This window comes from Salvelinus sp. IW2-2015, linkage group LG6.2 (genome assembly GCF_002910315.2).
Source record: "Salvelinus sp. IW2-2015 linkage group LG6.2, ASM291031v2, whole genome shotgun sequence".
Classification (NCBI taxonomy): domain Eukaryota; kingdom Metazoa; phylum Chordata; class Actinopteri; order Salmoniformes; family Salmonidae; genus Salvelinus; species Salvelinus sp. IW2-2015.
The window spans coordinates 1,752,609-1,824,544 of record NC_036846.1 but is presented as its reverse complement, the minus strand read 5'-3'; the positions used below and the strand labels follow the sequence as shown (position 1 = coordinate 1,824,544).

The following is a 71,936-nucleotide window of genomic DNA, read 5'->3' as shown; positions in this document are numbered from 1 at the left end:
TATTCCACCAAATATTGATTTAAGTTAAAACATTAGTATTTAAGTTAAAATATTGATCCTAAGTTAAAACATTAGTATTGTTTAAAAATGGAAATTAACTTTATTTTCTTTGCATCATTCGAGGTCTGACAACATATKTTTTGTTATTTTGACCAGTTGTCATTTTCTGCAAGTAAATGCTCTAAATGACTATTTGGTAGAAATGTTGTCAGTAGTTTATAGAATAAAACATTTTCATTTTACCCAAACAYATACCTGTAAATAGTCAAACCAGAGAAACTGAAATCTTTAGTGGTTGTACTTTTCCAGAGCTGTGTGATAGAAATATATACACACACTCTCTCTGAACAAAAATATAAACAACATGCACATTWTTTTTTTACTCAGTTAGTTCATAGAAGGAAATCAGTCAATTGAAATTCATTAGGCCCTAATCTATGGATTTCACATGACTGGGCAGGGGCGCAGCCTCTTGGCAGCCAGGTCTACCCACTCGGGAGCCAGGCCCAGCCAATCAGAATGAGTTTTCCCCACAGAAGAGCTTTAATACAGACAAAAATACTCCTCAGCATCCCCCGTCAGACAATCCCGCAGGTGAAGAAAGCCGGATGTAAGGGTTACACGTGGTTGTGAGGCTGGTTAGACGTACTTACAAACTCTCTAAAATTACGTTGGAGGGGGCTCATGGTTGAAAAAAATAAACATTACATTCTCTGGCAACCGCTCTGTTGGACATTCCTGCAGTCAGCATGCAATTGCTCCCTCAAATCAGTGGCGTTGTGACAACTGCACATTTTATAGTGGCCTTTTTATTGTCCCCAGCACAAGGTGCACCTGTATAATGATCATGCTTCTTAATATGTTACACCTGTCAGGTAGATGGATATCTTGGCAACGGAGAAATGCTCACTAACAGGGATGTAAACAGTGTACACAATTTGATAGCAAAAAGCTTTTTGTGTRTATGGAAAATGTCTGCTCTGTTACAGTATTTCAGCTCATGGAAAATGGGACCAASACGTTGTATTTTATAATTTTGGTGTGTGTGCAGTACCAGTCAAAAGTTTGGACACCTACTCATTCAAGGGTTTTTATTTATTTTTTAATATGCTCTACATTGTAGAWTAATAGAGAAGACATCAAAACTATGAAATGACACATGGAATCATGTAACCAAAAAATCKAAATATATGTTTAGCTTCAAAGTAGCAACCCTTTGCCAAGAGTGTGCAAAGCTCTCGTCAAGACATTCTCTCAACCAGCTTCACCTGGAATGCTTTTCCAACAGTCTTGGMGTTCTCACACATGCTGAGCACTTGTTGGCTGCTTTTCCTTCACTCTGTGGTCCGATTCATCCCAAACCATCTCAATTTGGTTGAGGTCGGGGGAGTGTGGAGGCCAGGTCATCTGATGCCCTTGAACCCTTGAATGMGTAGGTGTCAACTTTTAACTGGTACTATAGATAGATCTATCTATGACCAACACACCTCTCCTGAGTTTGGCATGTGTGTCCCTCTGTGGTGCCAGGTGGATGACCTTGCTGCACCATCAGCACGTGGGATTTTTAAAAATAGATGCATTTGAAACAGACAGGCCCACACAGTGACTGTCAGTCCTGTGACATTATTTAAAGCCTGATGTGTGCTGCAGTGGGGGTTGGAGGGAGACTGTCCATGACACAGACAACATGGGAGGGAGACTGTCTGTCTCATGGCTCAGGTGTTATCTGGTCACTCTCCATGTTTATTGATCCACTTCTTGTGTTCCACTGTGTTCTCATGAAGGATTTTAGTGGTGGGGCGCCATTATGCACTTAACGTGGAAACAAAATACATGACTGATTTTTCGGCCATTGAAATGCTTGGGCGGGCTGCCTAAACGTTCTGTCAAGCCGACTAATTCCAGTGTTTTTAATTGTAGAACATTTTCTGGGGATTAAATAAACACTCTGTGTAAACCGTAATGACTAAAACCAGATGGATTATGTACCCCCATGCCACACCCACCACCTAAGCCCYTTTTGATCCAGATAAAACCCTGCATGACACGAAATGAATAAAATGTTATAGCCTACATAACTTTTTATTAGAAAACATTTATTTTTATTTTTAAATGTTATTTTAAGGATGATAAAATATGACATTTGGAGGATCTGACGTAAGACTGAATGGTCCCTCTTCTCTCACTATCTCTCTTTGTGGAACGACAGAAGGAGAAAAGGTTCTCGTCGCCCGGAGGGAAACGTCCCGCCTCGCCCTCCAACATCGCAGGACGCCACCGCTCGCCCTCCCCCGCCCCCCTCCCAGCGAGCAAGAGAACCCCCTCCCCAAGTGCAAAGTAAGACACCACATTTCTCCCTGAGAAAATGTTTTAACTATATTCAATATTTCCTGTGTTTAATTGTGTACTGTTGAAATTGCTTAGCTGTTAGATAATTTATAAAACGTCATAAATCTTGTCTCCCCTCTACAGGCCAAGCCCACGTAACCGTCCCCCRTCACCTGGGGGTATCAAACATCGCCCCTCATCTCCTCAGTTTAGCTCGGCCAAGCCCCCGTCCCCCCAGCCCACCTCGGCCAAACCTCCACCCATCCAGAGACCGGCCCTCACCCCCACCGGCCCCCCAACCCTGCGGAAGAGGGACTCCAAGCCAAAGGACCTGTGTCCCGTCCAGCCTGTGGCGCCCCAGTCCCCAGAGGCTCCCCAGACCAGCACAACACCCACCCCTACTCATACCACCTCCAGTAAGACCAAAGACAAGGACGGTGAGTGAACAGGACCTCCAACCTCACTGAGATCACCTTTCTCTCTAAGCTGAGTWAGCCATTTCCTTCTGTCAGTACCACAGTCATGACATAGGGCTAAAATCTCACTTGCATAAGGACCTTGCCGTGCTCCGATCAAGCAGGAAAAAACACCAACAGTCTCATAGTCTTGAGACTCACTTTCATCTGATAATGAGAGCGAGGGCCTGTACTGCGAGTCCCTGAAGCAGTGGGTTGGAAACCCTGTACTGTATGGGAACTGAGTAATAAAGAACATCCGTTTGGCCCATAGTAGTYTCTGCTCTGTCCTCCATCCTGATGATCTATAGCTTAATTCCTAAGTTTCACCACAGTGTGTTTAGTGTGTTCCTCTGCGGATCATTAGCAATGGGAAACTAACATGGCAACAGCAGAAAGTTGGTCTGTTGCTAGCTGTAAATTCTCTGTGGACCAGCACAGCCATTAWCTCCCTCCCAGCTGTAGTTACATCCTGTTAGCCCTAGAGATGTCTCATGCCCCCTTCTGGTGAGAGTCCTGTACTACTACTGTAGAACTCATTAGGAGAGGGTTAATGGATACTGTGTGTGCTGCAGGGACTCACTGCTATCAATAGGACTGTCTGCAGTAGGACACACAGAGAGCTCTTTATGACCAGCAGCCACAGAGACTGTCATTTGAAATCGGATCCCAACCTTTGTTTCTCTCTTTTGCTCCCTCTTTCTCTCCATCTTTTTCATCGATCTCCCTCTCTCAACCTATAGTTTTCATTCTCCTCTCAATGTGCTATATAGTAGTAGAGTTCTRTTTGGTGCTATGGCTCCTGTATCTTGTTGGCTATGCCTTGAAAATTGGTTATTATGCCTTAACTTGGTTATTAGTGAACCAATATATGAGCTAAGATTGGTCAAACTAAACTCTTGTGTGTGTCCTCTGGCTCTCAGACAAGTCCATGGCGGGCACCAACTCGGCTGCAGAGGCTGCCATGATCCTGGCCGAGAACCGTCGTCTGGCGAGGGAGAAGAAGGAGAGGGAGGAGGCACTCCGAGTTCTGAGAGAGGAGGAGGAGAAGTGAGGAACCAGAYGAGGCTAATATAATCTCTTTCTCTCTCTGGGGGGAAATTGACCGACCATATCTCGTTATCTACAGGCTGAGRAAGGAGGAGGAGAAACGCTTGGCTGAGGAGGCTCGGTTGAAATGCCTGGAGGAGGAGAAGAGGCTGGCGGAGGAGAGGAAGAAGAAAGAGGAGGAGGACGCTCTTATGGCGGAGGCAGACAGAGAAAGACTGGAGGTAGAGGAGGCCGTGAGACAGGCTGAGCTACAGAAAGAGGTACGGACAAATGTTTTTAGTCTTGTGTTGATCTAATTGATTGGTTGCTTGTGTGATTGGTAACATGTTTGTCCAATCGCAGCGTGAAGAGGCGGAGGCACAGGCTGCAATTGAGGCAGAGAAGGTCCGCATTGAGAGAGAGAGGGTCATGGCCCAGAACCAACAGGAACGCATGGAGAGGAAGAAGGTGGGTGGAGAATCACCATTTCAGCTTGCACACTTTATCATACACACTGTATGCATTCCATTCACTATGGTCTCAGTAACATGTTCATTATATACATTAAGTATGCACACTCAGGCCTCCCGGGTGGCGCAGTGGTCTAGGGCACTGCATCGCAGCGCTAGCTGCGCCACCAGAGACTCTGGGTTCGCGCCCAGGCTCTGTCGCAGCCGGCCGCGACCGAGAGGTCCGGAATTGGCCTAGCGTCGTCCGGGTTAGGGAGGGTTTGGCCGGTAGGGATATCCTTGTCTCATCGCGCACCAGCGACTCCTGTGGCGGGCCGGGCGCAGTGCTCGCTAACCAAGGTAGCCAGATGCACGGTGTTTCCTCCGACACATTGGTGCGGCTGGCTTCCGGGTTGGAGGGGCGCTGTGTTAAGAAGCAGTGTGGTTGGGTTGTGTTTCGGAGGACGCATGGCTTTCGACCTTCGTCTCTCCCGAGCCCGTACGGGAGTTGTAGCGATGAGACAAGATAGTAATTACTAACAATTGGATACCACRAAATTGGGGAGAAAAGGGGGTAAAAAATATAATAATATGCACACTCAGTGAAAACACCCCCTACATCCACTCCCTATATACCAACACTTGAATTTTAAAGCAGTCCAATCAAATCGATCGTGTCATTAACTTGTATTACATTGAGTGTCTGCAGGGTGTAATTTTCCAGCAGTTCTTGACATGAACCTTCCTGTCGCTCTAACTTACAGCGAATTGAGGAGATCATGAAGAGAACCAGAAAAGGGGACCTAGAAAAAGTGAGTTCACATTTCTCAAGCTCTGATCTCTCCATGGCAACAGGCATTTCTACAATACTTAAGTCAGTCGCCTTGGATAAGAACACCCAGTAGTCCTTGCACCTACTTGTTGATGGATATTTTAACCAGTACTCTGTTAATGTGTCCTGTTTAGAGAGATTATGATGAGAAAGACATGCAGGATGAGGAGGGAGACGAGGAGGGTGACGAAGAAGAAACCAAGGGTAACTGTCCACCATCCGTGTGTGTACACTGTGAATGGCCTGTCTGTTTGCACAGACACCACTCCCTCTGTGTACGTGTGCAAATTGAGTCATCTGCTTGTTTCATCTCYGCAGACGACGAGTCAGCCCAGACCGGAGATGTCGCCATGGAGACGGACTGCATGGACGAGGAGGGGYGTGGCCTGACCCGCAGCGAGCCAATGGGAGAGCGTAGGGAGCCGCTGGGCAGCGTGAACTGGAAGCCAGAGGCGGACGACAAGGAGAACAACAACGGAACCAGCGCTGAGGAGCCCCTGGCTGTTAAGTATGACACTAACACACACACTCCCAAATACTTGAAGCACAATGACACTGTAGGACTATTTTGGCTTTAAGTGTCTCTTTCACTTACTCACTCGACGCCTTCCTTATACTCTGACTGGCTCTCTCCCTCCCCTTCCAGTTCAGTGCCTAAGGGTCGCCTGGTAGAAGGCTCAGAGTTCCTGAACGAGGACTCTAACAAGCTGGCCCCGGGGCTCAACGGTAAGCCTGGCCCCTGGAGCTTCGAGGAGCTCATTGACCTGGGTGTCAACTCCAAGGGCCGGCCCCTCATCGATGCAGAGGGCCGCAACCAGGGYCTCATCGACTGTGACGGGGGTCCCGAGGGGCCCAGGGTGGCCTTCGAGGACAAGGGGATCCCCGTGGCCACCCTCCACCCCTCCAGTCAGCCTATCGAAGCACTGTCAGGTGAGAGAAGTACTTTGGCAACTAAACTGGTTGTATAGTTGATTTACTGTAACTGTACTGCACGTGTTGTGTAGGAAAGTAAATAGCTTTGTGGATATTCTATAATCATTACACATTTTTGTTCCCTCTTTCTCTCTCTGTAGAGATGTGAGGCTGTACCTCTCCCTTCAGATGCCTGTTAATATTGCACTCCTGGAGTTCCTGTCCAGCTGACCCCCCTCCACACATACACACACACACACACTTACCCACATACACACACCCCGCCCAGCCTTCTTGTCTGGACAACCTCAGCCAGAGGAAGAGCATGGGGGACACATCCAGAACGCAAGCTTTGCACCCCCCACCACAAGAAAAAAAACATAACAAAGAAACGATGCTTCAGGGAAAATCTCAATTTTCCTTCAATGTGCTCGCTTTAAGGTCTCATCTTTAGCCTCCCATACTTACCATTTCACTTGGTTCTTTTTTGTTTTGTTCACACTTGATGTTTTGTTGGGGCAGGGGGTGTGACGTAATTTATAAATTTGGGCTTCTTTGTGATATGTAATTACTGTTATCTCATGTCTATTTTTGGGGGGTTACTCTGGTTTGAGAATATTCCAGGATGCACGTGCACTCGGCTATATGATGGTTAAGACTTCACTACTTCTCATGTTAGGAAACTTGAGTCCCCCCCCCCGAGATGTGATCAAACACATTTTGATTGGTGGGGAGTGGGCTGGGTACTGTAGTCTATCAGGGTCTGCCTAAAGGGGTGTCTCCAGTGAATAGTCTGAGACTGAGGGAGCACTTACACAAACCGGTTACGACCTACTGTGTGCCCAAGCCGTGAGCAGCACTATGTAACTGTAATCCCATCCTACCCTGACCGAGAATTCTGGATTTGTTTGGCAGGCTGCTTTTCCAAACTCTCTAGACCCTAGTCTTCTATGGTTTACCCCTCTCCCTGTGCCCCGAAGGGCTGGTCAGAGCCCCTCCACCTCCCTYGCCTTCTCCCACCTCCCTCACTTCTACTCTTCTTAGGGCCACTAGGGGGCACTTATGTCTACAAATCAAACTGATTGTTTTATGAAATGACTCTTGACTATTGCTTTGTCTTTACAAACTGAAGGATATAGGAATTCCCCAAAAAGCTGGTGATTTTGTGAATATTTGTTCAGKGAAGTTTAACTGTTGCTGTTAATTTTCAGTTCCTGGTCTTTAGGTTTATCCTAATATTTTGACATGTCGTTACGGTTTTACATGTATGTATATAGACTTAATTGTTAGCTAACTCGTATCAAATTCTAATTTAATTGCATCCTGAGCGCTGAGGTATAACTTGACCCCCAGCAATGACTGCATGAATCTATACTCTTACCATATGAATGACTGTAGCCCATAACGGATTAACTTGTGTATGTTGGTTAATTGCAGTCAGACAAGGTCCATCAGCTTCATTTTAGAATTGCATCAGAGTTTTCTCTGAAGGGGTTGTGTGTACAGTACTAGTCCAGAAACTGAACTTGAAAGGTTTGAAGTTCTCACAACGCCCAAAGTATAGGGCTGAAACAACAGTTCTGTCAGGCATCTCAGAGCAGTTTTGACCCAGCAGTAGATGTACGCAGTCTGTGTAGCTCGTTCCATGCTAATTCCATTGCTTCTCTACTAAGGCCCTATGATCTCCAAAACACACTAGCTAATGCTTTTATACTTCATCCCGGCAAAAAAACAACACATTTCAGTTATTTTTTATAGTGTATAATTTGGATGTCTGTTTATATGAAAATATATTTCTACATATTTAAGTGTTATTGTACCGTGTGTGTATATAATCAGTGTTAGGCCGATGTGGGTGGTGTAGTGTGGGAATGGATGTTAATAGTCTCGTTATCTGTTACTGTATTTTAGTTTGGGTTCTGTTTGACTCGTGCCCTTTGGCAGGGTAGTCAGTGCTGTTGCCCTACGCACTGTTCCAAGTCAAGCCCTAGTCCCTACCCTCTAGACACTAGATTGGATCGGTGTAAGCAATCTGGCAACAATTCTACAAGGTGACGCTATTATATTGCTTATACCTATCAAGTACTTACAGATCACCTCAAGTACAAAGGGATAGGGGCTAAGGGTTTGTGTGGAATTGAGTTAGGTTTGTTTGGGGGGGGGGGGGTTACCCTGGGCGCTAATAGGAAACCCTCTTCTCCAGTACTCTACAAGCCCTAGGGGATGGAACATGGGTGTGTATGTTGATTGAGAGCATTTTTGTGAGGCTTTGAAAGGTTTTGCTTTTCATCCCCCAACCACCTCAGACAATTGCCTTTGTTCCCAACTGAGGAGTGGGAGAATGTTTCAGGGCTTTTTAACATGGTGTGAAAGGTTGCAGGGATGGTGTTTTTGAAGGTTGCAATAGAAAAGTTAACATGGACTCTAACCACTGCGCCACACACCTCTTTGTAACAGCAGTGTGACTGAGTCTACCACTGAAGGATGGAGACGGAAACAATGTAATTTGGTCAGTCTTGTGCTTGTCTCGTTTGTTTATTTTTTTTAAAGCTGTATCGAGAAGCTTTAATTCCCTATGCTTGAATCGTCCAAACAGAGGTTTGGGGACCTTATTTTTTGCCTCATAAGCCTGTTGGCTGATTGTTGTGCTAATAAACCAGAAGGTTTCTCTGAAATGGCTTTATATTAAACAGTATGTCTAGAGTTGGAGGGCCATGAGCTTAGCTTTGACTTATAGGCTTAAAGAATGTAACTTTGACTAAACAAACAAGCCCTTAATCGTTTAACATGCATCTCTCTGTCAGGAGAAACTGTTTTTAGTTATTATTCATCACAATATGATATGCTTTGCACTGGGAGGTTTTCCACTTTTTAAAAGGCTTGAAAAGCTTTCTGAAATGAATTACATTTGTAGATTGGGGTGACTTAACTTCACTGTATAGTCCTGAGGGGGGTTTGGTATTCTTGAAGGAAATACATTTTCTCTATCCTCTCCTATCTCTTCCCATCCAGGCTTTTTATGAACTTCCCTCCTTGACTTGACAAACCTTCATCTATTCAAAGTGCAGGGTATTGCTGTAGACGTGTTCAATATGAAACCCATGGTGGTTCCGTGGTCAGCGCTACATGTGCTTAGGTAATGGCAGTGGCACATCCAGTCAAAGAGCCAATACATGGCAGTCCTGATCTATTACTAATAAACAGGACTTGGACACTTAAAAAAAAAAATGTAATCCCTTTCTGCATCTGTGGGCTTGAATACGGAGCTAACTGTTCTTAACGATCTCATGACAGTCTGTTGCAATGACGGTAGGATAGAATGGTGCCTTATTATAGCAAATTAACTAATAAAACGCGTCACGTCCTTACCTTGGCCATGACAATCATTCTACCTGACCAGGGCTACAGTGAATGTGAATTGGTTTCTGGAGGCTTTTCAGACCCTAACCCAAGCCCTGTCCACAAATTATATTTGTAAATATATCTAAAATGTACTGAGAGGATATGAACTGTTAAATAAAGTTTTGCAAAATAAGAGGGGTTTCATTTGTCGAGCAGAGGGAAATAAACACAATTTTGGAGCTTACCTTTATTGATCAATAATGTGCATTCACTTCAAAAAGCTGAGTACATGATTAGACTCTGAGCATAACACTTTGATACCTACGAAGACCTAGTTTGTCCATACTGATTATTGAAGCACAACACACAAAACCCTCAACAGCTCTTCAAACACATCACTTGAGAGACACCATGACTGATTACTTAGCTAGTATATGATTCAAGAAGCAACAGGAAGCATGTAACAGCCATTACTGTTCCAGTAAGGAGCTGAAAAGGGCATTCCCTAATGATTATGCAGAGTTCTGAATTTGACCCAAGCTTGTTAGTATTACATATTGTAGGCCCAAAAAAACAAACCACTTGGTGTGTTAGTATTAAACAATGACAGAAAACAGTGGAACAAGATTCATATTCAACTGCTGTTAGATTTCATTCAGGTGATTAACCTAATACATGCTTTCTCTTTTAAACCCTTGATTGGCCACTTAATTTGAGTTAGTTGGCTTATCCCGTTTATGTTCTGCCCCCAACATGAATGAGACAGGGCACTTATTTGGCCCCGTTGCTGGCTATGCTCACAGCTTCTTAGCACAGTCAGGGCAGTAGATGTCCTCTCCGTTGATGACAAAGCGCTTGTTGGCCAGGGAGAGGGAGCATTTCTTGCAATTGAAGCAGTTCTCGTGCCAGGAGTGACCCTCGTAGTTCACCACGTTGGTCCCATGGCCAAACCCTGTATTATGGGAGATAGTATGTGCAGCATAGTAATGGGCCAGATATATTATAACTAGTTTACAGCCATAACATCTTATTAATGCCACTGAATCTCACTAAAAACATTCCATCCTACACAATGAAATCCTTCATTTATTATAAAAAGTGTCCATAGAATAAATGTTAATGTAAAGTGTGGGTGTCTGACCTGTGATGGGATTCTTGCAGCCGTTGCACTGCTTGGCCACGGAGGTCTTGTAGCAGTCCACACAGTAGACATGCTCCTCGTGGGAGGTAAAGCGGGTTCCGGCCAGGCCCTTACGGCATGTACGACACACAAAGCACTCGGAGTGCCAGGGCTGGTCCTGGTAGCTTATACCACCTGTGGTGATGGGCTGGGGGGAGAAAAACCATGTTAGTTGTATTGGAAGACCATGTACTTATTCTGTATGAATAACAAAGCATTTTCTTTTAACTTGTACCTTCTGTTGGTATACTTGAGTATAAGAATGCTATAATTAGGCCTGTAATTACACTAACATGGCAGGAAATAATTTAACAAAATTCAGACAGAATGACAATGATTTTGTTCTGTTTGTGGGTGTGTGAAGGGGCAGGTCTTATGCACCTGCTTGCAGTGGAAGCATTTCTTGGCAAATTTCTTCTCGTGGCACGGGCCGCAGAATATGTCGTCGCCCTTGTTCAGGAAGCTCTGCGAGCGGATTGGTTGCTTGCACTCGAAGCAGGTGAAGCACTCCTCATGCCACACCTTGTTCTTATACTCCACATTCTGCGTGCCTGGCAGTCAAAGATATAATAGATGAGAAAACAGACCCTTGTTTCACACAGTGGGTGAGTTCGTAAATTCACTGTCTATCTACTCCGATTTCAGAGTACTCTTGTCTGAGTGTCCCAGAGTGCCGAATAACGGATTAATTTACGAATGCGCAACACCTGTTGAATATGACTGGTATCAGTAAGCTTCGGAAAATACACGTAATTCATTTGTTGCCAGCAGCTCAGTTAGTCACTAACGCTCTAGATAACATAAACAGTCTAACCAGTTATGCTAGGGCGAGTAAAGTGGCCAGTGAGATGTTCTCTCATTTGTGTCTGAAAGTAGCTAGCAAGATGGCTTGGGTGCTTGACTGCGAGTGTGAGGTCAGAACAGTCGGATCAACCGTACTCCTCGGCCAGAGCGTCCAATGTGCGTTCTGAACGCTCCGAGACAGAGCTAAAAGCTCTGAATTTACAAACGGACCATCTGACAACGCTCTGAATTTACGAACGCACATAGTGTCGGAATTTGCCCTGGGCTTCACAAGAACAACATAAATGTAAACAGCGGCCATCTGCACACTGCTAGGTCACTTAAGAAAGAAGTGTATTATGGGTATGGTTAAGCCCACCTGGCATGACCACCTTGTAGCAGGCCTGGCACCGGTTGCCATCCTCGCGGGAGCCACACGTGCCACACATGATCTTTCCGTCGTCCCTGGCGCCGAAGGGCTCGTTAGCCAGGGGCTTGTAGCACTTGGCACAGCGGAAGCAGTCCTCGTGCCAGTGACGGTTCTTATGGTTCACCTCCTGGACAGAGAGGAGGGAGGGAAAGGCGTGAGATGCATTCATTCACATGGGCTTCCTACACACCTCATCAAACTGAGGCTCTTTCCCCAATCATTTGTTGGCGACGGTATTCAGAGGTGTTAGCCAGAAAAAAAGAGTATGTCCTTCTGGAAAGCATTAGTGTAGATTACGTGAATTTGAGTGCAGCATACCATGAAGGGACTGACAGCCAAACGGACACCCTGGGGTAGACACTAGTCATGGTGAAACAATGTGAATGGTATAATATTTCAGGGTTCGTTAGCAATGATAGTGGCTATAACACAAGTAAGTATCTGTGACTGTTATGTTGTGGAGGCGGCTGCCCCAGGATCAGGTCGCCACCTGTCCATATAATCATATTCGTTATTATCTAAACGGCTAAATTGATCTTATATCAACACTCCTACTCTGAAAGGCTTTGTGGATACTGGCACAGATATGCAACACTGGCCTTAATCTGGACATATGAACTGAAGCCAATCAACTTTATGAACACACATTTAAGGGTACACACACACTCACAAGAACATACACAATACCCACCTTGGCATCAGCCCCAATGGGGCGACGGCATTCGGCGCATGTGTTGGCACAGAGTTTGTCGAAGCACTTTGTACACACGTGCTTCTCATCCTTCATCACATACTTCTTCCCATGCAGGTTGTCACGGCAATAGTAACAGTCAAAGCGTTCAGTCATGGTGGAAGTAGAGTAGCTCCTCGGCCCTGTACAAACAACAATCACATTTACCTTGGGGAACAAGTCATATATACAGTACCAGTTAAAAGTTTGGACACACTGACTCATTCCAGGGTTTTTCTTTATTTTTACTATTTTCTACATTGTAGAATAATAGTGAAGATGTCAAAACTATGAAATAACACATATGGAATCATGTAGTAACCAAAGCAAAAGTGTTACTTGTGCACATGACATTAAAGCTTGAACTTGAAACTTGTTCCTCAGCCATCTACAATGCATGCAGCCAGACCTGAATAATGACTCAGGGCTCTCCAAACGTCCTCACACTGCCATTAACCAGTGGTGTAAAGTACTTAAGTAGTTTTTTGTGGTATCTGTACTTTACTATTTATATTTTTCACTACTTTTATTTCACAACATTCCTAAAGACAATAATGTACTTTTTACTCCATACATTTTCCCTGACATCCGAAAGTACTCGTTACATTTTGAATGGCTAGCAGGGCAGGAAAACGTTCAAATTCATGCACTTATAAAGAGAACATTCCTGCTCATCCCTACTGCCTCTGATCTGGCGGACTCGATAAACACAAATACTTCGTTTGTAAATTATGCTTGAGTGTTGGAGTGTGCCCCTGGCTAGCTGTAAAAAAAAAAAAAGAAAATGGTGCTGTCTGGTTTGCTTAATATAGGGAATTTTAAATGATTTATACTTTTGATACTTAAGTATATTTAAAACCAAATACTTTTAGACTTTTACTCAAGTAGTATTTTACTGGGTGACTTTTACTTGAGTCATTTTCTATTAAGGTATGACAATTGGGTACTTTTTCCACCACTGCCATTAACACACACTGTCATGTTGACAAAACATGGCCCTGTCTAGCAGGCACCCAGACACACAAAACCTATCCATCATCCAAGCTAAGAAAAATACATGTTCAAGCTGGCATCCCAGTACGAGTTCTGTCCTCTAATCAGACCCAACCAGGCAAGGGGCTTAGCACCGGCATGCCAAGGGTCTGAGGGAAGTGTGTGGAAAATGGCTGCCTCAAAATGACCCACAGATGTCTGGCTGTGAACAGAGCTTTAGCATGTAGTCATCACGCTGTGTCTAACTCGGCCCTGCGGGGGTTGGCTGACTTTATCAGGCTTTGTTGGAAAGTTTAAGTCATATTTTTAGAGTGCCTGGCTCATTCAGTCCATCACATCCCATCCAACCTCTGCCGTTGTCTTCTTTTTGGCAGCGCCATTTCATTGGCTGTAAACAAAACCGTCCTCTGCTCCTCTCATTAACATTCCGATCACAATGGGCAGCACAGGCGGGTCATCCGTCAGGATAAGACCAACAGTGTTGGAGAAGATACTCTGAAAATATAGTTTCCCAAGCTACCAATTATTTCACACTGGAAGAAGGTTAAGCTACACTAAAGCTACCCTTAAGAAACATATAGTTTACCAAGCTACCAATTATTTCACACTGGAAGAAGGTTAAGCTGCACTAAAGCTACCCTTAAGAAACATATAGTTTACTTAACTAAAGTTACCTTGAAAAAGTAGTTCACTACATCCAAACTACTTCGTGAAAGATTATCATATGTAGATCTGAAATGTCATAGAATACAAATTGCAAGACCGATACCTTTGGGGTCATATGTTTATAGAATGTAAATTAATGCCCACTTCACCCATATTTTCTCAGCTTTTTGCATTAAAAGTAGTCTGTGGTTCCAGTAGTAAGCAATTAACTAGTGAAAACACTACCTAGATTTTATTTAGTTCAACTACCACCAAGCTACTGCAGAAATGAGTTAAATTACTAGTTGAACTACATGTAGTTCACTACTCCCCAACACTGCCCTTGGGGAAAATATTGCAGTCAGAGTGCAGTATAACTGCAGTACACTGCAATATAACTGTAGTTATAAACTTGGTGCTTCAAGCCCTGAATACTGATTGGCTGACAGCCATGGTATATTAGACCGTATACCACGGGTATGACAAAACATGTATTTTTACTGCATGTATTATAACCAGTTTATAATAGCAATAAGGCACCTCTGGGGTTGTGCAGTGCCTAAGAACATCCCTTAGCCGTGGTTTATTGGCCATATACCACACCCCCTCGTGTCTTATTACTTAATTAGAGTGCAGTATAACTGCAGTATGCTGCAAATATTGCATCTAAAATAACAGTTTTTTTTACTGCAGTAATTTTGTAGTATAAATGCAGTTAGAGTGCAGTATAACTGCAGTACACTGCAGTTATTCTGCAATTACTGCCTCCAAAATAGCAGTCAACTACAGTTACTGTACTTTTACTGCAGTTTCAAAACTGCAATCTTTTTTTGTAAGGGTGAAGACCCAGCTGTGTCCTGGAAGAGATTGGTTGTGTTCTATGGCCTCCCTGGAATGAACAATGCTCTTTCAGCCTGTCAGTGACCTACAGTATGTGTCATCGTGATCATCTTGCAAGCCTCCTACATGTCTCATAGATGGGTTAGCTGACAATGTGAATTGTAAGTGGCTCAAATATGCTAGCTACCTAACCAACTGTAACAATGTATTTCAAATCAAATCGCATGTCACATGCGCCGAATACTTAAAAAATAAAGGAGAGCCGCACACTCTAGGAGCTCAGATGCAAAAACATTTATGTCCAAGCTGTCTTCATCAGGGTATCAAATGTTATTTGTCACGTGCACCGAATACAACAGGTGTAGACCTTACAGTGAAATGCTTACTTACAAGCCCTTAATCAACAATGCAGTTAAGAAAAATACAAAAAAATAAAATGAAAGTAACAAATAATTTTAAAGAGCAGCAGTAAAATAACAATAGCGAGGCTATATACCGGGGGTACCTGTACAGAGTCAATGTGCGGGGGCACCGGTTTGTCGAGGTAATTGAAGTAATAATATGTAGGTAGCGTTATTAAAGAAGCCTCTTGGACCTAGACTTGGCGCTCCGGTACCGCTTGCCGTGCGGTAGCAGAGAGAACAGTCTATGACTAGGGTGGCTGGAGTCTTTGACAAACCCGTCAGGATGCTCTCGATGGTGCGGCTGTATAACCTTCTGAGGACCCATGCCAAATCTTTTCAGTCTACTGAGGGGGAATAGGTTTTGTCGTGCCCTCTTCGCGACTGTCTTGCTGTGCTTGGACCATGTTAGTTTGTTAGTGATGAAGACGCCAAGGAACTAGAAGCTCTCAACCTGCTCCAATGCAGCCCCATCGATGAGAATGGGGGCGTGCTCAGTCCTCCTTTTCCTGTAGTCCACGATCATCTCCTTATTTGAGAGACAAGTGCTGATTGTGCAAATGTATTTATGTTTTCAATAAACATTGGAGACAAAATACAGTTTACATGTTGTCAACAATCTAAGCCAACCCTGTCTGTTTTGCCCCATAGTTGTGCATGCGTTGGTTTTGTTGCTAAACAACCAACCCGTCTTCACGAAAATATCTCTGATTATTGAGACAACAGATGTGATATTATTGTGAGCGCTCAAGTATCTTAAACCTTTTTAATACAATGAGAGCAATGGGTGGAAATACTAATGATGGAATGACAATATATCCTGGTAGCCGCGGGAACACTGCAAATATTGACGAGTGCCAATTGGTGCTCTTCGAGTGGCCTGGGGATGTGGTCAACAGTGAGTGTGGTGAACAGAACGGGATGAGTTAGAGCCGCTGTGGTATGTGTTCTCTCCCAGCTGTAGTGTACAGTGAGGATGGATGGATTCGTAGAAGAGGGGAAAGAGAGAGGCCTGTCTTCACTGTGCCAGAGGGATAAAGGAGGCAGCCTGGCTTGAGCCCCTATACAGAGCCACCGGTGAGTCATCCCCATTCTTATCTCAGTGGTACGAGCCAGTCGGGATCAGTTCAATAGAATCCAATTGGCAGGACCGGATCAATGGCTTAGAGGCAGTAGGGTATCAAGGTATCACAGTCTCAGAAGCCCAAATCCATCTCAAACTGAGTTAACCATGCATTCCATTCTGAGTGTGTAAGCACTGTGCCTGTATGTCAGGGACACCTAGGCCCACAAAGTCAGATGATTGACTTTTGAGGACACTGTGGATGCCACTGTGCCACCGTGACCATTGTGGGTCTAGATGTGCCTAATAAAAGAGCACTGTGATTAAGCGCTAAGCCTTTCAGCTACTGCCAATCACACAGCTGCTTCCACAGAAACAGCCATGGTATGCACCAGCACTCTTTGTAGGAGGGGTTGGAGTACACCACTTTGGTCCCTGGGGTGGGAGAAACACTTTACAGTGGAAAGGTCAGAGTAAGAGCACAGTGAGTGGTGAACCAGGATGGTGCCAGGGATAGCCTCACAGAGCCTGGCTCTCATTAACATTGATCACGGATGGCTTACTGATGGCAGATCAGAGCCAAACGGACCCCAGAGAGAGGGTTATGGAGGTAAGATCAACTGCTACAGTGCCTTCAGAAAGTATTCACACCCCTTGACTTTTTTCCACATTTTGTTTGCGTGACAGCCTGGATATAAAATGTATTAAATTGATCTAAACATAATACCCCATAATGTCAAAGTGGAATTTTGATTTTAGAAATTTGTACAAATTAAATAAACAAATAAGAAGCAGAAATGTCTTGAGTCAATAAGTATTCAACCCCTTTGTTATGACAAGCCTAAATAAGTTCAGGAGTAAACATTTGCTTAACAAATCGCACAAGTTGCACGGACTCTGTGTGCAATAATAGTGGTTAACATGATTTTTGAATGACTACCCCATCTCTGTACCCCACACATACAATTATCTGTAAGGTCCCTCAGTTGAGTAGCAAATTTCAAGCACAGATTGAAACGGATTCAATGCCTCAGAAAGAAGGGCACCAAATGATAGATTGGTAAAAAAATAAATGATATCCCTTTGAGCATGGACGGTGAAGTTATTTATTGGGCATTGGATGTTGTATCAATACACACAGACAATACAAAGATTTAGGCATCCTTCCTAATGCAGTTGCCAGAGAGGAAGAAAAAATGCTCAGGGATATCACCATGAGGCCAATGATGATTTTAAAATGATTGCAGAGAATTATGGCCGTGGTAGGAGAACTGAGGACGGATCAATAACATTGTAGTTACTCCACAATACTAACCTGCATGACAGAGTGAAAATAAGGAAGCCTGTACAGAATACAAAATATTCCAAAACATGCATCCTGTTTGCAACAAGGTACTAAAGTAATAATGCAAAATAAATGAGGCAAAGGAATTCACTTTTTGTTCTGAATACAGTGTTTGGGGCAAATGCAACACAGCACTGGGTACCACTCTACAAATGATCAAGCATGGAGGTGGCTGCATTGTTATTTTGTAAATGTTATTTAACTAGGTTCTTATTTACAATGACGGCCAAACCCTAACCTGGACGACGCTGGGCCAATTGTGCGCCGCCCTAAGGGACTCACAATCACGCCCGGTTATGATACAGCCTGGAATCAAACCAGGGTCTGTAGTGACACCTCTAGCACTGAGATGCATTGCCTTAGACCGATGCGCCACTCGGCAGTTATGAGTATGCTTGTCATCAAGAATTGCAGAGTTTTGCAAGATAAAAATAAACTGAATGTAGCTAAGAACAAGTCAAATCCTAGAGGAAAACCTGGTTCAGTCTGATTTCCAACAGACTCTCTGAGATTAATTCACCTTTAAGCAGGACAATAACCCTAAAACACAAGGTCAAGTCTACACTACAGTTTCTTACCAAACAACCTTGAATGTTCCTGAGTGGCCTAGTTTTGACTTAAATCTGCTTGAAAATCTCTGGCAAGACTTGAAAATGGCTGTCTAGCAATGATCAACAACCAACTTGACAGAGCTTAAAAATAATAAATTGGCAAATGTTGCACAATCCTAGGTGTGTAAAGCGCTTAGAGACATACCCAAAAAGACTCACAGCTGTAATCGCTGCTAAAGGTGATTCTAACATGTATTGACTTAGGGGGGTGAATTCTTATCTAATCAAGATATATTAGTTACATTTTTCCTTCCACTTTGACATTATAAAGTATTTTATGTAGATTGTTGCAAAAAAATTACAATTAAATACATTTTAATAATACTTTGTAGCACAACAAAATGTGGAAAAAGTCAAGGGGTCTGAGTACTTTCTGAAGGCACTGAATGTATAGTATCTACCATGTGATATCTCTGTCTGACTTGAAATGTACCCAATAAAAAAATATTGAATGAATCATCTTTGATCCACTACTTACAGCCTGAATGATGCTGTCCCAAGGACTCCATTTCCACGATACAGATGCATCAATCCAGCTGTAAATAGCATTGCCTTGAAAAAGGTCAAACCATCACTTTTCTCCAGAATTATTTTTCAACTTACTCGAGGGACCTCTTTGCTCCCTCTGTGGTGTCATAAGACCTTAGCTTCCTTTCCACCAAAAATGCAACAATTAGAAAATGAACTCCAGAGTAGTGGTTCCTCACAAAATGTCCTTTCTGACGCACCAAACAAACTCATATTTCTAGCCAAGGCCCAAGAGGAACTTTCCACAACCTACCAGCCAGTGTCTTTGACCAAACTTGAGAAAATCTCACCAAACCACCACCACTAGTCCAGCACCAGGTATCAGTAATGGATTGAACCCATATGAACAAGACACGCATCCATCACAATGCAACCTACACTCCATCAGCCTATTTCTTTAGCTACCTGAAAGTCTGTAAGCCATGTTTTGGTCCAGGTAAGAGAGGTAAGGAGAGGAGAAAGACAAATCCAAGGACCGGAGGAGAGAATAGCATCCACACAGGGAGAAAGGAGAAGACCACACACCCTACCAAGGTATGGGTTATATATACACCCCCTCTGACCCACAGCCTGACGCCCACAGCCACCCCATCACCCCCTAACCCCACACCCAAACCCAACCATGAACTATCCATTCCATTTTAGGATATGTATCAGAAGAATAGAATGTTGGGGGGGAGATGGACAGAGAAAGCCAATACCATGGCTGGGACATCAGAGTCAACATATACCCACACTGCCCCCTATGTTATTTTTATATATAATATATACATTATATTAACATTGAGACAGTGGCTGAGTGCAACACTGTGACCAACCAGCAAGCTGATATCATTACTCAGTGAAAGTGCTGAAAGACATGGTGCAAACAGTGTATTAATCAAGCCGTAATTTATGGTTAGTTTGTTTAGTAACGCTGTTTATATTACCATCAACACTTAGTGTGTGTGTCTGTCTGTCTGTGCGTGCATATGTGTGCATGTCGCGTCTGTATTTACATAACCAGATTATGTGATTATGTGTTCTAGAAACTATGCTCTGAAGTGCTCGCAGACAAGGTTCTTCAAGGCACAAACACAAGATGCATTTAAGATCCAAAGGAGAAAAAAAAGACACATTTTCAAACACTTTTTTTCCAATGTTGAATACCTCTCTGTGACTTTGGTGTCTCAGTGAAAATATTTCCTTGAAAGGAGCGAAGCTGTTCACAGTAAGAGGGATTTATTTTGTAACTCAAAAGGAACTATACACCATAGATCCGGGATGGGCCACATTGATGGGGGTGTGGGCCACAAAAATATGAACTCATCATGAGGGACCGCAGTGGCTCGCAAGTCTGCGTACCCACACATGCAGACAACGGATTTGTGCAATCAATATATTTGTGCAGTTAAACTACTTAACTCTCTTAACTAAATGCATTATACCAGTAGCCAGGGATTGCCTTCACTTTGTCATGGGGTGGAGAGAGGTTGTTGCAGCTTAAAAGCGAATTTCCTGCAATTCTACACATTTTGCCACGACTTATGCCATGTTAATATTAGGGCTGGGAATTGCCAGGGAAGTGTGGTTCTAGACACACACACACACACAATGAACAGGAAAGTATGGGAGGTAATGACGGAAACTGGATTAAATAATCAAGACATCATCAAGTCAATGACCCGAGTAAAGACCCATGATCCCCATTGTTTACTTGCCCTGATGAGTCTACCATGTCTCAGCACTTCTCCCTGTGTTTCTCCCAAATGGCATCCGATCTCCTGCGCAGTGCACTACACTTGACTAGAGCCCCATGGGCAATGGTCAAAAGCAGTGCACTATATAGGGAATAGGGTGCCACTTGGGATGAAACCCATGTCAACCAGGAGAATAAGCCAGAGGACAACAGATCCTGTGGAGAGAATTCAAAGTAGTGGAGGCTTGTTTAAGGCATTTGGTTGTCGTCACAGAATTTGTTTTCTCCCATTATTGAGGTTTGAACTTATTGTTTGTTCTTTTGTTGCCTGTCTGTGTAAATCACCTGTCCCTCAGTTAAACTAAACCCACACAGTAGCATTTATGATCAGGTAGGTATCATGGACACCACAACACACCACTTAAAGGGGCAATCTGTAGATCAGTGACTCCCTGCCACTGTTTTAATAAAAAGCTGAGGGATGGGTTTGGAAAAATGTAACCACTCAAATTCATATACAAAGCTATGGACGCAAGAGCTGACCATGCATGAAATCAAAATATTTTGATTTCACTGAATAGCCATATTTGAAGTCTATTCAGTGCTTGTTTACATTTTACATTATTTACAAACATTAAAGTAAGCTTATATTTGGGGTTTTGGTGGGGTAGGACAGTTGAACTAAGCTCATGAGGCATGTATAAATCATATCATACATTTAAAAATCCCAAAATTGATGTGGCAATCACAGATTGCCCTTTTAAGCCCCCTGAGTAAGAGCCCTGTCTTCTGTCCTCTGTTTAGTACACTCATCCCCCCCATTATTGTCATCCCTGTCCCTTTCTCCCTTGTACGGCCTCCCTCAGTTGTTATTTTTCTTGATCCTTTCTCAATATCTCTCTCCATCTCCCCCTCCCTCTGTAACAGGCAGTTGTTGTGTTGACAATATAAATCAGTGTTTGTGTGTTTGTGCATGTGTGTGTGTGTGTGTGTGTGTGTGAGAGTGAACGTGCGTGCGTGCGTCTGTGCATGTGTCCGTGCATGTCCCTGTATGCATGCGCGATTGGAATGCTGACAGCGGTGTGACAGGCTCATTTGTGGGTACTGCTATTGAGACTGTGTCTATTCCCCTAGTAGACAATAGCAGAGGAATGCACACCCGCCCGCCAGTCCCTTAGGTACTGCCTTCAAACAGGACAGAAATAGCACCACACACTCACCCTGGCTCCATCAGCAACAACAAACCACACAAGAACCACAAATACCTTTTCCAATCTAAAGATGGAAACTGATAGGAGTTAGTCAGCCAATAGCCATAAACACCGAAGTGTTAAAATGTTGACAATACATGTGACGTACTGAAGGAGAATATGTTGACCACGTTCAGTTGTATCTACCTATCCAACCGGGACACAGCTATCGGGACTCTACAATCTCTGCACCGCATATTTGCTCTCCCTCAATGCTTCCTAGCACTCCACTACAGGAAACGCTATTGGTCTCGGTCTTTATGCTCCCTGGCAGAGATTAAAAGAACTGTTCAGAGGATAACCCGGCAGCCGTTCAGTAGCAGTGGTGGTAGATAATGACATCATTTGAAATCCTCTGTGCATTAACATCATATATCTAACCAGACAGTCGTATTGCACATGTTACCAGTGGGATTAGAGAGGTAAGAAAAAATAGGATGTCTGGAGTGGACTTCCTGACCAGATGCAGGAGTAGGTCCTGATTGGGTCATTAGAACATGCCGACACCCCTTCTACTGTACAGCCTAGTGTACAGTGTGTACAGACACAACCTAAGATCACCATAGCCCTGTGAGACAGCTATATCACTGGTACATTGTCTGCGGTTTTATCACAGTTCGTAGATCTGTTGATAACCTACCCTACAGCACAAATGATCCCTTACCATGTGTTACAGTAACACTGACGTCCACTGGCAACATGCATTATTCATCTTGTGTGGCTGTGTTTAAGTTGTCATTATAAACTGGGTGGTTCAAGCCCTGAATGCTGATTGGCTGACAGCCGTGGTATATCAGACCGTATACCACGGGTATGACAAAACATTTATTTTTACTGCTCTAATTATGTCGGTAACCAGTTTATAATAGCAATAAGGCACCTCTGTGTTTGTGGTATACAGTATGGCCAATATACCACAGCTACGGGCTGTATCCAGGCACTCAGTGTTGTGTGGTGCCTAAGAACAGCCCTGGGCCGTGGTATGTTGGCCATATAACACACCCCATCGGGCCTTATTGCTTAAATAACACATTCTCAATGACCAGCTCTCTGGCAAAAAATGTCAGCCTCTAATCGTGATAATTTAGTTAATGTATGGTTGAAATAGCCCCGACAGAAACAAAAGGACAGCCTATCCAAAGGGTAATTTCTCAGAATGTTCCCTCTGTCTGTCTCTCTGAGTTCTGTTGTGACTCTGTCACCATCTGGTCCTGGTCAGTGGAAAGGGCAGTGATAAGGCCGTCTAATCTCAGGGGAGTACTATTGTATTACTGACTCACCACCACACACACAAACACAGACACAGTGACAGACACAGAACTATATCAACACATGTTCCCTAGAAACAACAGAGGTGAAGGTGGAGACAGACCTGGGTCAAATATGTGTGATTTCTGAGTGGACACAAGGAGCCATTTTGTCAACAAGTCTGACGTGATCACATGCCCACATCATCATCTCGCAACCGGACATGACACTGACATGATATCCACGTCACACTTGCACACAAAGGTCACTACTCCTTAGACAACCACACATTTATTCTCGGTCCTATGTGTCAATCGAGGGCAACAGTGTTTCCAAACAAGAGGGGGTGTGGGGGGGATATGTGTTTTTCCATTCACCACCCCCCAAACCCTCCCTTCCATGACATTGAGCTCCACACACAAACACAAGCGCACACGCACACACACTGATAAGGATTTCACAGTGGACCCGGCCAACACTTCAAGCTCCCATTTCTTCTGCATGACTCACAGCTCTCTGAATCTCTCCAAAAGTAAACTGCTCCAATAGCCCAGTCTGCTCTGTTCATAAAGATAGATTGAGGAGTCTATCCCCAGTATATGTCAAGTAGGACGATGGAAAGAGCTCTTAAAAGAAATAGACTCACTTCATCCCTCCCTATAAGCCTGCAGACCGCCCTTAAAAAGTGGTGAGCCCCAGTTGCAAAATATGGTCATAGTCATTTGGAGAGTCACACAGTACTTCTGCCAATTGGAAAGAGGGTCTGGGAGAGGGTTATGAGCTCTCTCTCGCTCTCTTTCTCTGTAACAACACAATGAGGTGTGGATGTGGAGATGGGTGATAGGTGCCCTAGCAGTTAAGAGCGTTGGGCCAGTAACTGAAACATCGCTGGTTTGAATCCCCAAAATCTGGTTCGAAATATGTTGATGTGCCCTTGAGCAAGGCACTTACCACTAATTGCTCTTGTAAGTCRCTCTGGATAGATGACCAAAATGTAAAATGTGTAAGGCAGGGAGGTACAGTTCTGCCTCCATTGGAGACAATGTTGCTTCCCTCACAGCCAGCCGGTCAGTCAGACACACTACATTGCCTAATTAGGATATACTCAGCAGTCAGCTGGAAGGCTAGTGAGCGTGCTGTATCATTATTTCATATGCTCCACTCCTCTACACACACTTCAAATCAAATGTTATTTGTCACATGCACCGAATACAACAGGTGTAGACCTTACAGTGAAATGCTTACTTACAAGCCCCTTAACCAACAAGTACACATAGGTGCAAGCCTACACACACACACACACACACAGTGAGAGTAAACAGAGGACACTAATGCTCCAGAGGCTGTCTTCTTGGGCAGAAGGCCAGGTGTCCCCCTGGGACTGATGTGGACCATACAGGAAACACAAGGCCCTCCAGTAGCTGAGCCCTCTGATCTAACATAATCAATGTCACAATGTGTTCCAATGGGCATTATGTCTGCAAACATTGGGTCCTGCTGCTATTGCTGGTGTGCCACGCTGGTATATGACTGGTTGATCAGATTAAACTTTGCATGAACACATTCTTCACGAAGGCACAAATGCTCACATGGACTGAAACAGGACTGTAAAGTGTACTGTAAAGTACCATATAATTAATGTACCATATTATGAAAAGTTATGGGCGGGTTGGGTTCACCCAAGTTGGGTTCACCCAATCCAAACAAAAAATAATTTCGGCTTTTATTGCCTAAAATGGTGATGTCATTGGCACAATGAGAGCCAGTCACACTAGAAGAGGAGGGGCCTCCCCAGGTGTTCTGAAGCTGCTGCTGGGAGAAAATTACATCATACATTTGGCTTGGCAGCTGGCTTAACCAGTAAAGTGTAGCAGGACTGAGGGCAACCTATTGTACTGTGTGTTTTGTAAAGGGTTTTTGGGCTGACCTTGAATAACCCGCTGGTGGGAGGTAGGCTAGTGTTATTATGGTATTCTTGAGCACTGTTGATGTAGACATGGGGTCAGGGCCCTATTCAATTAATACTGGATACCACATTTTGACTATTGGATATGTCCAAAACAACATTATATACAGTACAGTTTTTTGTGAGTCCCATTGTACACAATATTTTGCTTGAGGAAGACAAATGCTGCTTTTGACTTATGCCAGAAAGCTGGTTTCAGGGTTTGATTGAATAGATTACATCATCTGTGTACAGAACACAATAAAATGTAAATAAAATGGTTTTCAGTTACTTATTTTTTCCATATGTCAGTAAACTATAAAACTTGAAATTAAAAGCACTAGTAAATGTACCAAACGGCTCATTTTAAACCATTAAAACTGACCACATAGGCTTCAGTAATTTACCAAGCCACACAATAACCATATGCATATAGCCACTCACAGATCTTTGGTTTTATCTGAAAATCTATACATTTTCAGTCCACAAAATGTACTGCAACAGCTTCTTTAAAAAATATACTTGAGATAAATAATTGCCAATAGGCTAAAATGCACTAAGAATAAAGACACCACATGCCTCCAGGGATGGAACTTTACTTCATATCACTGACTTAAAATTCCAGCCTTCCTTATCAGACCTCTTTTTAAAGCTACTGGTGCCAACTACGTGGAATTTAATTATGTACACCAGCATTCAATGTGCCCAAATGCACATGCACCTTGTGTCCATTTTTTGTTGTTGCTTGAACCCAAAGTCAGAATTGAACAAAAACACAACAAATGTGATTTAAACATGTACTCATCTCATAGACATAAAGGGGAGTAAAGAAATATATAACAAAAAAAGTTTAACTTTTTCGCATAAACAGTCTGGTCCGCTGGAATTTTCCCAGTCAAAGATAAACTTTATCCCAACACTAAAAACGAATATTACTAGGTTTGAAGTTGTTTTTTAATTCTCAAAATGTAATTTGACTCACCTATCTCCAAGCGTAAAATATGCACCCTCCTCTCTCCACAGTGATGCGTCCAACAGTAAGTTTTTAGCCGAGGTACCAGACGCGCCGTTGACGCTCCTTAAAAAGCAAGTGGAGCTCAGAAGAAAAAAACCCAGCAGGATATGATCCAAACCTCTATGTTAATATCAACAATGACCTCATCCAGGAATTTATAAGATGTAGCTGTTAGGATCTCAACTTCTCACTGGTTAATACTGGAGGTCATGGAAGCAATACTGTAGAATTCAAAAGCATCAAGAAAGGGCTTCTGCCTAACAACAGGCTGCTCTTTGAGATCAGGTATATGAATCAAGCAATCGCAATATAGGTTTGTAATGTTTTAGTGTGGTGTGCAACTCTTAGCGTAGCCTAAGCTATTTTCATTACATATATCGATTTCTTTGCATTCAGAGGAGGATGTAAGGTGCTATCCAGAAAATGTATTTAGGATGGAGATGTTTGACGTGACATTTATATGTCATCTATATTATCCATACGTATGCAAAGTATTCCCCAGTGCATGCTCACCTCCTTCTTTGGTAATGAATATCGTTTGCTGAGAGAGATTGCAACAAGATGAGTCACACTAAGCCAAAAGTAAATAGAGTACTTGTATCCTTACTCACCCTCCTTAAGCCTGCAACTGTTACTACAAAGGAATAACACAGGTAAATAATATTGTTGATACATTAGAACCACAGACGTTGTATCTTATCAAACTGTAAGGTGTCAATGACATAAGAATAACCATATTTTCTATTATTTTATATCAAAAGCACAATTCTAGCAACAAAGATAGAAATGGCTTGGCTTTACTATTGGCATCACTAACAGTACATGGATGGGAAATCCCTAGGAGCAGACACCCCTCTCCCCGTGGTCCAATTTAGGATGACCACATGTCCCTGATTTTGCGGGCTGTCCCGCATTTTGTCCCTTTGTTCCGAAAACAAACAAACATGTCCCGCATTATATCAACAAATTCCAACACCACTCATTTAGAAAAATAGGTCGATTTGGCCCGTATTTCAGTCAGACAACCAACCTGTCTCTTGCGGTCAAGTTTCGCGAATGAAAACATATATATCATAAGGATGTGGTAGTTTCTCATTCAACATCTTTGCTGCTACTTCACTCAAACTCATTCCTGTTTGAAAAGTCTCCCTTCCTAACTATTTTACATTCCCTGAGACCAACCAGAAATGTTTCCTTGGCCAAATATTCCCCGATTTTCATAAAACGGCCACACCTGTGGTCCCTCGTTTCTGCATCACCAAATGTTGTGCGAGGCAACAATAGTGTAGACTAATTGCGCTTCAACTGCTTGTTTGGTGCAACAGGTGTAGGCTAGTGCTGCACCTCTCACAATGGTGCTCGTTTAGAAAAGTTAGATCCAAGCTAAATCAGTGTCTTGGAAGATCACATAATGATTCATTAGTATTCCACATAACCAAATATTAGCATAATATAACGTTGCAGTAACATCAAAAACACCACCTAATTTCTTCTGAGATTTTAGGATGGTTAGCTGAATAGTCCCAACAAAAATCTCACGCGGCCAAAAATCAAAACAGAGTGCAACTAAGCAGAATGTGCTATGATTTAATCAAAATACAGGAAGGCTCTATCTACCGTTTTTTAATACCATCTACTCTAATTTGCTCACGAAACAGTAATTCAAGAAGATCTAAATGCATATTCCCATGAAAGTGATTGAGATCAAATGTTCCCCAATCACTGGGGGAGCCGTGTGTGATAATTGCACCATGACATACAGGCCTAAAGGCCCGAGACAATAAGACACAGTGGCAGAATAAATTCAACCACACCTTTCTTTTAACACAAAACCGAATAGCAACCTCTGTCCAGTGAAGTCCACAAAGGATATACAGTTGAAGTTGGAAGTTTACATACACCTTAGCCAACTACATTTAAACTCAGTTTTTTACAATTCCTGACATTTAATCCTAGTAAAAATTCCCTGTCTTAGGTCAGTTAGGATCACCACTTTATTTTAAGAATGTGAAATGTCAGAAATAATAGTAGAGAGCATGATTTATTTCAGCTTTTATTTCTTTCATCACATTCCCAGTGGGACAGAAGTTTACATACACTCAATTAGTATTTGGTAGCATTGCTTTTAAATTGTTTAACTTGGGTCAAACGTTTCGCGTAGTCTTCCACAAGCTTCCCACAATAAGTTGGGTGAATTTTTGTCCCATTCCTCCTGACAGAGCTGGTGTAACGGAGTCAGGTTTGTAGGCCTCCTTGCTCGCACATGCTTTTTCAGTTCTGCCCACAAATTTTCTATGGGATTGAGGTCAGGGCTTTGTGATGGCCACTCCAATACCTTGACTTTGTTGTCCTTAAGCCATTTTGCCACAACTTTGGAAGTATGCTTGGGGTCATTGTCCATTTGGAAGACCCATTTGCGACCAAGCTTTAACTTCCTGACTGATGTCTTGAGATGTTGCTTCAATATATCCACATAATTTTCCATTCTCAGGATGCCATCTATTTTGTGAAGTGCACCAGTCCCTCCTGCAAAGCACCCCTACAACATGATGCTGCCAACCACCGTGCTTCACGGTTGGGATGGTGTTCTTCGTCTTGCAAGCATCCCACTTTTTCCTCCAAACATAACGATGGTCATTATGGCCAAACAGTTCTATTTTTGTTTCATCAGACCAAAGGACATTTCTCCAAAAAGTACAATCTTTGTCCCTATGTGCAGTTGCAAACCGTAGTCTGGATTTTTTTATGGCGGTTTTGGAGCAGTGGCTTCTTCCTTGCTGAGCGGCCTTTCAGATTAAGTCTATATAGGACTCGTTTTGCTGTGGATATAGATACTTTTGTAGCTGTTTCCTCCAGCATCTTCACAAGGTCCTTTGCCGTTGTTCTGGGATTGATTTGCACTTTTCACACCAAAGTACGTTCATCTCTAGGAGACAGAACGCRTCTCCTTCCTGAGTGGTATGACAGCTGCGTGGTCTCATGGTGTTTATACTTGCGTACTATTGTTTGTACAGATGAACGTGGTACCTTCCGGCGTTTGGAAATTGCTCCCAAGGATGAACCAGACTTGTGGAGGTCTACAATTTTTTTTCTGAGGTCTTGGCTGATTTCTTTTGATTTTCCCATGATGTCAAGCAAAGAGGCACTGAGTTTGAAGGTAGGCCTTGAAATACATCCATAGGTACACCTCCAATTGACTCAAATTATGTCTCTCAGAAGCTTCTAAAGCCATGACATAATTTTTTGGAATTTTCTAAGCTGTTTAAAGGCACAGTCGACTTAGTGTATGTTAACTTCTGACCCACTGGAATTGTGATACAGTGAATTATATGTGAAATAATCTGTCTGTAAACAATTGTTGGAAAAATTACTTGTGTCATGCACAAAGTAGATGTCCTAACCGACTTGCTAAAACTATAGTTTGTTAACAAGAAATGTGTGGAGTGGTTGAAAAACGAGTTTTAATGACTCCAACCTAAGTGTATGTAAACTTCTGACTTCAACTGTATAGTAACAGACCTAGAGCATGGTCAAGCAAGTTAATGTTTCCAACATTTTCAGACCACTAAACAGCTATTGATTTAGAACCACAGTAGATATGGGAGTTTATTAAAATTGGGTTTGTGGATCTGTGTAATCTGAGGGAAATATGTCTCTAATAGTCATACATTTGGATGCTCAGTTTCCACCTCATTTGATGGGCAGCGTGCACATAGCCTGTAAGCTGAGCTTCCCAGTCATGTTTTGTTTGCCTCACAAAAGTCAACTAATTCTGTTTTTTGAATATCCATTGCGAATGATAGTTCCTCAGTATTTAAAAAATCTTTCCAACACTCTTGGCCTCGATAATAACCAAGCCTCGGTGTGAAAGAGCAAAATATCATGATCTGATGATCCTATATATCCAGTGGAAACGTCATAATACAACAGTTGTCTGTCCTGAGCTCACTGGCCCAGGAAACTCGGAGGGTCGGAAATAGGCTAGTTGATACAATGATGCAAGTTCGCTAGCTACAGCTTCAGGCTGGAACCAGTGATGATTTAATACAATGTTGCACTTCACTAGCAATAGCTCAAGTCAAAACGGATAGAAAGAGAGGCAGACAGGCGGAGTAGAGAGATTAATGTGGAACCAGAATTTTCAGCAGGATATTTTCTACTGTTTTTATTTGTCAGCTTTAGGCCTATGTATTTTACTTAGTTGATGATGGAAGTTATAGGCCTACTGCTGCATTGGCCAATAGGCTATCTCTGAGTTCTATGCTCTCATTTCTTTAGCCGCCAATGGGTCACAGAATATTAATGTGTCCATATGGCAGAGGGTAGTGCTCTTGCCATAGTTGATTTTTAACTTTTAGACTTGTATCATTTTACTTCCGATTTGTATGATTAACCACATGACAATGATTTTGAGAAACTAAAATGTAATTATTGAAATGAAACTGTTCCACAAAAATGCGTATATCAAAATAATCATAACTGGCACACAGATCGGTAGAAATGGTAAATTGCAAGCTTCCCCAAACTTGAAACTCACGAGCAGCCTATGGTCTTTGCTATTACACCCATAAAAACACATCTAAACGCAAGCATTTCTGGTTGCACACATAGGAGGTCCCGTGCAAAAACGTGCCCCGCCTATGGAAATCAAAGGCCCGTTCAACTGATTCATTCTTCCGCCGGCCCTGGAACCTTGTAGTCCCAAGCACTCGTTTTGTCAGGCTTTACTAACAATAAACCCCCTTCTCTCTGGAATAACTAAAGTATCCAGAGAGACAATCGTGAAATGTTCTGTCAAACAATTGTTTCATTTTTATGTATAGCTCTACACTTAAATCACTCATCTAACCCTCTTTACATTTGTGATTGACCCTTCTGAAATGAGAGAGAGAGAGAGAGAGAGAGAGAGAGAGAGAGAGAGAGAGAGAGAGAGAGAGAGAGAGAGAGAGAGAGAGAGAGAGAGAGAGAGAGAGAGAGAGAGAGAGAGAGAGAGAGAGAGAGCAGTGTTTTCCACTCTTCCTAGAAAGATGAAGTGTGTGTGGCTCTAAGCGCTGACAGAGGAGAGGTTTATTGAAGTGCACACACAGGCCTGTAGTCGACATCTCTCCTCCCCTTCACCCCTCCCTCTGCCACTCATTGAATGTTTATTGACAGGATTGCGTCCAAATGTCTGTGTTTTTTAGGCAGAGTGTATGTTTAGCTCACTCCAAACCCCCTCTGAGCTTGGGTGTCTGACAGCGCTAGCTAGAGCAATGTCACCTCATTCGACCAACCTGTTCCTGTGAAACGAAACGAGGGCGCAGCGGATCAGGCCATGTGCACTGAGACTAAAAGCAGAACCGACTGGACTAGACTGGACCAGACGTTTCCAACCTTTTCCGTTCTGTGCACAACCAAATCACACACAAAAGCCCTGGGCTGTTCCAAAGTGGAACAGGAGAACTGGCTTTGCCTCTTCAACTGAGCTTTCCTGGTGGGGGATAATGTGTTGGAGTCTACGTCTACGTCTACTTGAGTCTGCAATGTTTTATAGGTGTCTGGGTCTTTCAAACCTCAGGCCAGAAGTATGTGAGCTGAGCTTTTGATGAGCTGGTGTTCATTTCTACTGAAGGGGAGGGTGAAGGCTGCCACACTGATCTGGTTACTGTCGTCTCACACACAAGCACACTCCCTCTTTCTTTCTGTCTCTCTCTCGTAAGCAGACACATTAAACACACTATATAATGGAGAGAATGCTCCCGTCCTCTACCCTTAGAGAGAATAACATTTGAATGAATTAGTTCTAAACCAGCACCTACAGTAGTAACACAGTACATGAGAGTAAACACATATCTCCCACTTGGCAATGCTAAGAAACCATGGCACGTTCCTTTCATAAACTGATGATGAGACCAATTCATTTAGCCTCCTCTGTATGCTAATGAGGATGATGACGGTGAGTGTTTTGTCTTCCTGTATACCAAGGGCATCTGTATTGAGATTCTATAACCTTTATAGCCCAAAGCATGACAGCTGTTCCTGCCATACTGCCAACGAATCCCACAATTCAGGAGAATCTTAGACAGGTGTGCTATGTCTTCCATTTAGGATGACACATTTAAAATACCCAAAAAGGGCCAGAATGTGGCACTGTCCTACACAAACCGGGACATGTGGTCACCCTACTTTCATTGTCATATGAGGGTCTGGCTGGCTAAAAGAGTTGGCTAGCTATGACATTTAGCTTTCCTGTCCCCGGTTCAATCTGGTAGGTGATGAGTAGTTGCGAAACCACTGCTCACTTTGAACACACTATTAGAGGTGTATGTTTTTAAAATAATTTTTACATTTAATTTCACCTTTATTTAACCAGGTAGGCCAGTTGGGAACAAGTTCTAATTTACAACTGCGACCTGGCCAAGATAAAGCAAAACAGTGCGACAATAAACACAGAGTTACACATGGGATAAACAAAAGTACAGTAATAACACAATAGAAAAATCGAGATACAGTGTGTGCAAATGGAGTAAGGAGGTAAGGCAATAAATAGGCCATAGTAGCAAAGTAATTACAATTTAGCAAATTAACACTGGAGCGATAGATGTGCAGATGATGATGTGCAAGTAGAAATACTGGTGTGCAAAAGAGCAAAAAAAGCAAATAAAAACAATATGGGGATGAGGTAGGTAGTTGGATGGGCTATTTACAGATGGGCTGTGTACAGCTGCAGCGATCGGTAAGCTGCTCAGATAGCTGATGCTTAAAGATAAGTCTCCAACTTCAGCGATTTTTCCAATCGTTCCAGTCATTGTCAGCAGAGAACTGGAAGGAAAGACGGCCAAAATAGATGTTGGCTTTGGGGAATACCAGTGAGATATACCTGCTGGAGTGCGTGCTACGGGTGGGTGCTGCTATGGTGACCAGTGAGCTGAGATAAGGCGGAGCCTTACCTAGCAAAGACTTATAGATGACCTGGAGCCAGTGGGTCTGGCGACGAGAGCATACAGGTTGCAGTGGTGGGTGGTATATGGGGCTTTGGTGACAAAAGGGATGGCACTGTGATAGACTGCATCCAGTTTGCTGAGTAGAGTGTTGGAGGCTATTTTGTAAATGACATCGCCGAAGTCTCTGATCTGGAGAGGTAGGTTTGAGAATCAGGCTGTCCATCCTAAAGGGTATTGTGATACAGTACTAAAGGGGATGAGGGCCAAGGCTGGTGGATAAATGACTGGCATAATTTAAGAGTTTTTTTTGTTCTGTTCTTATTCCAGCCAAATCTTAGGGGAAGGTCTGGACTGGAGAAGTCTGCATCAGAGACTTGATCTGGTTAGCTATTAGCTAACGTTACATTCTCAGAGGCCAACTAGATCGTGTCTACATCATAACGTTGATGTGTAATCAGCAAGTCAATGAGGATACGATTACAGAGGGGTTTAATCCAAAGCACAGGATTCTGTTTATTGAACATTTTGCACGCAACTTGGAACAGGTGAGGAATATTTACAGAGATGTAAACAGTCAGTACCTGCAACACTGAGGGAGCACAGTGTGGCACACACACGCATTACAGCAGACACACACACACACACGCATTACAGCAGACATACACACACGCTTAGGTGTAGACGACATGCGCACACACACACACAGCGAAGTAGCAGTATAAACACAGATTGGACAGTCTGAAAACACAGAGTACAACAAGCCCCTTTGGTCAGCTACTTCAGACTAGTGTCAACAAGTTAATTACAAGTTACCATTGACAGTTCAAATTAAAAAAATGGAACACATACTGTAAGAACAGTACTGGCAAATATAAGTAGACCTACAAGGGGCTTTTTTGACCTACAACATTAGATCTGTCAGTGGTAGACTGGTACACACTCCTGATTTTTGACCTTTTTGTTGTTGTGAAGACAGTCAATGGCATGGAAAAGGAATGAGGCAATGAGGCCAATCTTGTTTCTCTTGGTAACATAGATCATAATAACCTGTACATAAATGGATCATATTTCACTGTATTCCTTTTCATTTCATTATAAACCCAACATGTAATTCAAAGCCAGTTAAAAGCAGCTCAAAAGTATGACAAATGTCACATGCAAGACAATCGAAGCAGAATGAAACAAACGATTCTCAAAAGACAAGTGCAAATGCTGCAACATCCTCAATGCTTTCGCCTTATTTCCCTTCTTCATCAAGATTTTTTTTTTTTTTTTTTAAATAGGAGGGAAACAAACAGAAAATAGAGGGGAAAAAATAATTAACTGCACGTTGCGGTGTCAAGAGGCATGCCTGATAAAAACGAAGAGAGAAGACACGTGCCGTCAGAGGTTCCTGCACAGCAGGAGGTAACACTGAGGGGAAGACCAAGGCATGTCTAGTAAACGGCCTCCCTCTCCTCTTCCTTCCTTCCCTCCTTCCCTTTACCTTCCCCTCCCTTTGACTCTCCTCCACCCCAGGTGCAAAGTTAATAGCTTGGACTATAGGAAAAATGTACACTATTCATCTCTACCTCTCTTTCCTCAGCTCCTACCCTGCCTCATTCTCTCTCCTACTCCCTCCCTCGTCTGTAGTGTTGTCTGGCACAGTGCCTGATTCCATCCATATCAACAGTGCGTTGCCAAGCAGGTGCCCTGTCAACAGTTCCTGCTGCACTACATTAACAGCCACCGCTGATCCCAGAACAGTCACAAGGGTAGAGCACATGAAGCCAAGCAGCTCAGAGGAGTTACTCACTCTGATCGCAGACCAGTCACAGGGCAGAGCCCATATAGACAAGAAGCTTAGAAGAGCTACTCAGAGGCCAGGCATCAGCTATAAATCAGGCCAAACCCCATACAATATACAGCGAGGTATATAGGATACATTAGACTAGTGTTATTTTACACAAAAAGATTCGCACAAATTCCTTTTGTACAACCATTCTGTTTTCTTCTCGAAATATCTATTCGGAATCATTTAATCCGAAATGTTACCCCAACTTGCCTATTCAAATTGTGAGTGATTTCTACATACTATCCGAGACATCACAACGTCATACAGTATCAGGGACAACGTAGCCAATAGACCAGTAACTCAGGCCAGTTAACAGTTGAACTGCGGTCCAGTACATACAGTAGCAGCCCATCAATCTTTTGACATGGACATTCCCATAAACAATCCCAAATGAAGCAAATTCAATCTGAAATAGAATTGGATAAGAAGTGATGAATAGATTAAACATTGTTGATCCACAAAATGTCAATTCCAGACAAATTTGACAAAAACAAAGCAAATTTGATCCTTGATCAAGAGCTACTGTAGCATGTTCCCTGTATACTACTTCAACGCAGTGAATAACCAGATAGATCTTAGCCAGTAGGAAGCAAGAGCTTAGCACAGATAGAAAGTCCACAGTAGGTTTGATAATAGTAACATTGCAGTCCCTAATATCAAATATTCACCATGTTACACACACAGTATAGTATAATTACAGTGACAATTAGTTATGTAGCTAAAGTACTTCTAGTATGTTGCAAAATACATACAAAGTATTTTGAGGCTGTCTGCACTCTTTTCATAAAATGTCAATGCAGGGGAAATGGCACTAGCTTTCACCGTACGGGAGATTTGGATCTGGTATTCAAAACGACAGCCCTTCTTTCTGCATCTGTGGTGAGTGACATCAGCTTCTAAAATAAGGTGTCAAACCCTCCCAAAGTCACAGTCTAAGGTCGTTGTGGGAAGTCCAAGACGTGCGCCAGGTTACACTGTTAGCCTGGTTAAACCAGACTGAACTCTGTCCTTCCATTGTCATTCAACCAGGCTTTAACATTGTAACAGTCCACAGCCCAACGGCTCAAAACGCAGACAGCCTGTCACCCATAGAAAACGTCGCCACCCTGTGGACGGAGGAGTGTATTACTTCTAAAAGGGAAAATAAACTACAGTGGTCACTGAGGCACTTGATTGTAACCGTATTCACATAGCAACAAAATGCAACGCAGAGCCATTAAATCAAGTCAGCATGCCTTGGATCGCACAGAGAAGGCAGTAACATTCAGGATCAGACCCAAAAACAAGGCTACAAACTCAGTCAGCCCCGCAACCTTCTCACTCCCCACGCATAGAAAAAGGATGCACAATTTAGCATGCACAGTTAGCATGTCACCGTTATTATACACCTTGTGATACAGAGACAAACTAGCTGTTGTACTGTGACCTCCACATAGAATAATGCATGCGCATAGACTCGTATTGAGTCCTCTATAACGCTACTGTGACAAGATTGCCACGTGATTTCAGTGTGGTCCTATTAGAAGACAAACTGAGAAAAGCTATCGGTTTAACCAAATCAAAAGAAAACATGAATAAATACTTTATATTACAGTGATGGCGACAGGAGTAAAAATTAGCAAACAAGAATGAGGTAGAGACATGGATTAGCCACTTGAGAAACTCAAAAGAGGAACGAGAGTGAGGGAGAGTGAGAAAGAGATGATGAGCGGTATGAGAGAAAAGGAAAGAGAGAAAGACAGTCAGAGAAAGACAGACTGGCACAGTCAGAGAGACAGACAGAGAGAGACCAGTCTCTTGCTGATCTTAGTTGATCTAATTCCTGCGGGGAGCAGGACGTAGAGTGAATTGGTCATCTGGCCTCTCTTTCGCCTCACATCCGCATGCGGTGTCGTGGGTCGGCGAGCGGGGGCTCGGAGTCGTCCATGGGCAGGACCAGGCGGGTGCCCCTCATCACCAGCTCGTTGTCACCGTACGTCAGCTCGCGGTCCAGGTCGTCAGCGGAGATGACGGCGGAGGTGGTGCCCGCGGGCCCGGCGCTGGTGTGGGCGCCGCTGGCGTCCGTGCTCACCGTGATGTCACCGTAGGTCAGGCTGATGTCCCCGTCCGTCAGGATGAGGTCCGAATCGTCGTCCTTCAGCTGGCACTCGTTCTGGTGGCAGGAAAGAGAGAAAGGAACATTTAAGAATATGTCACCACCAGTTCTAACTGATCAAACACTCCTATTATAACTGAACTAATTCTTTAGCTTTTATGAAACAGGCAACTCTTCATTCGAGTACATTCATTGATACGTGATCCATTGTGATACTCATTAAGACAAAGAAGAAAACACGACATGTCATCGCTATTACCATAATCCCCCTAACAGGGTCACAGGGTCAATAGGAACACATGGTTTGTGGCGACTGACCTCGTAGGCCTGTGGGCTGGTGAGGCATCTGGCCAATGGTCCACAGCAGGCAGGCATGGTGACAGTGAGAGGAGGGCCGCTGTGGGTCAGGATGGGCTTCAGGTAGCTGGAGGGGTTATAGTCAAGGCCTCAACTGTGTCACAGAGAATCAAAACAAACTGCTCAAATACGTAATGGAGATTTACTATAGGTGAACCATACTCCTCTTCCTCAATACACCAGCCTCCACTGCTGTAGGCTAGTATGTTATTGCAGTAATTGCGCACACATACTGTATACAGTGCATTTGGAAAGTATTCAGACTCCTTTACTTTTTCCACATTGTTACATTACAGCACTACCCTAAAATTGATTGAATTGTTTCCCCCCCTAATCAATCCACAAATAACACCGCATAATGGGGGTCAAAATAATACCCCATACCAGTCAAAAGTTGACACACCTACTCATTCAAAAGTTTTTATTTTTACTATTTTCTACATTGTATAATAATAGTGAATACATCACCCAAAAAATTAAATTGTGTTAAACAAATCAAAATAGATTTTATATTTGAGATTCTTCAAAGTAGCCACCCTTTGCCTTGATGACAGCTTTGCACACTCTTGGCATTCTCTCAACCAGCTTTATGAGGTAGTCACCTGGAATGCATTTCAATTAACAGGTGTGCCTTGTGTTGTGACATGGTAGGGGTGGTATACAGAAGATAGGGCTATTTGGTAAAAGACCAAGTCCATATTATGGCAAGAACAGCTCAAATAACCAAAGAGAAACGACAGTCCATCATTACTTTAAGACATGAAGGTCAGTCAATCAGGGAAAATGTCAAGAACTTTGAAAGTTTCTTCCAAGTGTAGCCGCAAAAACCATCAAGTGCTATGAAACTAGCTCTCATGAGGACTACCAAAGGAAAGGAAGACCCAGATCTACCTCTGCTGCAGAGGATAMGTTCATAAGAGTTACCAGCCTCAGAAATAGACAATTAACTGCACCTCAGATTGCAGCCCAAATAAATGCTTCACAGAATTCAAGTAACAGACACATCTCAACATCAACTGCTCAAAGGAGACTGCGTGAATCAGGCCTTCATGGTCAAATTGCTGCAAAGAAACCACTACTAAAGGACACCAATAAGAAATAGAGACCTGCTTTGGCCAAGAAACACGAGCAATGGAAATTAGACCGATGAGTCCAAATTCGAGATTTTGCGGTCCAATCGCTGTGTCTCTGTGACGCAGAGTAGGTGAAGCAATGATCTCTGCATGTGGGATTCTCACCTTTTCCAAATAGCCCTATCTTCTGTATACCACCCCTGCTTTGTCACAACACAAGGCACACCTGTTAATTGAAATGCATTCCAGGTGACTACCTCATGAAGCTGGTTTAGAGAATGCCAAGAGTGTGCAAAGCTGTCATGAAGAAAACAGGGTGGCTAATATAAAATATATTTTGCTGTTTATATATTTTGCTGCTATTTCATAGTTTGTAGAATAATAGAGAAGACATCAATGTAGAAAATATAAAAAATAAAGAAAAACCCTTGAACGAGTAGGTGTGTCAACTTTTGACTGGTACTGTAAGTATTCAGCCCCTTTACTCAGTACTTTGTTGAAGCACCTTTGGCAGTGATTACAGCCTTGAGTATGACACTACAAGCTTGGCACACCTGTATTTTGGGAGTTTCTCCCATTCTTCTCTGCAGATCCTCTCAAGCTCTGTCAGGTTGGATGGGGAGCGTCGCTGCACAGCCATTTTCAGGTCTCTCCAGAGATGTTCGATCGGGTTCTAGTCCGGGCCACTCAAGAACATTCAGAGACTTGTTTCGAAGCCACTCCTGCATTGTCTTGGCTGTGTGCTTAGGGCCATTGTCCTGTTGGAAGATGAACCTTCACCCCAGTCTGGGGTCCTAAGTGCCCTGGAGCAGGGTTTCATCAAGGATGTCGCTGTACTTTGCTCCATTCATCTTTCCCTCGATCCTGACTAGTCTCCCAGTCCCTGCCACTGAAAAACATCCCCACAGCATGCTGCTGCCACCACGCTTCACCATAGGGATGGTGCCAGGTTTCCAGATGTGACGCTTGGCATTCAGGTCAACGAGTTCAATCTTGGTTTCATCAGAACAGAGAATCTTATTTGTCATGGTCCTTTAGGTGTCTTTTGGCAAACTCCAAGCAGGCGTTGATGTGCCTTTTACTGAGGAGTGGCTTCCGTCTGGCCACTTTACCGCTGTCCTTCTGGAAAGTTCTCCCATCTCCACAGAGATACTCTGGAACTCTGTCAGAGTGACCATCGGGTCCTTGGTCACCTCCCTGACCAAGGCCCTTCTCCCCCGATTGCTCAGTTTGGCCAGGCAGCCAGCTCTAGGAAGAGTCTTGGTGGTTCTAAACTTCTTCCATGTAATAATTATGGAGGCCACTGTGTACTTGGGGACCTTCAATGCTGCAGAAATGTTTTGGTACCCTTCCCCAGATCTGTGCCTTGACACAATCCTGTCTCAGAGCTCTATGGACAATTCCTTCGACCTCATGGATTGGTTTTGCTCTGACATGCACTGTCAACTGTGGGACCTTATATAGACAGGTGTGTGTCTTTCAAAGCATGTCCAATCAATTGGATTTAACACATGTGGACTCCAGTCAAGTTGTAGAAACATCAAGGATGATCAATGGAAACAGGATGCACCTGAGCTCAATTTTGAGTATCATAGCAAAGGGTTTGAATACTTATGTAAATAAGGTATCTGTTTTTTTATTTTTAGTACATTTGCAAACATTTCTAAAAACCTGTTTCACTTTATCATTATGGGGTATTTTGTGTAGATTGAGGGATTTTTATTTATTTAACACATTTTAGAAAAGGCTGTAACGTAACAAAATGTGGAAAAAGTTAAGGGGTCTGAATACTTTCCGAATGCACTGTATCCATGATCATTTTGGTTATGCAGGACAAATCATGGTTTTATACTCACGCATTAATTTACTGGATAGAGAACAAAAATGCTTTCTCTGTGAAATGAATCTGTCACTGGAGTGCCATCTGCTGTGTGCTGATGGGAGTGACACCAAAGGATACTTGTGGTCAAAGTTGTACCAGATCCTGAAGAGCCAGGCGCTCTCGTGTTTGGTGCTCCGCCGCTCTGATCCCTCTGTAATGCTCATCTGAGGAGACAGAGTCACAGAAAAGACAGATACAGAGATCCACTCAAAACAACAGCACTACATTAAAATCAGATGATTACAGCATTCAAGTCAAATAACTCCCATTTTCATAGGCTTAATACTCACTGAGTTATCTGCGTCCGAATCTACACCCACACTGTTAGAAATGCAGAAACACATAAATGAGTCTACCAGATCAGTGTTCACAGACGATCATACTGAAACTGGACAGACAACTCTACGTGCTAAACATCAAAACAACAAAAGGTTCAGTTTGAAGGCAAAAAAAAAGACATACACCAACAACCCCAAACTTTGACTTTCGACCCCCACGGTGGACCTACCGTATGTGCTGGCAGGAAAGCATCTGGGTGGTTCCGCCTCCACAGACCCATACAGTGAAGAAGACGATGAGGAGGGTGGTTGTGAACATCATCTGACGGGCGTAGGTAGCCGTGTCCCGGATGGAAAGGGCAAAGGTCATCGCCCCACGCAACCCTAGGGAGGACAAGGAGGGGTTATTTAAGCAATAAGGCACGAGAGGGTGTGGTATATGGCCAATATACCACGGCTATGTGCTGTTCTTAAGCGTGACGCAACGCGGAGTGCCTGGACACAGTCTTTAGCCGCGGTATATTGGCCATATACCACAAACCCCAGAGGTTCCTTATTGCTATCATAAGAGCGGTAATAAGATTTTTTTTGTCATACCCGTGTTATACGGTCCGATATACCACGGCTGTCAGCTGATGGGTATGGATTTCTGAACTTTAAATGTTATTAATCATTAGAGAGACCTGAGGGGCGCCATAGCTGAGGGGCTACACCAAAGGTTAATGGTTATCTGTAGGGGGAAGGTATATTGTGGGTGCAAATATGCTGGAATGTACTGAGTATGGAAAACGATCACGTGGCAGGCATTGATAAGGGGAGAGAGCCATGGATTTGTGATGAAGGGGGTCGAGATCAGGTCACGTTAAGGGAGAAGGAAAAAAGTTTATTGCCCATATCACTTAGTTTGCCTAGCAATAAAGATAATGTTTAGCGAGGAGGAGACTCCGCCCAAAGTGGGGTACAAATACCACCACTATTGTAAACATGTTTTTATCGTTTCAGCTGTTCGATCCTTTGGGAAGAATAAAACTTGTTTTAAGCTTTCAGTGTCCGTCGAGTTCTTACTCTAATAATTAGAACCTAACAGTTGGCGTTGTCGGCAGGATTCACCACGATTTACAGTCAAACCAGAGCGTCGGGATCAGTGGAGCAAGAGCTGGCAACAAACTAGGTAGGCACAGTTCCTACACCCGTTTCCACTCATTTTGACATCTTGGGGAGATGAGAATTGTAGGCTGAACAACTATAGGATACGGACCTAGAAAGCCTGAGTTTATTCAGTAGGCTCATTGTGTAACGACTGGTCGTAAATATATGGTGTAAGGTAGGTTCCATAGGGATAGGTCCCGAGTGGAGGTTTTCCTCTGCGAGATCCAGGTAAATACACTGCTCAAAAAAATAAAGGGAACACTTAAACAACACAATGTAACTCCAAGTCAATCACACTTCAGTGAAATCAAACTGTCCACTTAGGAAGCAACACTGATTGACAATAAAATTTCACATGCTGTTGTGCAAATGGAATAGACAACAGGTGGAAATTATAGGTAATTAGCAAGACACCCCAATAAAGGAGTGGTTCTGCAGGTGGTGACCACAGACCACTTCTCAGTTCCTATGCTTCCTGGCTGATGTTTTGGTCACTTTTGAATGCTGGCGGTGCTTTACTCTAGTGGTAGCATGAGACGGAGTCTACAACCCACACAAGTGGCTCAGGTAGTGCAGCTCATCAGGATGGCACATCAATGCGAGCTGTGGCAAAAGGTTTGCGTGTCTGTCAGCGTAGTGTCCAGAGCATGGGCGCTACCAGGGACAGGCCAGTACATCAGGAGACGTGGAGGAGGCCGTAGGAGGGCAACAACCCAGCAGCAGGACCGCTACCTCCGCCTTTGTGCAAGGAGGAGCAGGAGGAGCACTGCCAGAGCCCTGCAAAATGACCTCCAGCAGGCCACAAATGTGCATGGTCTGCTCAAACGGTCAGAAACAGACTCCATGAGGGTGGTATGAGGCCCCAACGTCCACAGGTGGGGGTTGTGCTTACAGCCCAACACCGGTGCAGGACGTTTGGCATTTGCCAGAGAACACCAAGATTGGCAAATTCGCCACTGGCGCCCTGTGTCTTCACAGATGAAATCAGGTTCACACTGAGCACATGTGACAGACGTGACAGAGTCTGGAGACGTCGTGGAGAACGTTCTGCTGCCTGCAACATCCTCCAGCATGACCGGTTTGGCGGTGGTCAGTCATGGTGTGGGGTGGCATTTCTTTGGGGGCCGCACAGCCTCCATGTGCTCGCCAGAGGTAGCCTGACTGCCATTAGGTACCGAGATGAGATCCTCAGACCCCTTGTGAGACCATATGCTGGTGGCGGTTGGCCCTGGTTCCTCCTAATGCAAGACAATGCTAGACCTCATGTGGCTGGAGTGTGTCAGCAGTTCCTGCAAGAGGAAGGCATTGATGCTATGGACTGGCCCGCCCGTTCCCAGACCTGAATCCAATTGAGCACATCTGGGACATCATGTCTCGCTCCATCCACCAACGCCACGTTGCACCACAGACTGTCCAGGAGTTGGCGGATGCTTTAGTCCAGGCTGGGAGGAGATCCCTCAGGAGACCATCCGCCACCTCATCAGGAGCATGCCCAGGCGTTGTAGGGAGGTCATACAGCACGTGGAGGCCACACCACACTACTGAGCCTCATTCTGACTTGTTTTAAGGACATTACATCAAAGTTGGATCAAGCCTGTAGTGTGGTTTTCCACTTTAATTTTGAGTGTGACTCCAAATCCAGACCTCCATGGGTTGATAAATTTGATTTCCATTGATCATTTTTGTGTGATTTTGTTGTCAGCACATTCAACTATGTAAAGAAAAAAGTATTTAATAAGAATATTTCATTCATTCAGATCTAGGATGTGTTATTTTAGTGTTCCCTTTATTTTTTTGAGCAGTGCATATGGTGTAGGGTTGGTTCTTTAGGTCCCAAGTGGAGGTTTTAGTATTGGTTCTAACACAAGGTATTAAGTGCCATGACCAATTAATAGGCACAAATACCAAACCATTCTCCGGGGAAGTGGGTAGCGCTACCTTGGAAAATAGTTAATAGAAGGTGTGTATTAGAGACGGGAGTGAAGAAATCTAAACACCCTGGACACCGTCGGGAGAGGTTTGGGAATAATAATTATTGATATGGCGACAGATGGCCTTCGATTCTCCCTGCAAAGCTGAGCTAGAGGATTTTAATAAAGCCATGGAGGCGCTGAAAGAAGCGCACCAGCATTCTACCAATTAGGCTTGAATATGGGAAAAATTGAGCAAACTGGATCAAATTGGGCAGCACTTCTCTGTTGACGGAAAATTCTAATCAAATGAAGAACTCAGAGGCTGTTGTGGTATGGCACAATGACAAATTGCAAGCTCAATATACAAGTGTTTTGATGTCAGCGTTTTAGAAGAGAAGAGTATAACCGATAAAAATGAAATTAGTAGATGCTCAGCCACAGAAAGACTGGGTACGGGAGTACATTTATAGAACTTGCACGTCGGCTTTGATGGCAGGTTTGAAGCCTGTGATCAAAACGGCAATTGCGGGGGTAGTGGATGAAAGAGCAGGATGCTTTAAAACTTCTTTGGGCTAGGGGGCGGTATTTTCACGTCTGGATGAAAAGCGTGCCCAAAGTAAACTGCCTGCTACTCAGGCCCAGAAGCTAGGATATCCATATTATTAGTAGATTTGGATAGAAAACACTCTGAAGTTTCTAAAACTGTTTGAATAATGTCTGTGTATAACAGAACTGATTTGGCAGGCGAAACCCCGAGCCCAATCCATCCAGGGGATTTCTTTTTTGAGGTCAATCTGTTTTCTATTGGTTTTCTATGGCAAGCCCGTTTTAATAGAAATATGCTTGCAGTTCCTATCGCTTCCACTAAATGTCAACAGTCTTTTGAAATTGGTTGATGTTTTTCCTTTGAGTAATGAAGAAGTAGCCATTTCCTATCTGGGTGGATAGCCAAGTGTACTGTTGTGGTTGGGGTGTGCAACCTGAAGCTCGCTCCACTTTCATTTTATCCGCTATTGAACGCAGTTTATCCCGTCTTAAATTTGATTGATTATTTACGTTAAAAAATACCTAAAGTTGGATTAGGACAGTTGTTTGAAATGTTTGGACAAAGTTTACAGGTAACTTATTAGATAATGTGTAGTCATGTCGGGCGAGTTGGAACCGGTGTTTTTCTGAATCAAACATGCCAAATAAATGAACATTTTGGAGATATAACGACAGAATTTATCGAACAAAAGGACCATTTGTGATGTTTATGGGACATATTGGAGTGCCAACAGAAGAAGCTCTTCAAAAGGTAAGGCATGAATTATATCTTTATTTCTGAGTTTTGTGTGGCGCCTGGCGGGTTGAAATATGATTGTCAGTACGATCGATAGTGGTTCATAGAGATTACATCTTACACAACTTTTTAATAGATGCCAGGGATCAAATATCATGGATTCCTTATGATGAGATATTGGCTAAATTTGCCAAAGGAAAAAGTATTTTGGGTTTAAGAATCTAGGCGAAATGCCAGAACGATGTATTCTAAAGATGTAACAAATAAAAATGATCTGGCCAAAACCTAGGGGGGGTTAATCTCATGAGACATTTTATGTCGCCTTATTCTGAAATAGATTTCTAGAATGGACGAAAGGGTGGAGGGGTCATGAGGAATTAGGAATTAGCATAGGGGTACCAAACCTAAAATGAAAATGGTGGTGCGGTGGTTATGGAGAATCATGGGGAAAAGAGACCAGTGAATCCTTAGACTCGGTGGCGAGAAATAAAAGATAAACGCTAGGGTGGATTAAAACAAACGTTTAATGATTGGAGTAAGGACAGTGGACTTACCATTATCATCTTTGGTTTATAATTAATAATTTGGGATTGCTGATTTTGAAAAATTTAAATGTTACCTTTATTTAAATAGGCAAGTCAGTTAAGAACAAATTTATATTTTCAATGACGGCCTAGGAACAGTGGGTTAACTGCCTTGTTCAGTGGCAGAACAACATATTTTTAGCTTGTCAGCTCAGGGATTCGATCTTGCAACCTTTCGGTTACTAGAAACCTGCCGCCCCGCTAAGATGTAGCATTGTGAATGCTAACGAAATGTATACTTTCTTTTCCAGAAGAGGGGGTTTCATTGTCTCTCGGAGGGGGTTTCATTGACTGTGGTCTTGGGGAGAGCAGTTAAGTATAAAAGTATCTGGAATAGGCCATAAACGGAGTTCACAGATAAGTAAGGCCTGTTCATGTGTGTTTTTGACCTACGGTTTACCACACACAATTTACTGGTTATGAATATGCGTTAGTGGTGTTAATACTGTGGGAATTATTTTGTGTGGGGTCTTTACAATTTGGTTTTAAATTGGGTATGCAGAATGATGGAAATGTTTTACATGTTTTAAAGGGTTTCTGAAGGACAGGGAAAGAAAGGGGAGAGGAAATATTTAATGGTGTTGGATGCCCTGTACCCTGACTTTCTGGTGAGGCCTGATCAATCTCACTAGAAATGATCAAAACAGGTGGGATTTAATTATAAAATGAATGAGAAACACCAGTCTCTATTCTATTTTACCATTACTTCATGAGATATCATTATTTCCTTATGGAGTTATCAAGAGTTGTAATTCTAAGTTGATGGGTTATTCAAATTTGTTTATTTTAGATTTAACACGATTTTGAATCACAATGTGAATCATGTGTTCAAAGGGGAAACTACCAGTTCCCCAGGGCTTCGGGTAAATACACAAATGTATTTTGTTTACTCTGCATATAGAAGGAAAAATATATGTTAATGAGGGTTGACAGTTACTCCAAATGGATTGTGATGTGTATTGCTGATTTCATGAAATGGATTGTGATATGTGAATTGCTGATTTAATTTCTTGACATTGTTTCGATACAACATTTCACAAGATCTGCTGGATGGTTGGGATTCTCCCATGGGTTATGGTGCTAACTCCCTGATCTGGTAACTCTTCCGAGAGGTCGCCAGTAAAATAAGGAAGTATGAACTAATTTTGAAAATGGTTTCAACAGTAACAGTATGTTGTTATGCTCTTTGACATTGGTCGTAGAGATAATGTTAATAAGGAAATTGGGAATGTAATAGTTGTCATATAGTCGACGCTTGTCTGGATTTCCTGAATCAGAAAGGAATTGAACTAAACTGTTGTTCTGATCTGTCCTCTCGAGGTTATCATGGAAGGTGACGTCAGATTGTGTCTTAATGCATGGTAGGAATAATGTGACCACAAACCGGCTGAAGAAAGAGCAACAAAGGCGTTCAATGGGACAGTGACTTTTAACACACCAATCTGAGTCCGAGCCATTAACCTGGGTACGGGCGGCAGGAGTGCGCCATGAGTCCTGAGACCGCGCATGTGGAGTGAGCGTGGAGAGAGATAACATACAAACTTCTCTCATGCTCCTGGTGTACTGGTGGGAGAAATGGACCAGACAGAATGGTGAGAGAATTGTGTACGTGGGAAAAACTGATTACTTTATATTGAAAAATCGGGACATTACCAAGGGCCATCAAATCTGACAGGCAAGAGTTACATACAGTTGAAGTAGGAAGTTTACATACACCTTACTCAAATAAATTTAAACTTAGTTTTTCACAATTCCCTGTCTTAAGTCAGTTAGGATCACCACTTTATTTTAAGAATGTGAAATGTCAGAATAATAGTAGAGAGAATTATTTATTTCAGCTTTTACTTCTTTCATCACATTCCCAGTGGTTCAGAAGTTTACATACACTCAATTAATATTTGGTAGCATTGCCTTTAAATTGTTTAACTTGGGTCAAACGTTTTGGGTAGCCTTCCACAAGCTTCCCACAATAAGTTGGGTGAATTTTGGCCCATTCCTCCTGACAGCGCTGATGTAACGGAGTCAGGTTTGTAGGCCTCCTTGCTCACACGCTTTTTCAGTTCTGCCCACAAATTGTCTAAAGGATTGAGGTCAGGGCTTTGTGATGGCCACTCCAATACCTTGACTTTGTTGTCCATAAGCCATTTTGCCACAACTTTGGAAGTATGCTTGGGGTCATTGTCCATTTGGAAGACCCATTTGCGTCCAAGCTTTAACTTCCTGACTGATGTCTTGAGATGTTGCTTCAATATATCCACGTACATTTCCATCTATTTTGTGAAGTGCACCAGTCCCTCCTGCAGCAAAGCACCCGCACAACATGATGCTGCCACCCCCGTGAGTCACGGTTGGGATGGTGTTCTTCGGCTTGCAAGCCTCCCCCCTTTTTCCTCCAAACATAACAATAGTCATTATGGCCAAACTATTATATTTTTGTTTCATCAGACCAGAGGACATTTCTCCAAAAAGTACAATCTTTGTCCCCATGTGCAGTTGCAAACTGTAGTCTGGATTTATTGCGGTTTTGGAGCAGTGGCTTCTTCTAGGCTGAGCGGCCTTTCAGGTTATGTTGATATAGGACTCGTTTTACTGTGGATATAGATACTTTTGTACCCGTTTCCTCCAGCATCTTCACAAGGTCCTTTGCCGTTGTTCTGGGATTGATTTGCACTTTTCGCACCAAAATACGTTCATCTCTAGGAGACAGAACGCGTCTCCTTCCTGAGCGGTATGATGGCAGCGTGGTCCCATGGTGTTTATACTTGCGTACTATTGTTTGTACAGATGAACGTGGTGCTTTCAGCCATTTGGAAATTGCTCCCAAGGATGAACCAGACTTGTGGAGGTCTACAATTTATTTTCTGAGGTCTGATTTCTTTAGATTTTCCCATGCCATGATGTCAAGCAAAGAGGCACTGAGTTTGAAGGTAGGCCTTGAAATACATCCACAGGTACACCTCCAATTGACTCAAATGATGTCAATTAGCCTATCAGAAGCTTCTAAAGCCATGACATCATTTTCTGGAATTTTCCAAGCTGTTTAAAGGCACAGTCAACTTAGTGTATGTAAACTTCTGACCCACTGAAATTGTGATACAGTGAATTATAAGTGAAATAATATGTCTGTAAACAATTGTTGGAAAAATGACTTGTGTCATGCACAAAGTAGATGTCCTAACTGACTTGCCAAAACTATAGTTTGTTAACAAGAAATTTGTGGAGTGGTTGAAAAACGAGTTTTAATGACTCCAACCTAAGTGTACGTAAACTTCTGCCTTCAACTGTATGTGTCGTTGGGAAGGAGGAAGTCCCGGGAGGAGGGGAGTGGTATTGAGGAAGGTCTACACACTGCGAACAATCTAGACTAAGAATGCAGTGAGATACCAATCTTTCATTACCATGCCACTCGCAACAGGAAAACAGGGACAAAGGGGGGGGTGGGGGGGGTGTTGTAATGAGAAGAGTTATTTCCGGCAATAAAAGGTCCCGCTTATAAACGTACATTCTAACCGTGATGTGTGCTAGGTTGAGAAGCTTGAATTCGAGTGATAGACTCAAAGTAAAGCACGGAGGACAGTCATTCTAAATTTGGGTTGGATAATTTATCAAATGTTTTAGTTATAATTCGGATACAGCGGGAGAGAATTGTTCTCAAACTGTGAGGGGTGGGTGCACTGCTCAAATGTATTATGCCTAGGGAGCCTCTAGAAACCTTATCTTTAAGTGTCCTCCGACAGGGAGGTTATTAGAAAACTCACTGGATGATAGCTTGGTTCAAACAGTACGTTTTTTATTTTATTACCATGTGATCAGAATTTTATGTTAAATCGCATTAATATATAGATTAGATTGCTTATATACGGTACAATTAATTGCATACAAGGCCCATAGTCTTGCATTAACACCCAAGGATGAAAATGAAGGAGACGGGCATGGAGACCAGCATCACATGGGCTTGGAACGTAACGGATGGATGGTTCTTTCCCCAGTTTTAGTCGCATCAAGGGTGGTGTGAAATTATTAAACATGTACTTTTTCCTCTTTCCTTTTCAAGTCAATACGTTTTTAGGTTTCGTGCAACATAAGTGTGATCATTGTTCCAGTAGGGACTGATGTACATTGACTAATTGATTTAAGAATGTTTTAGTATGTTTATAACTGTAGAAGTGCATTAGGGGTAGTGACTAGTGTGTTATGGTTTAGATGGAATGATATATGTGCAAATGTATCTGTAGCAGGAAGTGAGGTACACATGAGCTCTGTGTTTGAGACATAATGTTTACATAAAGCTGTTAACTTCTCTAGGGTAGGGGGCAGCATTTTCACGTTTGGATGAAAAGCATACCCAAATTCAACTGCCAGCTACTCATTCCCAGAAGATAAGATATGCATATTGTTAGTCAGATTGGATAGAAAACACTCTGAAGTTTCTAAAACGGTTTGAATCATGTCTGTGAGTATAACAGGACTATTTAGCAGGAGAAAACCCGAGGACAAACCATTCAGATTTTTTGTTGTTGTTCAGGTCACTCTCTTTCAATGAGTTTATTGGGAAACCAGATTTCTAAGCGACATGCTTGCAGTTCCTACGGCTTCCACTGGATGTCAACAGTCCTGAAATTGGTTGAGGTTATTCCTTTGTGTAATGAAGAAGTACGGCCACTTGAAAAAGTGTCACTTCATGTGTACTGTTTGACCAGAAAGCATGCTTGAGTTTGTTTTTGTCCTGTATTGAACACAGATAATCCCGTCTTCAATTGTATCGATTATTAACGTTAAAAAATACCTAAAGTGGTATTACAAAAGTAGTTTGACATTTTTTGGCAAAGTTTACAGGTAACCTTTGAGATATTTTGTCGTCACTTTGAGCAAGTTGGAACCTGTGTTTCTGGATCAAACGCGCCAAATAAATTGACATTTTGGATATATATCGACGTAATTAACGAACAAAAGGACCATTTGTGATGTTTATGGGACATATTGGAGTGCCAACAACAGAAGCTCGTCAAAGGTAAGGCATGAATTATATTTTTATTTCTGCTTTTTGTTACTTTTCTCTTTGGCTGGAAAAATGGCTGTCTTTTTCTGTGACTTGGCTCATACCTAACATAATCGTTTGGTGTGCTTTCGTCAAATAAACCTTTTTGAAATCGGACACTTTGGCTGGATTTACAACAAGTGTATCTTTAAAATGGTGTAAGTTTGAGGAATTTAAAATTATGGGATTTCTGTTGTTTTGAATTTGGCGCCCTGCAGTTTCACTGGCTGTTGACGAGGTGGGACGCCAAGTGAGATGGAATGTGACTGGGGTGGAGATCTGTGGGGCTCATAAATTAAGGTTGTGGTGATAGAGTGTTATCATCCCCAGACTATGTATATTGTTACACGAGATAGCTGTCCTCACTCTCCTGCGAGCTAACTGCGCACAATATAGGGACTACTATGAAGTTAAACTGAACGTTACACATACCCAGATCATGGTGCGACTAGCAGAGATAGTGTTGGCATTTCAGACACTATTGTCAACTTTCAAGAAACCTGTGACTCAAGAGGTTTTTTAGGTTGGATATCCTTCCAACTTCATTCATCTTTTCCCTATTCATAACAGCCAGCGAACACTTGACAGATTCCATGCAGTAGCTACTCACGGCAGTCGCTGTAGGGACAGTAATTAAAGGAGGCTATAGTAACAGCATGGAATTGGACTACGGCGCAAATGAGGGAGTTTGAGGTACGCGTCACGGGCAGTGTCAGTAGTAGCCGGGGTTATTTTAGTAGCATTGTTGGGATATCATTTTATGAGTACTCATGCCACATGGCTTGGTAACTGGGAGACCGATGGGAGTACCGGGGGCTGTTATACATGTCACAGATTAATGATCTGGGCTAAGGGGAGTCTGTGTTGTCAGGAAATGACCAATGCATTGCATTGTGTATATTCCCAGGTGGAAGCAGCACATGAGGAGCAGCAGATAACCGAGGGCACGAGCTGAATTCTGGAGATCAAGATACACCAGGCGGGAGTGTTGGGACAGCGTTGGTCTGTTCTACACGCAGTACTCCTTACAGCACCTGCAGCGGTAAAGCTCGTCATGTCTCTCCTCGGTGGGTTCACAGTTCTCACGTGAAGTGAGGTACAGCTGCATAATGGGCGAGCTTGAAGACGCCATGACAGAGGAAGCGGAGCTAATGAGAGAGAGAGAAAGACTAGATTCCACTGTAGACATACAGATGGTTTGGGTCTGGGAGCTACTTTAACCTCCATAGTTGGGTTTAGTTGCCTTTTTGGTTAATGCATCAGATGAAAGGATATATGTTGGGCTATTGTACTCTGGACAACATTCTGGAGGCATTCTCAAGAGTAGCGTTGATTAGGGCTATGCACTTGCCCATCAGGTGGCAAAGAAGGAGATGGGGAATAAAGTGAAAATGATATGGCTTGGGAACACCTCTCTGAGCCTGTGGCAGGAAAGGGGACGACTGGGTGAAAGCATGAGGAGGTTCTCTAGGGCCTTCATTTTTGTGGAATCCAGCAGGAAAGTATCCTGGGGGCATAGTGTCAGGCGAAGAGAGAGTGGGAATTGTCATGTTATCAGACTTTGGGTTTTCATGCATATATAATTATGCATAGCTTACCACACTGTGAATACTGTTATGTTTTGTGTTTCTTTTTGCTTTTCAAGTCTTATGCTATCACTCTCTTAGGAACCAGAAGGAGAAAGTTGAAATGGAAGAAGTCAACAGCTCCAGCGGACATGTTATTATCAGTGTTCTATGAGAAATGAGAGTGTGCTTGGTGTGATCATAGAACAGAGGCCATAAGTCTCTGAGTTTGTAAACCTCGCGGTGAATGTTAACCATGTTCATTTTTTTGTTTGTTCATGTTTTATTATCATTGTTTGTCCATTTATAAAGTGATTTCCAAGTTTATGTAATGTTGAACAGTATGATGTCAAATGTTCAAAAAGGGGGGACTGATGGGTTTGGATTTCTGAACTTTAAATGTTATTATTCATTAGTTATAATAGAGACCTGAGGGGTGCCATAGCCGAGGGGCCACACCAGAGGTTAATGGTTATCTGTAGGGGGAAGGTATATGGTGGGTGCAATTAAGCTTGGAATGTACTGAGTATGGAAACGATCACGTGGCAGGCATTGATAAGGGAAGAGAACCATAGATTAGAGATGAAGGGGGTCGAGGTCAGGTCACGTTAAGGGAGAAGGAAAGGTTTAGTGCCCGTATCACTTAGTTTCCTGCCTAGCAATAAAGACACAATGTTTAGTGAGAAGGAGGAAACTCTGCCCAAAGTGGGGTACAAATACCACCACTATTGTAAACATATTTTTGTCAATTCAGCCGTCCGATCCTTTGGGAAGAATACACTTGGTTTAAGCTTTCACAGTGTCCTTCAAGTTCTTACTCTAATATTTTAGAACCTAACACAGCCAATCAGCATTCAGGGCTCGAACCACCCAGTTCGTATGTGTGTGCACAAGCGACAAGCAGTGTGTGTCTCTCCACAAGTCATATCACCTAAAATAGCTTTTTGTAAGATAACGTCGCTGGTGTGGGAACTCTGTAAACAGTTTCAATAATCGTCATCACATGACAATCAGTTAGTACAGTTACATAGTGGTCAATGTAACAACACGTTCTGGTATGACTTGTTTTTTCTATATTTATAATAATAATAATAATGAATCAAACTGACTATCCTGGCGTTGCAAGTGCTTCTCTATCAACTGAGCTTCAGAAGACTAAGGATGTAAATGGCAGAACAGTGACTCCTAAAATCACTGGACACAAGAAATCAGACTCATAAATCAACATGGTTCAAAAAGTGGCAGGATATCCCAGTGGCAGGATATCACATTTCCCCAAAAATGTTTTAAAGTAATATTAAATACAAAAATTGTGGCAGATATTTCATCACTTAACCTAGAAACTGGACAGAAAGCGCTATATTATCATCACCTTTTCTCTTCAAGTAAATACAATGCTATTTAATCTAGTGATTAAAAAAGGAAAATGAAAAAATGGTGGTGCCAGATCTCCGCCTGGCCACATTCCAATCTTTATTTCCACTAATTAGTCTTTTGACAAATTAGAACAGCTCTTTTGACAATAATTGGGCAAATGWWCAGAATTGGGCTGCCTGTGTAAATGCAGTACCTGCAAACATCATCATGTGCTGGAAGTTGGAGCTGATCTTGTTCCTGCGTCCAAGGTTGAGCAGGAAGGATAGGGGGTAGATGTTGGCTGCTCTGCCCAGGAACACTGCCAGCTGGGAGTGATTGTTGTCAAGGAGAGGTCCATAGAGGGTAAAGAAACTAGCAATGTCCTGAAAACTTTTCAGTCTAGTGCCTTCCCAGCATTACAAACAAAATTCTGTACCTAGATGCCCAGTAATGCTACTTACTCTATTATGACTACAGTGGTTAAATAACAGTTAAATAATGCCCAGTTTGTCATTGCTTATGCCATTCCCACCCAGTCTTACAGTTTAACCCCTATACACTACTCTACTCTTAGACTAGGGTTGCGTGCTGTACTCCCATCATCTCATTGTATTATGAGTGAGGATACAAAAGCGCCCACGATGAAGGTGGGGTTGAAGATGTGGTTCTGGAAGGTGAACAGGGCCAGACCCATGTAGGAGAAGATGAAATTCTCTGCCAGGAAGTTCAGCAGCTCAAACAACTACAGGACAAGACAAAAACAACCTTTCAGGGACCATTTTGGAATGTCAATATTTAGCAGATGACATTGCTGTCCAGCGTAGCTCGCAGTAAATAAATGCAATGGTAAACGTGGTCCTCACCTGTTTGGTCCTGTCCTGTGATTCAGGGGACAGGTTGTTGAAGGTGTAATGAGCCTGAGTGATCCCGCAGAAAAGCACTGCCACCACACCTGCAGAAACAAACAACAACAACCAGACACACCATAAGAAAGTGGGTCATGAAAAAAATAACCTGTGGGGGGTGGGGCCATGACCGGTTCAGTAAGATGATTGGTTACCTGTGAAGCCACAGGCCTCTGCCATTAAGAAGGTGCTCCAGGACATGAGGAAGAAGAGAGCAGTCTCCAGTAGCTGGAAGTCCCTCAGCTTAGTGAACTTAGTGACGTGAGGATAACAGTCAAGGAGAAAATGCGTCATGAAAACGACCACACTACACAACTCACCAAACACTGAAAGAACAGCTTAGACTCCAGAGCATTGAGGTCAATATATAGCAACTAGCAAGTTGACAATACCAAGAGCACTTTTACATTTTAGCCATTTAGCAGATGCTCTTATCCAGAGCGATTAGTGCCAAGCTCAAGGGCACGTCGATAGATTATTTCCCTGGTCGGCTCGGGGATTCAAACCAGCGACCTTCCGGCTACTGGCCCAACACTCTTAACCGCTAGGCTAAGAATCTACTTCATCCATTGGAATACAAGAACAAAAGCATTTCCATCTGTTTGTAACCTTGCTGTTACTGTAATATACATTTTTGCATTTCTAGACCCTCAAATCACACAGAGGAAGTACTTAATTGACTAAAGGATATGAGCGCCGTCATGACCCCGGTGGCCACTCCCAGGGCGAAGGATCCACTGAAGACACCCAGGAACACCCCAAAGGACTTCAACATGGCCATCACCTCAAAGGTGTGACTGTTGTCCCCCTCCGGCTGGTACGACACGATGGACCTGGTACACACACACACACACACACACACACACACACACACACACAGTCAATCCCAGAAAAGGTGCAAAATAATAGAGTAGCTCAAGCGGCCTATGTGGATGGATGAAGTGTTACGAGGGTGGAAATGGAAATTAAATACCGGTATTTACTGCATCATTTCTGGGCATGAGAAATGAACGAACCATAGATCATTAGTACGGTTAGACCTAGAGAGCTGGTTAACAAAATGTCCTTCCATCCTGAAGAGGTTGAACGTCTTGAAAAGTCCCCAATGATATCAGAACTAAGGTATGGTGTACCAGGTATATCCCTACAGACCAGGGGAGGCCTTTATACAAATGACTCTGATGATCCTAATGACCCAAGAGCACTGTATAGTACTAGTACTAACATTTGCATGCCCGGTCTGTTTGAAGTGCAGATGACTCTCTTATGCAAATATATAGTGGCTCGCTGTGTCAATATCTACAATGACTATCGTAGTTTCACATGGAAAACTCATTAAGAAATTATACTACAGTATGCGCACATCAGTGGGGGCTGGTGGGAGCAGCTATAGGAGGATGGGCTCATTGTAACGGCTGGACTGGAATACATGGAACGGAATACGGTTTCCATGTCTGATACCGTTCCATTTATTCCACTCCAGCCGTTACAATGAGCCCGTCCTCCCACAGCTCCCCCTACCAGCCTCCACTGGTGCACATACTCGTGTATAGACATCTGCTAGTAAGTACGGTCCTGTGTATGAAGTGATACCATCCTCTGAGCAGCAATGTTCTACACTGGAGGGTTCTATGGGACTACTAGCTACCCAGTCTTAAGGTATCTCTCAGCACTGACTGTAGCAGAAATACATCAACAGCTTTCCATTCAAGTCAGACCAGAGGGACTATTGGGCATGGGTTTTTCAACTCGTAGCTTCGGGGAACCACTCGTGAAAGATTAGCTGAAGCTTGGAATTAGTGATTCTAGATAACATGGTTAAATCCAAATTGCAATAAATCCAACCTCATTACACAATTCTGGCTCATGCGGCAGCAAAAGAAATCTGTGTTAAACTTATCAAATAAGAGGGTTATCACTATTCCCTAAAAAAATTTAACAATTCTCTTACATAACATCATTACCAGGGCATACGTACATGGCTGAGAGAAAAGCAGTGAGTGAGAGAGCGGTTTGACCGAGAAGACAGAGAGAGGAAGGGCAAAGGGGTTAGAGCCGAGCAGCAGGACCATGCAAATTGGGGACGTAATGAACGCCTGTCACCCAAACAGCAAATCACCAGGATTCTACACCACAAGAACTGGCTTACATTTTKAATTGAGGACTCAAGAGTTGACCTAATGCATACCTCAAGATCCACAAAACGGATGCCATGAAATATAGGCTCAGCACGCTAGCTTTTTGGTTACGCAAACATCTGACACGCTTTTGATGTCGGCGTGAACTATCCGTTTAAGGGTTGTACTTGTGCTGCATAGCTGCTATCTGGGGTGTAACGGCTGGTCATTTGCCGTGCATGTTCTCACGATGCAAAAAGAAGCCACCGCAAAAGCACTCTGAGCTAGCACACCCGTTCAGGGGAGTGTCTCGCGTCGCCGCCACGCCCTCTACCCAATGATTGGCTGATTGATTGGCTCCAGGGGCGTGCTGCACCCCCGCGCTGAGCCGACCATAATACATTAGAATTCTGAAAATAATCAGAGTTCCCGGCAGAGGGAAGGTACTGGTTAGGGTTACCAAAGGGTCAATCTCACACATTCCACAGCATTAATAATAGTTATTGGTTTAGTACAACCAGGTCACACACTGGATAATCAATACCAAAAAACATTTGGTTGAGGGTGTGTTTGTGGGTGCGTGTCATGTGCTTGTGTGTGTGTGTGTGTGGTGTGGTGTGGGTGTGGTGTGTGTGTGTGTGTGTGTGTGTTGTGATGTGGAGTGTGTGTGTGTGTGTGTGTGTTGTGTTGTGATGTGACTGTGTTGTGTGGGAGAGAGACTAGGACAAACCTCCCCCTTATCCAGCCCAAAATATCTATAACAGTTCCAAAGCACAGCTGTTTGAAGATGAGGTTTGTCAGCCAAAGCTTCACAACAATGGATCACAAAGACAAATACCAAACTTCACAATGTGAGTGTGTCAAGGAGACCGACAGACGGTAGACAGGTGTGTCAGGTCAAGACGGAGGACTCACGAGGACAGCACCACGGCCACGGCGTCGTTGAGAACGCTCTCTCCAAACAGCAGAGCGTACAGATCCACGTCCACCTGCAGCTCGTTGAAGATGGCCAGCACCGTCACTGCAGGACAGGAGACAGTAAMGTAAAGGCTTCAGCTCGGCTGCATACTCCCTTAACAGGCCTTTGCTTGAAAAACTAGAAAAAAGCAGCAATAGTACTGTTTGTTCATTTTGAGACACCGTAGCCTCAAATAGTTTTTGCAGCTTGTGAATCAGGAAAAAAAAACTTTGGATAACAATATATGGACTAGGCTTATTACTGCTGAAGCAAGCGGTTGAACCATTACCGTGTGGTCCATTATTGAGTGTCCTAAAGAGGTGACTGAGATGAACAGGGTCTGTACCTGGGTCAGTTGCAGAGACAATGGCTCCAAACAACAGACAGTCTGTGAAGAAAAAGTCCCCGTTAAGCTGTCCCACCTGCTTCATCAGCGTGACACAGCCGTACATCAGCAACCTGCACAGAGGTAGAGATCATATTACCTCAGTTCAGCATTTCTCTGACAGGTCACACAAAGGACTAAAGGTGTATGAACACACAAAGATGTAACGCATACATAATACAGTATAGCTGGGTGTAAACTTGCAGGTTGGCATTTGTTGTCATGAATCTTGCCCTGGAGGCAGCTCCGCAGAGTGGTCACTAGCTGGCACAGCCACAAAGTCATAATATCAGATTTTAAACCTAAACCTAACCATACAGCTAACCCTAATGCCTAACCTTAAATGAAGATCAAAATGCAAATTTTTATTTGAATGAATTTTGACTTTGCAGCTGGCCCATCTAGCGGAAATCTTTCCGGTCAGCCTCCATGGCAAGATTCATGACAATAAAAGTCCAGCAGCTATAAACTCACCCAATGATGAAACATGATATGACTGTTCCCAGAAAGGCATAGGCCAGGATGGACCCCATGTTCCTGAAGAAGTGTCTCTGAGAGATAGAGTTACGTGAAGGATTAGGCCTAATTATTACCGACGAACAAATCAGCACTGTGATATTTTACTGTTGATTCAACTTTTAAACTAACCAACCACATGCCTTACCCTCTTCAGACTGTAGCCGGCATGGAAGATGATAGGGGGCAGGAGGATGTTGAAGAACACCTCAGGGTCAAAGGTCACCTGAGAAAAGAAGAAAAACTCAGAAGGGTTGTATTACATCACTGTACAGTACAGTGTCCCACTGACTATAATAAAATGTGATTTTTTGTTGTTGTTGTTATAACCCAATTATAAATGCACGTAACAATAACTAACTAGGGTCCAAAGTCCATTTTCATTTTCCATCATTGTTGTTACCTTAAGAAAACTCATGAGACCATAGGCCTACTGGTAAAAGCCACATAAGGGAGTACTCTGGGCAGTGCAAAAAAATCAATTGGTGGTACAGTAAGCAAAACAGGTTGGGAACCACTGTCACATAGCCACAGGAAGTATGGATGTTGGGGGTCCTGCAGCACCCTCTGAAAAATCCTAAGATTTATATTATTTGTTTACATTTTCACAAAAGTAGTTGCATTGAATAACAGTGCTCTGTAGGCTACCTCGGGACAAGACTGATGACCTATGTTATGCACCGAGTTAGACACAGTGTGCATGTGTCTGTGTATTAGACAGTGAGTACGTGTGGAAAATGCCTAGGGAACGATAGAAAGGAAATATGTAAAGGCAACCAATTTGTCTGAGTTGTACAAAGCCTCCCAAACAGCTGTTTAGATTTGGGRAAAAAACACGTTTAGACAATAACCACAACTTATGTGGAAGCAGCCACTTTTCTGGTCAGTCAAACCATAATTTCATGTTTCAAAATGAATAATGACCACGTGTTTGGGACTCTACCTTGCGAAGCATCTCGTTGTCTTGCACATCACTGATCTCAGAGGCGCTGATCTCGCCCTTCAGCGTGTACTCGTAGAACTTGCCGCTGACGTTGACGAGCAGTGTGGGTGGGCTGGCATTGACATGGCAACTGAGGGTGACGTTACTAATGTCACGGGGTACGTGGATACCATAGCGCAGGACCACCCCAACCAGCACGCCTGGAGGGAGAGCGAGGGAACAGAGTGAATGAACTTGGGTTAACAAATACCGAATTGCATCTATCAGTTGTCCTCTCTGCCCTTCATGCCGGAACAGCACCATGCGCAATGTACATAAATAACCAGCTAACATTCCATTGAAGAATGCAAGGTGACCTATGGGACTTCAGGAAGTGCATGAAGTGGTCAGAGCAACTAAAGAAAAATACTGCAAAGTAAGTTGAACCTTGTTGGGTGTGTGACATTGAACGGTATGGRTTTAGTACCTGCACACAGTAGCATAACTGATAAGGCATAAATATTATTCCAAACACCAACAACAGAGATCTAATTTAGAGATATGGCCATTGTAGGCCTCATTATTGCCGGAGCCTTGTGTTTTCTTGACAGCATCCCTATTTGAATGACAACAATGTTACCAGATTTCCAGTAAATGTCAATAAACATACTGTGCGTGACCTGTAGCTACATAAACAGTATGACGTAGCTTCTATGCAACCAAGAGACTTTTGACATTGTGTTGGACTAGTCAGAGACTATCGAAAGTCCAGCATTATGGCAGAAGTATCTTGGTTGCATCGAGGCTAAGTATGACGATAAGTAATGACGACATCATGCAGTCTCCTGACATGGAGGCCTCTCACCCATACTCACCATAGATCATAGCCAGTCCCGTTTCATGCAAAAACCTGAAACGACGGTGCTTGAATAACCATATGGTTAAAATCGTGAGGGTTAGGAGCATGATGAAAATCAGCAGGTCGGCACTGTCTTGTCTGTGGTTATCCTCAACCTTCCTCTCTGTTACCATGTTTTCCATGGCACTATCCTCTGCCCTGCAAACACAGATGCAGAACGACAAACAGGCTAGAACAGTCAGAGCTAACGTCTTCGACATCTTCCGAGTAGCGTTGACTCGGAATTTATTGTAACCCATTTTGACGATTCAATCTTCAAAGAAAGTACGTCGTCGTTATTCCAGGTTTCTAGAAAGATATTTCATGCAAGCTAGCTAAGCGGAGACAGCAACAGTAGATGGATGATTCCGGAAGGAAAAGTGATTGTTTTTATTTCAAAGTAAAAGTCCTTTTGGATATTGGTATGATAAAAAATGTGTTACCGTATTAACGACTAATGTGCCAAACTATATATAGATTTAGGAACGAACTCAATATGCTTTAAAACGACTAAAACCGCGTTAAGGTCCTGACGGAAACTCGGMAATTTTGACTTGCTTACTCGTTATAGATTCGTTAATTCGTAAAAATCCAAATAACTTCACAGATCTTCATTGTAAAGGGTTTAAACACTGTTTCCCATGCTTGTTCAATGAACCATAAACAATTAATGAACATGCACCTGTGGAACGGTTGTTAAGACACTAACAGCTTACAGACAGTAGGCAATTAAGGTCACAGTTATGAAAACTTAGGACACTAAAGAGGCCTTTCTACTGACTCTGAAAAACACCAAAAGAAAGATGCCCAGGGTCCCTGCTCATCTGCGTGAACGTACCTTAGGCATGCTGCAAGGAGGCATGAGGACTGCAGATGTGGCCAGGGCAATAAATTGCAATGTCCGTACTGTGAGACGCCTAAGACAGCGCTACAGGGAGACAGGACGGACAACTGATCATCCTCACAGTGGCAGACCACGTGTAACAACACCTGCACAGGATCGGTACATCCGAACATCACACCTGCAGAATGGCAACAACTGCCCGAGTTACACCAGGAACGCACAATCCCTCCATCAGTGCTCAGACAGTCCAAAATAGGCTGAGAGAGGCTGGACTGAGGGCTTGTAGGCCTGTTGTAAGGCAGGTCCTCACCAGACATCACCGGCAACAATGTCGCCTATGGGTACAAACCCACCGTCGCTGGACCAGACAGGTCTGGCAAAAAGTGCTCTTCACTGACGTGTCGCGGTTATGTCTCACCAGAGGTGATGGTCGGATTCACGTTTATCGTTGAAGGAATGAGCGTTACACCGAGGCCTGTACTCTGGAGCGGGATCGATTTGGAGGTGGAGGGTCCGTCATGGTCTGGGGCGGTGTGTCATAACATCATCGGACTGAGCTTGTTGTCATTGCAGGCAATATCAACGCTGTGCGTTACAGGGAAGACATCCTCCTCCCTCATGTGGTACCCTTCCTACAGGCTCATCCTGACATGACCCTCCAGCATGACAATGCCACCAGCCATACTGCTTGTTCTGTGTGTGATTTCCTACAAGACAGGAATGTCAGTGTTCTGCCATGGCCAGCGAAGAGCCCGGATCTCAATCCCATTGCGCACGTCTGGGACCTGTTGGATAGGAAGGTTAGGGCTAGGGCCATTCCCCCCCAGAAATGTCCGGGAACTTGCAGGTGCCTTGGTGGAAGAGTGGGGTATCATCTCACAAAATGAACTGGCAAATCTGGTGCAGCCCATGAGGAGGAGATGCACTGCAGTGCTTAATGCAGCTGGTGGTCACACCAGATACTGACTGTTACTTTTTATTTTGACCCCCCCCTTTGTTCAGGGACACATTATTCAATTTCTGTTAGTCACATGTCTGTGGAACTTGTTCAGTTTATGTCTCAGTTGTTGAATCTTATGTTCATACAAATATTTACACATGTTAAGTTTGCTGAAAATAAACGCAGTTGACAGTGAGAGGACATTTCTTTTTTTGTTGAGTTTATGATACCCGAGTTTCCCACTAGTGTCAGAATCAAMCAATCGGAAGATCTACGCAAATAATTTACGTTCATTTTAATTCGTATGTCCCGAGTTTCCGACATGACGTGAACGCGGCGGTTCAGCTCAGACTCGGAGGTTCCGAGTTTCCAAGTTGTCTTGAACGCACCATGAAGCTTCGTTCCAGCACAATAAACTGCACCTATCTTTTCCTTCCTTTGCAAAAAATAAATACATTACATTTTAGAGTCTACACATGTGTCCACAAATTAGGTGCTGGTTATTGCTTTTATCATATGATTTCGTGAGGATTCTATCAACTATATATTTCTGATTCACTAAGGTACGTAAGAAAGGGGCTAGGGGTCGGGTTGGGATGTGCGGCCGTCCTGCTCCCATTCCGGCCAGTAGGTGGCGGAATGTGCCGTTWGAATTTTAGGTAAGACCTAATTAAATAAGACTTTTCCGGTTTGCTGTGTGCATCAGTCTATGTGTGCATCGATAAGGCTCTTTATTTTTCATATCAAAGTAGTCACCATGCAGAACAAAAATACAAAAAATGTACCTCTAAATAAAATGCACGTTTTGTTAACATGGAATATTAGAAGTTCGTCTTCGGTGAAGCTAACTGAAATCAGTTAAAGTTACTTGAAATTGTCAGACAGCTACAGCAACTAGCCAGCTAACTACACTGAAAAATATATTGATTATATTATATATTAATTATATATTAATTTCAAAGATTTTACTTAGTTACAGTTCATATAAGGACATCAGTCAATTGAAATCAATTAATTAATTCCTAATCTATGGATTTCACAACTGGGCAGGGGCACAGCCATAGGTGGGCCTGGACCCACCCACTTGGGAGCCAGGCCCACTCACTGGGCAGCCAGGCCCACTCACTGGGGAGCCTGGCCCAGCCAAACAGTATGAGTTTATAACAGACACATCTGTGGCTTTGTGTTGTTGGACAAAATGGCAGATATTAGTGGCCTTTTCTGGTCCCCAGCCTAAGGTGCATCTGTGTTCTTGAGACGCCAGACCTGTTAGGTGGATGGAATATCTAGGCAAAGGAGAAAAACTCACTAACTGGGATGTAAACAAATTTGTGCACAAAATTTGAGCGCAATAAGCTTTGTGCGTATGAAACATTTCTGGGAGATTTTATTTCAGCCCAGGAAACCGACAATTTACATGTTGCGTTTATATTTTTGTTCAGTATAGATAGCTACCATTAAAGATGAATATTAATCTGTTATTATGCACTGATTTGCAGTGGGGAAGGTTAGTTCGAAAAAAACACACGATGATGCACCACATGAGCTGGAGAGTGAATTTGTCCTGCGGCTGCCCACAGTAAGGATGGAGTACAGCAGTGATTCCCAACTTTGGTCCTCAAGTACCCAAAACAGTACCCATTTTTTTTGTAGTTTTGGACAAGCACACCTGATTCAATTTATCACCTAATCATCAGGCCCTCAATGAATTGAATCAGGCATGTTTGTCCTGGGCTACAACGAAAATGTGTGCAGTTGGGAGTACTCGGGGACAGGAATKACTTTTCATAAGAGGTTAGGAGAGCATTTAAGCGAACTCTTTTCCTAACCTGGGTCATGGCTAGAAGGGATCTAGCCCTTGATCATGAAGGCGTCTCTGTGGGAGGGGAGTTTTGTTAAGATCCCTGATGCTCAGTCTGAACGTTAACATGCATCGCCTGCGGTACGGACCATAGCTTTCATATCAGCGAGAAATCATGAAAAGAAAACGAAAGGTWAAATTAATACACACMTTGATAGAGTTAGTGTTCCCACAGGGCCATATCTCCATGTTACAGCTCCTGTTTATGGAAAACAGACTGTAGACAAGAGGCGACCACCTGTGATAATTAGCTGTATAGCATCCTCCAAACAGCGTAAGCGTAACTCGGGAAGTGTAGTTTTGTCAGATGAAGGCACCCATACCTGTATGATCTATGCAAAACTGCTACAATAAGTGTACACTATATATACAAAAGTATGTGGACACCCCTTCAAATTAGTGGATTTTACTATTTTAGCCACACCTGTTGCTGACGGGTGTATAAAATTGAGCACACAGTCAGGCAATCTCCATAGACTAACATTGGCAGTAGAATGGCCTTACTGAAGAGCTCAGTGACGTTCAACGTGGCACTGTCCACAGGAGGCTGCTGAGGGGAGAACGGTTCATAATAATGGCTGGAACGGCGCAAATAGAATGGCATCAAACACCTGGAAACCTTGTGTTTGATGTATTTGTTACCATTCCAGTCATTACCACAAGCCCGTCCTCCTCAATTAATAAGGTGCCACCAACCTCCTGTAGTACCGTCATAGCATGCCACCTTTCCAACAAGTCAGTTGATAACATTTCTGCACTGCTAAAGCTGTCCTGGTCAACTGTAAGTGCTGTTATTGTGAAGTGGAAACATCTAGGGGCAACAACGGCTCAGCCACGAAGTGGTAGGCCACACAAGCTCACTAAACGAGACCGACGAGTGCTGAAGCGTGTCATCTGTCCTTGGTTGCAACATTCACTACCAAGTTCAAAACTGCCTCTGGAAGCAACATCAGCACAATAACTGTTCGTCGGGAACTTCATGAAATGGACGAGCAGCCGCACACAAGCCTAAGATCACCATGCGCAACGCAAAGCGTCGGCTGGAGTGGTGTAAAGCTTGCAGCCATCGGACTGGATCAGTGGAAACGCTTTCTCGGGTGATGAATCACGCTTCACCATCTGGCTGTCCAACGGACAAATCTGGGTTTGGAGGATGCCAGGAGAACGCTTCCTGCCACAATGCATAGTGCCAACTGTAAAGTTTGGTGGAGGAGGAATAATGGTCTGGGGCTGTTTTCCATGCCCCTTAGTTCCAGTGAAGAAAAATCGTTGCGCTGGCTACAGCATACAATGACATTCTAGATGATTATGCGCTTCCAACTTTGTGGGAACAGTTTGGGGAAGGCCCTTTCCTGTTTCAGGACGACAATGTCCCTGTGCACAAATCGAAGTCCATACAGAAATGTCTTGTAGAGATTGGTGTGGAAGAACATGACTGGCCAGCACAGAAACCTGACTTCAACCCCATGGAACACCTTTGCGATGAATTGGAGCTGACTGCAAGCCAAGCCTAATCGCCCAACCTCACGAATGCTATTGTGGCTGAATGGAAGCAAGTCCCCGCAGCAATGTTCCAACATATGGTGGAAAGCCTTCCCATAAGAGTGAAAGCTGTTATAGCAGCAAAGGGGGGACTAACTCCATATTAATGCCCATGATTTTCGAATGAGATGTTCGACGAGCAGGCGTCCACATACTTTTGGTCATGTAGTGTATCTTTTTTTATTTGAAGGATTCTTTATTGCTGAAGAAAGATAAGGCCCATATGTTTCGAAATGATAGCGCAAGTGATGATTATTATAGTTTCTAAATGTCAAAACGCAGCTTCGGGATTGTAGTTGACATGAGGCAGTCATGGGCGAAGCTAATGGCTGAGAACTGTAAAGGCGTAATGCCGCCTAGAGTTTGAGAACTAGGCGGGATCTAGTTTTTGTCTTTCTAATTTGCATTTGTCTTTCTAATTTGCATTATCTCTGTCAAAAGAATATGCCTCAACGATAAAACGGATTACCCAATCTAGCAGCATGAACCTCAAAGACAGATTCTCCATAGAACTGCACGGTAGGTCAAGCTCTATTCAACTCATTCAATTCATGTGTTGCCTAGTGGTTAGAGCGTTAGAGCGTTAGAGCGTTGGACTTGTAACCGAAAGGTTGCAAGTTCAAATCCCCGAGCTGACAAGGTACATATCTGTTGTTCTGCTCCTGAACAGGCAGTTCAGAGGAACTGTTCCTAGGCCGTCATTGAAAATAAGAATTTGTTCTTAACTGACTTGCCTAGTTAAATAAAGATAAAATAAAAAGTTCAAGTGTACCTTGTTGTCCTAACTGTTCACTCACCATTACCCCACTTTAATGTAGAAAGTTAGGCTTTGTAATTTGCATAATTCAAATCAAGGATACTGTAAAGTGGCCTCATTAATCATGCTGATTAAGCCATTTGAAACTAAAGTTGGAAGAACCTTGTTTAAGCCTATTTGAACATTTTGGTCCATATGAGGTTATTCAATTAAACCTCCCAGCATCACATTAGAGAATGTCCATTCCTTACCAGGCATGTAGTATAATATCAATAGACATAGCTAATAGGAATAGACAATGACATAAGCGTGAAATGACATGCTTCTCCCTCTCCAGGTGATGGTCACCATGGCATCGTGAGAATGGACCGCATCCCCTACTGGTGGATCTGTCCTGCATCCTGGAGTTTCTGAAAACAGTCCTTCTAGAAGACAGGAAGGATGCGCTCATAGAAGTGAGTATGATTGTGTATAGACCAGTTGTCAACAGCTGCAGTGTCTGCTCTATGACTCAGACCGTTCTATTCTGTATTGATAATGACCTCGCATATTATTGTTTTTTTGTAGACTTTTCAAGCATTCTAAAAGGTAGATTTTTCATTGCTCTTTGGTCTATAATGAACTGATATTCATTGACCCTGTTCTGTGTGCGGCAGATGCTGGTGTGCACTTTGGATGGAGACCTCTACCCTCCCCTGGAGGAGCCCACTGGTACTGTAGACCCCAAGAAGAAGAAGGTCAAAGACAAGGTCAAGATCTTTGTGTGGAACCATGGCAGTAAGTAGAACTATATCCCCTCTGTATTGAAATATGCTGAGTGTAGCACTTTGCAGCCTGCAGAGACTTAACTTCAAGCCTCAGCCAATCTGCAAGTTTCCTTTCTGATGGTTCTGTTAACTTTAAATCATGATGTTTTGGTCTCCAGTCACCTGTCCTCTAAAGAACACAAGGAAGAGAAGATTCAAGAAGATATAAAAAAAAAAAAGAGAGCTACTGACATTCGTTTCCCCTTAAGCGCTCTCTCCCTTCTTCTCGTGAATATTTTCTTAAGATGATGCTGGGATCTCGTCCCAGGCCCTTTATTATAAAACAACATAAAAATAGCAACAGCAGTGGAAGTAAACTACGATTTACATATATGCTGAACAAAAATATAAACACAACATGCAAACAATTTCAAAGATTTTACTGAGTTACAGTTCATATAAGGAAATCAGTCAAATTAAATCTATGGATTTCACATGACTGGGAATACAGATATGTATCTGTTGGTCACAGATACCTTAAAGAAAAAAGTAGGGGCATGGATTGGAAAACCAGTCAGTATCTGGTGTGACCACCATTTGCCTCATGCAGCACGACACGTCTCCTTCACGTAGTGTTGATCAGGCTGTCTGTGGAATGTTGTCCACTCTTCTTCAATGGCGAAGTTGATGGATATTGGTGGGAACTGGAACACGCTGTCGATCCAGAGCATCCCAAACATGTTCCATGGGTGACATGTCTGAGTATGAAGACCATGGAAGAACTGGGACATTTTCAGCGTCTAGGAATTGTGTACAGATCCTTACGACATGGGGCTGTGCATTATCATGCTGAAACGTGAGGTGATGGCAGCAGATGAATGGCACAACAATGGGCCTCAGAACCTCGATACGGTATCTCTGTGCATTCAAATTGCCATCGATAAAATGCAATTGTATTTATTATCCATAGCTTATGCCTGCCCATACCATAACCCCACCGCCACCATGGGGCATTCTGTTCACAACGTTGGCATCAGCAACCCACTTTCACACATGACGCCATACACGTGGTCTGCGGTTGTGAGGCCAGTTGGACGTACTGCCACATACTCTTGGAGGTGGCTTATGGTAGAGAAATGAACATTAAATTATCTGGCAACAGGTCTGATGGACATTCCTACAGTCAGCATGCCAATTGCACGTTCCCTCAACTTGAGACATCTGTGGCATTGTATTGTGACAAAACTGCACATTTTAGTGGCCTTTTATTGCCCCCAGCACAAGGTACACCTGTGTAATGATCACGCTGTTTAAACAGCTTCTTGATATGCCATACCTGTTAGATTTGATGGACTATCTTTGCAAAGGAGAAATGCTCACTAACAGGGATGTTAAGATTTGTGTACAAAATTTGAGAGAAAAAGGCTTTTTGTCCGTATGAAACATTTCTGGGATTTTTTACTTCAGCTCATGAAACATGGGACCAACACTCTACCTGTTGAGTTTATAWTCTTCTTCAGTGTAAATAAAGGCCTATCTTCATTTGCCTCAAAGATATGCATAAAAGCAATCTAACTACGCTTTGATCCAAGTGACTGAGCGAATGAGAGAAAAGATTCCTACTTTGTCTTTTGAATAAATCATCTTTAAGGTGCAGGGCCATATCGATTTGGCTCCCTGTTTTATTCTAAATGTGTTTGCTGGCACATGGCCAGATGTCGCTCTGAAGGGCAGTGGGTGTGTGTGTGTGTGTGTGTGTGTGTGTGTGTGTGTGTGTGTGTGTGTGTGTGCAGTAGTGTTGTGTGCCGAGGCGGTGTGCAGTAGTCTAGAGGCCAGAAGTAAATGTAATCTGATTTCCTCTGCAGTACATCGAGTCTCCCGACGTGGAGAAGGTAAAGAGATTGCTAAGCACTGACGCAGAGGCCGTTAGTGTCCGTGTCCTTTTATCTCACGCACTGGGGCAAACACGCGCACACACACACTCGCTCACCCTCACATCCCACACTCACTCTCTCTAATGCTGTATCTAAGTATCAGTATCTATTGGTAGTGTCTCCGGGTTTTTGTTTTTTCCTTTCAATTAAGACCTAGACAACCAGTTGAGGGGAGTTCTTTACTAATTAGTGACCTTAATTCATCAATCAAGTACAAGGGTGGAGCAAAAACCCACAGACAGTCGGCCCGCCGTAGAATGAGTTTGACACGTGCCTAAGGCATACACCGTAAATGAAACACAACAGCCTGTAGCTGTTCTGGAGTCAGTTTGGGCCTCACCCGAACTGACTCCTGCTAATGTCTTAATGTCACCTGCACCAACACCTTCTCGTGTTAGCACTGCAATGAAACGATAAAGCAGCAGGACAGAATAAGAGCACAGAACAGGGTACCGAAGGGGTAGGCAACCCTGTTCCTGGCATGCCGCAGGATTTTGTTCCAACTAGGCACCACACCTGACCAACTGAGCTAATTGATCAGTTCATTGGTCATCTAAATTGAAGACACCTGGTCTTCAAGGTTGGTTAAATCAAAGACATTAAGTGCCTGTGGCACTCCAGGACCAGGGTTGCCTACCCCTGGGGTAYAGCATCAACAGCTCCCTGAGTGTTGATTGAAGGGGACTCTGGAACTTTAATATATCATTGTTGGCCCATAGTGAAGCCAGTATGTTTGTAATAGTTGGAACATCACATAACTTAATGAAAGCAGTGAGGTAGTGTTTGGTGTACAATGTTTCCCTAACCTGGTGTTCAGGCTGGGAGGTGATCGCTGAGGATGAGACCAAGGAGGCAGAAAACAAAGGCTGTCTGGTCAACCTGGACTCATCAGATGGGGCATGGCTCCTCTGGTAAGCACCATGGAAGTGGGCACAACAAGCTCCTCTCACATAATACTTTGATATTGTCATATAGCAGATGCTTTGGTTCCATACAGAGTGGCTCACAGTTAACGTAATACATGTATTCAATATGTGGCTGATGTTTGAAATGAGAGCCATAACACGTTCCACTCTCCCACCACCTGAGAGCCACCCCACTGTTGAGGAAAACTCGTTCCAAGGCTCAGGCAGAGCTCATTATCCAGTTAATAAGAGTTTATTCAAGCAATTGCAAGGGAGATCACACAGGATAAACCCGGAGAGGAACTCAAAGGTTACGGATTCACAGTCATTATATACCTCTACACAAAGAGCTGCTTGCCTCACCTGACGGGAGGCAAGGTTACACGAGAGATAGCGGGACTTGGCTCCACTTCTTTAAAGCATTGTCAAACAAGACCAGGTTCTAATCCGTTCTCACGGCCTACGCAACTAAGTTAAACAAGTGTTTTTCCACTCCAGTACGTACAGTAAGTATAGTACTTAAGCATTTATAAAGAATTAGACTGTAACATAACCATTTTCCCCAAACAACACCCATACAGAAGTTGGAACAAACGGTATGTCACATAGCCTTACACTGTCCCACTCCCAGCACAGTACAGTAGGCCCTAGTGGGTCCATAACTGTCCTACAGGGAAGACTGTGTTTTGTTGGTGGAGAGTCGTAAGAACACTGAAACAGAAAAAATTATAATTTAAACAGATGGAAGGGGGAGAGAGAGAGGGGATTGCAGTCGTACATATTCAGACGTTGGCATCCTGTCTCCATTTTGGCAACAAAATGTTCCTTGGCAATAACATTTTCATATCTATTCTAACAGGAGAGTGATTGTCTTGTAATTGGTATCAACGTGGCACCTATCAGAATTATCTGTCTACGTTATTGGAATAGCAGCCAACGTGAGAAGAGGATGGGGGGGGCTGATATGTGGGYGTAATTTCAGAACAGAAGCACCGCCTGAGGACAGACAAAAAGATCGGACATCAAATCACATTAACCACTCTATATGTCCCCTTGTCAAAATGGAGGACGGCAATACCCAACCCTACACAAATGAGCTTAAGTTAGAGTAAGACTGAGTTTTCTAGGTCAGACAGACGTCTCCATCCCTTCATCTCCAGTTATCGCCACACTCAGAAGACTGACAGGTGCTCTCTCTCTCCTCCTGCAGCCTGGTTCAGTCACAGCTGGGCTAGCTCTCTGTCTCTCTGACAGCTCGGTGCACCTTCACTGGCTCACATGGAGCTGTCCGTCACACAGCTAATGCTGCGTCCCAGTCCTGCAGCTTTCCGTTAATCTGTTGTAGGGCTGCCTCTGTTAATGGGTCAAAGTCTGGCTGTGGCTGTCCACACACATGCCTGTGAAACTAGTGCCTTTAATGAGGAGCCCATGACATCTGTCGCACGTTTTTTTTTAGAATCAATACTCTTTGATTGAATTCAACGGATTCCACATAACGTGTTTTCAGGCCATCTCCCTACTAATGAGAGCCAATGTGCGCCAGAGAATGGACAGTTAACATTAACCTCAGCCTGGTTCTGGTATTGGATTCACTTTAAATTGGCCTATTGCTGGATATACAGTGCCTTTGTAAAGTATTCAGACCCCTTGACTTTTTCCACAATTTGTTATATTACAGCCTTATAAAAAAAAAGAATCCTCAGCAATCTACACACAATACCCCATAATGACAAAATGAAAACAGGTTTTTATACATTTTTTCAAATGTATTAAACTGAGCAATCGTGGAGAAAGGCCTTGGTCATGGCGGTAACCAAGAACCCGATGGTCACTCTGACTGACAGAGCTCTAGAGATCCTCTGTGGAGATGGGAGAACCTTCCAGAAGGACAACCATCTCTGCAGCACTCCGCCAATCAGGCCTTTATGGTAGAGTGGCCAGACGGAAGCCATTCCTCAGTAAAAGGCACATGACAGCCCGCTTGGAGTTTGCCAAAAGCGACCTAAATACTCTTAGACCACGATAAACGAGATTTTCTGGTCTGATGAAACCAAGATTGAACTCTTTGGCCTGAATGCCAGGCTCCACATCTGGAGGAAACCTGGCACCATCCCTACGTGAAGTATGGTGGTGGCAGCATCATGCTGTGGGGATGTTTTTCAGCGACAGGGACTGGGAGACTAGTCAGGATCGAGGCAAAGATGAACGGAGAAAAGTACAGAGAACCTGCTCAGGACCTCAGACTGGGCCGAAGGTTCACCTTCCAACAGGACAACGACCCTAAGCACACAGCCAAGACAACGCAGGAGTGGCTTCGGGACAAGTCTCTGAATGTCCTTGAGTGG

At 43.3% G+C, this 71,936-nt stretch overlaps 3 protein-coding genes across 13 annotated transcripts in view; 1 reads left to right on the top strand and 2 right to left on the bottom strand.

The window, feature by feature from the left end:
• map7d3 (MAP7 domain containing 3) overlaps positions 1-9,540 on the top strand; it is a 52,455-nt gene extending 42,915 nt beyond the window's left edge. For all 9 annotated transcript variants that reach the window (XM_023989826.1, XM_023989830.2, XM_023989829.2 and 6 more), the window contains 10 exons: positions 2,210-2,337; positions 2,473-2,765; positions 3,707-3,833; positions 3,913-4,093; positions 4,176-4,280; positions 5,026-5,073; positions 5,228-5,297; positions 5,412-5,601; positions 5,740-6,023; positions 6,167-9,540. In XM_023989826.1, the coding sequence (XP_023845594.1) occupies positions 2,210-2,337; positions 2,473-2,765; positions 3,707-3,833; positions 3,913-4,093; positions 4,176-4,280; positions 5,026-5,073; positions 5,228-5,297; positions 5,412-5,601; positions 5,740-6,023; positions 6,167-6,174 (1,434 nt within the window). In that variant the 3' untranslated portion in view covers positions 6,175-9,540. The remainder of the gene's footprint in view (positions 1-2,209; positions 2,338-2,472; positions 2,766-3,706; positions 3,834-3,912; positions 4,094-4,175; positions 4,281-5,025; positions 5,074-5,227; positions 5,298-5,411; positions 5,602-5,739; positions 6,024-6,166) is intronic.
• A 39-nt stretch (positions 9,541-9,579) lies between these two features.
• LOC111965652 (four and a half LIM domains protein 1) lies at positions 9,580-26,108 on the bottom strand. Of its 2 annotated transcripts, none has more exons than XM_023989835.2 (6): positions 26,000-26,108; positions 12,432-12,613; positions 11,690-11,867; positions 10,909-11,078; positions 10,489-10,675; positions 9,580-10,299 (listed from the first exon to the last, which is right to left on the bottom strand). In XM_023989835.2, the coding sequence occupies exons 2-6, from the start codon at positions 12,585-12,587 to the stop codon at positions 10,145-10,147; spliced, it is 846 nt and encodes a 281-aa protein (XP_023845603.1). In that variant the 5' UTR covers positions 12,588-12,613; positions 26,000-26,108; the 3' UTR covers positions 9,580-10,144. The 2 variants fall into 2 exon arrangements, with proteins under 2 accessions (XP_023845603.1, XP_023845602.1); XM_023989834.2 differs by lacking the exon at positions 26,000-26,108 and adding an exon at positions 19,302-19,412.
• Positions 26,109-33,437: 7,329 nt separating this feature from the next.
• Positions 33,438-60,459, bottom strand: LOC111965650 (sodium/hydrogen exchanger 6). 2 transcript variants are annotated; one of them, XM_023989823.3, is made up of 16 exons: positions 60,040-60,459; positions 59,186-59,385; positions 58,391-58,468; positions 58,201-58,277; positions 57,688-57,800; positions 57,299-57,404; positions 54,958-55,099; positions 54,422-54,527; positions 54,225-54,313; positions 53,990-54,103; positions 53,576-53,687; positions 40,705-40,858; positions 40,487-40,517; positions 40,275-40,360; positions 37,203-37,308; positions 33,438-36,941 (listed from the first exon to the last, which is right to left on the bottom strand). In XM_023989823.3, exons 1-16 carry the CDS (start codon positions 60,320-60,322, stop codon positions 36,663-36,665), a joined length of 2,076 nt encoding a protein of 691 aa, XP_023845591.1. In that variant the 5' UTR covers positions 60,323-60,459; the 3' UTR covers positions 33,438-36,662. The 2 variants fall into 2 exon arrangements, with proteins under 2 accessions (XP_023845591.1, XP_070300282.1); XM_070444181.1 differs by having other exon boundaries at positions 54,422-54,522; positions 54,953-55,099; positions 60,040-60,458.
• Between the last annotated feature and the right edge of the window lie 11,477 nt (positions 60,460-71,936).

What these genes read in the sequence shown, in the direction of transcription:
- LOC111965652 (XM_023989834.2), bottom strand. An exon ending in CCATTGGGGCTGATGCCAAG is followed by an intron (nt 11,868 to 12,431) that starts GTGGGTATTGTG and finishes CTCTCTGTCCAG; the next exon opens with GAGGTGAACCATAAGAACCG. An exon ending in CTACAAGGTGGTCATGCCAG is followed by an intron (nt 11,079 to 11,689) that starts GTGGGCTTAACC and finishes TTTGACTGCCAG; the next exon opens with GCACGCAGAATGTGGAGTAT.
- LOC111965650 (XM_023989823.3), bottom strand. Translation starts at nt 60,322, where the DNA reads ATGGGTTACAATAAATTCCGAGTCAACGCTACTCGGAAGATGTCGAAG. An exon ending in CCGGCTACAGTCTGAAGAGG is followed by an intron (nt 58,278 to 58,390) that starts GTAAGGCATGTG and finishes TCTATCTCTCAG; the next exon opens with AGACACTTCTTCAGGAACAT. An exon ending in CCAGCCCACAGGCCTACGAG is followed by an intron (nt 36,942 to 37,202) that starts GTCAGTCGCCAC and finishes TCCTGCCACCAG; the next exon opens with AACGAGTGCCAGCTGAAGGA.